Raw genomic sequence first — 54,402 nt, forward strand, 5'->3', positions numbered from 1 at the left:
AACGCAACTCGGACCATCACCCCTGGTGAGACAAAACCACGACTCATCAGTGAAGAGCACTTTTTGCCAGTCCGGTCTGGTCCTGTGACGGTGGGTTTGTGCCCATAGGCAATGTTGTTACCGGTGATGTCTGGTGAGGACCTGCCTTACAACATTCCTACAAGCCCTCAGTCCAGCCATTCTCAGCCTATTGCGGACAGTCTGAGCACTGATGGAGGGATTGTGCGTCCCTGGTGTAACTCGGGCAGTTGTTGTTGCCATTCTGTAACTATCCCGCAGGTGTTGTTCGGATGTACCAATCCTGTGCAGGTGTTGTTCCACATGGTCTGCCACTGCGAGGATGATCAGCTGTCCCTGTAGCGCTGTCTTAGGTGTCTCACAGGACGGACATTGCAATTCATTGCCCCGGCCACATCTGCAGTCCTCCTGCCTCCTTGCAGCATGCCTAAGGCACGTTCACGCAGATGAGCAGGGACCCTGGGCATCTTTCTTTTGATGTTTTTCAGAGTCAGTAGAAAGGCCTCTTTAGTGTCCTAAGTTTTCATAACAGTGACCTTAATTGTGTACCTTCTGTAAGCTGTTAGTGTCTTAACGACCGTTCCACAGGTGCATGTTCATTAATTGTTTATGGTTCATTGAACAAGCATGGGAAACAGTGTTTAACCTTTTTACAATGAAGATCTGTAAAGTTATTTGGATTTTTACTAATTATCTTTGAAAGGCAGGGTCCTGAAAAAAGGGCGTTTCTTTTTTTTGCTGAGTTTATATCCACCCTCAAGACCATACCAGGACGGCCCTCAAAGAACTTCACTGAACTTTTTGCAAATTGGAAACCACATATCCTGAGGCTGAATTTATTGTAGCTGGGAATTTAAAAAAAGCAAATTTGAGAAAAAGGCTGCCGAAGTTCTATCAACATATCGACTGTAGTACTTGCGCTGCTAAAACTCAACCACTGTTACTCCAACTTCCGGGATGCCTACTAGGCCCTCGCCCACCCTCCTTTCGGCAAATCTGACCACTACTCCATTTTGCTCCTCACTTCCTATAGGCAGAAATTCAAACAGGAGGTACCCGTGCTAAGGACTATTCAATGCTGGTCTGACCAATCGGAATCCACGCTTCAAGATTGTTTTGATCACGCGGACTGGGATATGTTCCGGGTAGCTTCTAAGAATAATATCGACAAACATACTGATATGGTGACTGAGTTTATCAGGAAGTGTAAAGGAGATATTGTACCCACTGTGACTATTAAAACCTACCCTAACCAGAAACCGTGGATATTATTTGGGCAAAACTGAAAGCACGAACCACTGCATTTAACCATGGCAAGGTGACTGGGAATATGGCAGAATACAGTGTAGCTATTCCCTCCGCAAGGCAAACAGGCAAAACGTCAGTAGAGAGACAATAGAGACAAAGTGGAGTCGCAATTCAACGGCTCAGACACAAGACGTATGTGGCAGGGTCTACAGACAATCACGGACTACTAAAGGAAAACCAGCCATGTCGTGGACACTGATATCTTTCTTCCGGACAAGCTAAACACCTTCTTCGCCCGCTTTGAGGATAACACGGTGCCACTGATGTGGCTCGCTACCAAGGACTATGGGCTCTACTTCTCCATGGCCGACGTGAGTAAGACATTTAAGCGCGTTAACCCTCACAAGGCTGCCGGCCCAGACGGCATCCCTAGCCGCATCCTTAGAGCATGCGCAGACCAGCTGGCTGGAGTGTTTATGGACATATTCAATCTCTCCCTATCCCAGTCTGCTGTCCCCACTAGTGATGGGCATTCCGGCTCTTTTCAGTGAGCCGGCTTGTTCGGCTCAGCTCACCAAGGAGAGCCGGCTCTTTTGCCTCCCAAACGGCTCTTTAAAAAATATATGTTTTGTATTTTTTCAAGTCAAACAGTTTGACTATGATTGGTGTTAAAACAATTATAATTAAATTAAATCATACTCTACCTGAACCACAATGTATTTAAAAATGCATTGGTTTGTTATGAAAAATAATGCCATTAAACATTTGCATTTAAAGTATAACTTTTTAATGTATATTAACAAAGTGCATATATATCTAACCATTCAAAACGAATACAATCTGAACAGCATAATAGAATATTGCACCATATTAAAGAAAAATAAATAACAATGTGCAAAACTGCAGCATCCCACTTAAAACATTAAACTGATCCCTCTTTTCTCTCTCTTCTTTATTGCCATGTTATAACCAGCAGCACACGACAATGCTGACCATATTTTGCTTTTATGAGAGATTTTCATTCAGAAATGCAAGCTGCCTCACTTTCGAGGGGCTGATGCGGTTTCTTCTCTCAGTAATTATTTGTCCCGTTTTCGAGAAGACCCTCTCAGAGGGAACAGATGTGGCCACTATGCAGTCTCCCTGTCATGACTTTAGTAAGCAGTGGGTAGACAGAGGCCTTGTTCTTCCACCAGCTCAAAGAATCTGCAGATCTTTGGAGGAGGGGCTCCTCCAAATAGGATCAGACCTCCATTATGGCATCTGCTGAGTGATTCCTTCGTGCTACATCCCCAGTTGCTCTCTCGTCAAACAGCATCCAAACAGCAGACGTTTGTGGCACTACTGCTGGTGCTTCTGCTCCATCTGATCCCTCTTCTTCCTGTTGCCCTGGTGCCTGAGCCAGCTGACTGCTGGGGCTGTCCCTCCCTGCTGCTGAGGTTATTCTTTGAAGAGCCTTAATCGCTCTGACATCACTGAAGGCTAACTTCTTAAACCTGGGGTCAAGTGTAGTGGTTTCTGATAGCAGTGTGATTATATTCCATTCTGTGGAACTTTCTTTCCATTGATGAACATAGGGTGTCCATCAACTTTGTCACATGTCCCGTGGTTACATTTGCTTCTCTCTGGCGGCTGGCTGTGATTCGCTGCACACCCTTACACAGGAGTATCATTTTTGAGGCTGTCACATAGCTGAAAAGAGAGAACAGTAACTTATTAGTTCAGGTTCATGTTTTGTCTACTGATACTACATTCTCATCTACTGCTCATATACATATATAATACTGGATTAAATAATGATGTAGTAATACCTGCTTACTGTACCTCTCTCCACTGATTTCCTCAGTGACCTGCTCAAAGGGTTCCAGGACTCTGCACACCTCCTCCACCACCTCCCATTCCTCTTGGATAGAGCATCAACAGGTGCATTGACAATGGCCAGGATAGAGATGATGGCACCCTTTTACTCAAGAAACCGCTTCAATATATAAAATGTTGAATTCCACCTTGTAGTGCAGTCTTGTTTAGGCCTCAGTTCAGGCATCCCCATCTGGCGTTGTGTAGACTTTAGTTTTTCAGCACCTACTGTGCTCCTGTGGGCTTCATGGGGCTTCATCACCTTCAGAGCATCTCTTACAATCAGGTTGATTGTGTGGGCAAGACATGGATGATGGGTCCATTTAAAAATGTTCATGGCTTTGGTTATGTTAGCTGCATTGTCGCTAACACAACAGACCACTTTTCCATCTACTTGCCATTCTCTGACCACTCAACAGTTCCTCTGCCATGTTCTCTTAGGTGTGTCTGTCGCTGAACTCAAAGCAGTCCAGAAGGCAGCTAGACATCGATAAATCTTCAATGAAGTGACATGTAACCGACATGTAAGAAGTGGTTACCCTTGATGTCCAGCAGTCAGTGGTAAGGCAAACTGCAGTAGCTTTTGGACGCTTTCCCGCACTGAAGCCTGTGTCCTCTAATACACTTCTGTCATCATGAAGTGCTTTGAGAGTCTTGTCAAGAATCCTATCACCTCTACCTTACCTGACACCCTAGACCCACTTAAATTTGCTTACCGCCCCAATAGATCCACAGACGATGCAATCGCCATCACACTGCACAATGCCCTATCCCATCTGGACAAGGGGAAAACCTACGGAACGAATGCTGTTCATTGACTATAGCTCAGCATTCAACACCATAGTACCCTCCAAGCTCATCATTAAGTTCGAGGCTCTGGGTCTGAACCCGCCCTGTGCAACTGAGTCCTGGACTTCTTGATGGGCCGCCCCCAGGTGGTGAAGGTAGGAAACAACACCTCCACTCCACTGATCCTCAGCACTGGGGCCCCACAAGGGTGCGTGCTCAGCCCCCTCCTGTACTCCCTGATCACCCATGACTGGGTGGCCAAGCACGCCTCCAACTCAATTATCAAGTTTGCAGATGACACAACAGTAGTAGGCTTGATTACCAACAATGATGAGACAGCCTACAGGGAGTAGGTGAGGGCTCTGGGAGCCAGGAAAATAACCTCGCACTCAACATCAACAAAAGAAAGGAGATGATCGTGGACCTAAGGAAACAGCAGGGGGAGCACCCTTCTATCCACATCGACAGGACCGCAGTGGAGAAGGTGGAACGCATCAAGTTCCTCTGCGTACAGATCACTGACAAACTGAAATGGTCCACCCACACAGACAGTGTAGAGAAGAAGGCGCACCAGAGCCTCTTCAACCTCTGAAGAAATTTGACTTGGCACCTAAAACCCTCACAAACCTTTACAGATGCACAATTGAGAGCATCCTGTCGGGCTGTATCACCACTTGGTACGGCAACTGCAGGGCTCTCCAGAGGGTGATGCGGTCTGCCCAACGCTTCACCGGGGGCAAACTACCTGCCCTCCAGGACACCTACAGCACCCGATGTCACAGGAAGGCCCAAAAAATCATCAAAGACAACAACCACCCGAGCCCCTGCCTGTTCACCACACTATCATCCAGAAGGCAAGGTCAGTACAGGTGCATCAAAGCCGGGACAGAGAGACTGAAAAACAGCTTCTATCTCAAGGCTATTAAATAGCCTGTTAAATAGCCATCACTAGCAGTTAGAGGCTGCTGCCTATATACATAGACTATAAGGGCATAGGGTGAGACCCAGATGCAGACACGGGAGGCAGATGGTTCGAGTTCCTGATGTTTATTAGTATCCAAGGGGCAGTCAAGAGAATGGTCGTGGACAGGCAAAAGATCATAACATGGTCAGAGTCCAGGAGGTACAGAGTGGCAGGCAGGCTCGAGGTCAGGGCAGGCAGCATGGTCAGGCAGGCGGGTACAGAGTCAAGGCAGGCAAGGGTCAAAACCAGGAGGACTAGCAAAAAACAGAGAAAAGGAAAAGGCAGGCGCATGGAGTAACACGCTGGTTGACTTGACAAAACAAGACTAACTGGCACAGACAGACAGAAAACACAGGAATAAATACCCAGGGGATAATGGGGAAGATGGGTGACATCTGGATGGGGTGGAGACAAGCACAAGGACAGGTGAAACAGATCAGGGTGTGACATAGACTTGAAATTACTGGCCACTTTAATAAATGGAACACTAGTCACTTTAATAATGTTTACATATCTTGCATTACTCATCTCATATGTATATACTGTATTCTATACTATTCTACTGTATCTTAGTCTATGCCGCTCTGACATTGCTCATCCATATATTTTTATAGTCTTAGATTTGTGTGTATTGGGTATATGTTGGGAAATTGTTAGATATTACTACACTGTCGGAGCTAGAAACACAAGGATTTCGCTACACCCGCAGTAACATCTGTTGAACACGTGTATGTGACCAATAACATTTGATTTTATCTTAAATAATCGCACAGCTCCCCCTTACTAACTCTGACCTTGTTGATAGCTACTTTATTGAGGAAAATCTTACTTACTATGACTGAGACATGTGGTTGTCCCACCTAGCTATCTTAAGATGAATGCACTAATTGTTAGTAGTGCTGGATAAGAGCACCTGCTAAATGACTAACATGTAAATGTAAGGTAGACATGCAGAACATGGAATAACAACAATATAATGTACTCACCCATGTTGGGCATGGCTAGTTTGCTGCTCTGGGGAGAGGCTGTGCCTGAGAAAAGTAACCTGACTATGTCCTGGAGTGTAACGGCTTGTGCTCTCCTCATCCTCGGAAGAGGTGAGGAGAGAAGGATCCTCAGACCAAAACGCAGGCTTAGGGAAATAAGCCATCTTTATTATAAAATATGATGGCAACACGAAACGAAACAAAACACTTTAACAAGCTTACAAAATAACAAAACGACGTTGACGCAACCTGAACATAAACTTACATAACTAAACATAAACTTACGTACAGGAAACAGACGACATCGAAACGAAACGAAACAAACAACCGCTACAGTCCTATGTGGTACGAACATACATACAGACACAGGAGACAATCACCCACAAACAAACAGTGAGAATGCCCTACCTAAATATGACTCTTAATTAGAGGCAAACGCAAACCACCTGCCTCTAATCAAGAGCCATACCAGGCAAACCAAAACCAACATAGAAACAGATAACATAGAATGCCCACCCAACCTCACGTCCTGACCAACTAACACACAAAAACTAACATAAATAGGTCAGGAACGTGACAGTACCCCCCCCACAAGGTGCGAACTCCGGACGCACCAGCACAAAGTCTAGGGGAGGGTCTGGGTGGGCATCTAACCACGGTGGTGGCTCAGGCTCCGGGCGCGGTTCCCACCCCACCATAATCCATCCTAGCCTCCTCCCTCCAAGAATGTCCACCCTCTTTCTTCCCCCACAAAATCCTCTTAATAACATATCTAAGAATGACAACACCGGGACAGAGAGATAAACCAAGACAGAGGGATAGATAAGAATATAGAGGTAGAAAAAGATAGAGAGGTAGATCAGGATAGAGGGGCAACTCCGGACTGAAAGGCAGCTCCGGACAGAGAGACAGCTCTGGACTGATGGGCAGTTCTGGGTATCTAGCCTTTTCAGGCTGAAGGGCAGCTCATGGCTGACTGACGACTCTCGACGCTCATGGCAGGCTGACGGCTCTCGACGCTCATGGCAGGCTGACGGCTCTCGACGCTCATGGCAGGCTGACGGCTCTCGACGCTCATGGCAGGCTGACGGCTCTCGACGCTCATGGCGCTCTGACGGCTCTCGACGCTCATGGCGCTCTGACGGCTCTCGACGCTCATGGCGCTCTGACGGCTCTCGACGCTCATGGCGCTCTGACGGCTCTGGCTGCTCATGGCGCTCTGACGGCTCTGGCTGCTCATGGCGCTCTGACGGCTCTGGCTGCTCATGGCGCTCTGATGGCTCTGGCTGCTCATGGCGCTCTGACGGCTCTGGCTGCTCATGGCTCGCTGGCGGATCTGGCTGGTCCTGTCTGGTTTGCGGCTCTGGCAGATCCTGTCTGGTTGGCGGCTCTGGCAGATCCTGTCTGGTTGGCGGCTCTGGCAGATCCTGTCTGGTTGGCGGCTCTGGCAGATCCTGTCTGGCTGACGGCTCTAGCGGCTCCTGTCTGGCTGACGGCTCTAGCGGCTCCTGTCTGGCTGACGGCTCTGTAGGCTCATGGCAGACGGGCGGCTTTGCAGGCTCATGGCAGACGGGCGGCTTTGCAGGCTCCTGGCAGACGGATGGCTCAGATGGCGCTGGGGAGACGGATGGCTCAGATGGCGCTGGGGAGACGGATGGCTCAGATGGCGCTGGGGAGACGGATGGCTCAGATGGCGCTGGGGAGACGGATGGCTCAGATGGCGCTGGGGAGACGGATGGCTCTGGCCGGATACGGTACACTGTAGACCTGGTGCGTGGTGCCGGAACTGGAGGCACCGTGCTAATGACCAGCACGTTCCTACTAGTGCGGGGAGCAGGGACAGGGCACACTGTATTCTCAAAGCCTACTCTATCCCTGATGCGTGGTACCGGCACTGGTGACGCCGGGCTGAGGACAAGCACATCAGGATTAGTAGGGGGAGAATATACAGTGTGTACAGGGCTCTGGAGACGCACTGGTAGCTTAGTGCGTGGGGCCGGAACTGGAGGCACCGGGCTAGATACACGCACTACAGGGAGAGTGCGTGGAGGAGGAACAGGGCTCAGGATACGCACTGGTAGCCTAGTGCGTAGTGTATACACTGTAGGTACTAGGCTGGGGCGGGGAGGTGGTGCCGGAAATACCGGACCGTGGAGGCGTACTGGCACTCTTGAGCATTGAGCTTGCCCAACCTTACCTGGTTGAATACCCCCGGTTGCCCGACCAGTGCGGGGAGGTGGAATAACCCGCACCGGGCTATGTAGGCGAACCGGGGAAACCATGCGTAAGGCAGGTGCCATGTATGCCGGCCCGAGGAGACGCACTGGAGACCAGACGCGTTGAGCCGGCCTTATGACACCTGGCTCAATACCCAATCTAGCCCTCCCAGTGCGGGGAGGTGGAATAACCCGCACTGGGCTATGCACTCGTACAGGAGACACCGTGCGCTCTACTGCGTAACACGGCGCCTGCCCGTACTCCCGCTCTCCACGGTAAGCCTGGGAAGTGGGCGCAGGTCTCCTACCTGCCCTTGGCCCACTATCTCCTAGCCCCCCCCCAAGAAATTTTTGGGAATTACTTACGGGCTTTTTTGGCTTCCGTGCCAGACGCGTTCCCTCATAGCTCCGGTTCCTCTCCCCGGTAGCCTCTGCTCTCCTCAGTGCCTCCACCTGTTCCCACGGCTTTTCGGGCTTCCAGCCACGTCTCCTTGCTGCCTCCTCAAACCACCGCTCCTGGGCTTTAGCTGCCTCCCTCTCTTCCTGAGAACGGCGATTTTCTCCTGCCTTAGCCCAGGGACCTTCTCCATTCATTATCTGTTCCCATGTCCAGAAATCCTTGTTTTCCTCCTGTCCCTTACTCCGTTTAGTTTCCCTTTGCCGCTTGGTCTTAGCGTGGTGGGTGATTCTGTAACGGCTTGTGCTCTCCTCATCCTCGGAAGAGGTGAGGAGAGAAGGATCCTCAGACCAAAACGCAGGCTTAGGGAAATAAGCCATCTTTATTATAAAATATGATGGCAACACGAAACGAAACAAAACACTTTAACAAGCTTACAAAATAACAAAACGACGTTGACGCAACCTGAACATAAACTTACATAACTAAACATAAACTTACGTACAGGAAACAGACGACATCGAAACGAAACGAAACAAACAACCGCTACAGTCCTATGTGGTACGAACATACATACAGACACAGGAGACAATCACCCACAAACAAACAGTGAGAATGCCCTACCTAAATATGACTCTTAATTAGAGGCAAACGCAAACCACCTGCCTCTAATCAAGAGCCATACCAGGCAAACCAAAACCAACATAGAAACAGATAACATAGAATGCCCACCCAACCTCACGTCCTGACCAACTAACACACAAAAACTAACATAAATAGGTCAGGAACGTGACATGGAGACAGATAATGACAGGATTAGCATTGTGTGTGTGAGATACATAGAGGGATAGTGATTGGCTTAGACATTGTCTGTCAATTTTGTTGGCTTACCTGTGCTGTGGCCCTCACTTTCTGATACAGAGCAATGCCATGGATGGGATCAGGGGGACCGCTGTAAACTGAAGGGAAAAACACAGATTCAGTAGAACACTCATGGCTCTCTGAAATGCTACTGTCGTAAATAGAAAGATGAAATGGAGACAGTGAGGTGTGTTAGTGGTCATATCATCATCGTCATGTTCATCATCTCACCTGAGGCCTGCTGGATGAAGGTGGAGTTCCGTCTAAGTTCTGTCAGAAAGTGAGGCGATCCGTGGCCACAGAGATGGACGAAGATCTTCAGAACCTGGAAGGACAGAAACGATGGAAAGGGAAGAGGGATGAGGCTCAGGAGGAACAGATTAATAGATTATATTATTTATGGTGAAGATTAGCTGCATTCTTCTACATGATTCCTCTTCAGCCTCAGTTAACAAACTATGGTCAAATTCAGTGTTTGGGGTTTCTTAATGCAGGTGAAAGCCTGCTAACCTGGCTAGCTGAGCTCACCTTTATTTTGACATGGCAGGATTCTACCTCCAGCCTCTTCAACAGGTACTCCAACAGGAACTGACCACACCCAGTGGACTCCTGGGAGATTTCTACACGGCCAGGAGGGTAAAGGATGCAAACTGTACTGTCTTTGGGTTGACATTGAAAAGAGGTGAATCTTGCTAAATGATCTTTCATATCAGAACACAGTAGAGGAAACACCGTCCAGCTGGCGACGAGGTCAGCTTGCAGGCGCCCGGCCCGCCACAAGGAGTAGCTAGAGCGCAATGGGACAAGGAAATCCCGGCCAGCCAAACCCTCCCCTAACCCGGACAACACTGGACCGATTGTGCGCCGCCTCATGGGTCTCCTGGTTACGGCTGGCTGTGACACAACCTGGGATCAAACACCAGGTCTGTAGTGACACCTCAAGCACTGCGATGCAGTTCTTTAGACCACTGCACCACTCGGGAGGCCAAAGCATACATTTTGTCTTTAGCACAAACAGGACACACAGAGTGGGTACAGTGTGGGAAGAAATCATATCAATAGACTGTAAAACTCAAGTCTAGTCTGACGATTACATACGATTTCTGTTCAGAGAGTGTGATCTCATATGATGTGCTAGCATTCTATCGTTAGTTAGGCTGCTGTAGTGATACAGTAAACAGTGGGCGTAATGGAATATACAAAACTATTTACCGTTCCCGCAAAACGTGACATATACACATTATATCAAAATATTATTTTTCAAAGTGTTTATATTTGTAAATAGCACCCACGTTTTGAAAGAAAGCCAGTCATTCCTTGAATATTGCTATGATTTTGCCATCCCGTTCTTCTTCTTCATGAGGTTTAACGGCGGTTGGCATCCAATAAATGTTGCATTACCGCCACCAACTAGACTGGAGTAAAACTCCTTTATACTTTCCTTGGACAAAGGGAAATAAGTCAACCAATACCCTACCATCTAACCCTACACTCATTAAAAACCCACAACCTTACTCCACAATTTAAAACTACAGTATCTAGTCCTACCTCAGCCTAAAAGCCTGAAAGGACGGGACACGACCGCTCAACACACCCTGTAACTTGTCTGACATCAAATCTCGTACATTTTGCAATCTTGACTGGAGGCTGCACTTCTCTTCAAATCAAATCAAATTGTATTGGTCACATACACATGGTTTGCAGATGTTATTACAAGTGTAGCAAAATGCTTGTGAAAAGTTTCCTAAGGACTCGATTTGAGCCGGTGCCATCTTGAGGGACAGACAAGGGAGGCGGGGCCTGTAATGACAGGCAGCCAATCGAACAACAATGGGTAGTACTCATACAATGGAAAACAGAAAGGAAAACGAGCACACTGCTGCTCATGCTCCCAGGTGATATTTATTTACAACAACATTTCGACCCTTAGGCCTTCATCAGGCATCCATATCCCAGGTGTGGGTGGAAGTACTCAGTGACATCACTTCCTGAAACAGGAGGTAAAAAATGTATAACATAGTTTCACAATATTAACATTCAATGTATTAAAATATATGGTCATACACTTGGAATGTGATCAATATTTACAGTAATATACATACACATACAATATTCAGTTAGGAAAAAATGACTCATACAATATCATTGGCCCAATACTTTTGTGTTATGTGAATAACATAATGCATTTTCCCTGTTGATTGACATGCAATGCACTGGTGAACAAGGACACTGTTGTAATTGTCTTTTTTGATGTGGAGAAGGCTTATGGTATGATGTGGAAGGAGGGGTTGCTAATCAAGCTTGATATTATGGGGGTAGGAGGACGAACATACAACTGGATAAAGGACTTCCTGTTCTGAAGGTCTATCAAGGTGAGGGTGGAGAAGTCTCTATCAGGCAGCTTACCTGGTGGATAACGGTACGCCGCATGGGAGCCTGATTAGTCCTGTGTTGTTCTCAATCATGATCAATGATGTTCACTCTCAGGTACGGACAGATATTGGGATGTCGTTATTTGTAGATGAAGGGGCCTTACAGAAGAGGGGAAGAAATGTGCCATACATAGTCAGGAAGGTACAGGAAGCAATTGATGAGGTAGAGCGATGGGCATTAATGTCAGGATTCAGGTTCTCTGTAGAGAACTCAGACAGGGTCTACTCACATCTAATCCATCTGTGCTGAATGACTACCGCCCTTTCGCCTTGACATCCTTAGTAATGAAATGCCTTGAGAAAATTGTGAAGCCCAGCAGAGGAGTTGATGATGCCATTCTTACTCTCCTCAACATGGTCTACAGACATCTAGAGGGTGCCAAATCCCATGTCAGGGTTTTGTTTGTTGACTTTTCTTCTGCCTTCAACACAATTCAGACTTACATTCTGGCACAGATTCATTCGGGACTTCCCCTTAGATGGGGGGCTGGTTTTGTGGCTGTTGGACTTCCTGAGCCAAGGGTCACAGCGGGTCAAAATAGGTCCCCACGTGTCGGACATACGCAACACCAACACAGGCTCTCCTCAGGGATGTGTTTTGTCCCCACTCCTGTACATCTTGTACACTAATAGTTGTACTAGTTCCCATACTGACAGGCACCTCGTTAAGTTCGCTGATGACACTGCCTTGATCAGCCTGTTGCATGATAACGAGGAACACCATGGCCCGGTCCTAAATGACTGCAGAGTGGTGTGACCAATCACACTTGGTCCCCAATACCAATAAGACCAAAGAGATGAGCGTAGACTTCAGGAAGCATACAACACTTACCTCTGCAACATCTATCAGAGGTCAGAACATAGAGATTGTAGAGGAATGCAAATATCTGGGTGTCCTCTTGGACAATAAGCTTCAGTGGAGTAAATGTACAGACCTGATCCACAAACAGAGTCAACAGAGACTGTACTTTCTCAAAAAGCTGAGCACTTTTAATGTTAATTGTACTATACTGACTCTGTTTTACAAATCTTTCATTGAGAGTATTTTAACTTTTGTAGTGTTTATTGGTTTGGCAATTCCACTGTCAGCCAGAGAAATATGCTGAGAAGGATTATCACCACAGCGAGCAAGGTACTTGGAGTCAAACAGACAGGCCTGGATGAGATCTTTAACGTCAGGGCCCTCCGCAAGGCTCACAAAATCATTTTAGACCCAAGTCACTCCCTGTACCTGGACTTTGAACTACTCCCCTCTGGGCGCAGGTTTAGGGCACCCCTCAGCAGGAAAAACACAACTAGACAATCCTTTGTGCCAGGTGTGAAATCCCTCCTAAATAGCTCGGGCTAATGTTCCTATCGACCCAGTAAGGCCAACAGGCTAGTCTCTTTTTATTGTTATGTAACTATTATGAAAGTTGTATTGTCAATTTGTTTTGTTATTTAAACGCCACTTTAAACGTGTACATGACACTGCAACAAATATGTAATAGACTATGGCAGTATAGCGTATGGTTAGGCAGCCAAGGACCAAGGACATCCAAAGACATACTGGGTCAGCATTTGTAGTGCAAGAATGTGGGGTGGCAGTCAGGAAACGTATTACAGATCATCTGGCTGTATAGATGGTGGAGCTGATGGCCGTATTGTTGGCCTTGCAGTGGGTGGAGGAAGTCAAGGCAGACAGAGAAGGTATTTGCTCTTATTCATGTGCAGTATTGATGAGTCTGCAGTCCTTTAGCTCATGTAGCAGCCGGCTGAATAAGACTATAAATGTGATAGAAAAGCATCCAGCAGGAAAGTGTGATTATTGCCAGGAAACAGAGACAGTGGAGCATGTACTGCTACAGTGTGGGCAGTATGAGCGGGAAGAGAGACGCTGAGTCCAGTATGAGGGAGAAGGGTATACAGGAAATTCTTTTAAAGAGTATAATGAGTAGAACGTCATTAGATACAGTATCAAATATGTTGTTCTTTTTTTAAAACGGGCTAGCAGGTATGATTTAGTTTCTCCGTCTCCGACCCACACCCAGTACAGTAGGTGGCGGTAATGCACCATAACGTTGGTTGCCAATCGCCGATAAACCCCACAGAAGAAGATGGACGTGGAAATTAACAAATCACGTTTGTAAATTACATGCGTGTCATTTCCTGATTCAGGGTCAACAACATGGTGCCGTCCATGGTCTGTGCGAGCCAATGATTTGAGTGGATATTTTCCTACGAATGCCTTTTATTTCTATGATATTTCGCTAATATTGTACAAGAGCTAATGCTGAGGCATTAGATTGTTATTCAATTGATTGTGTTCGTTGTTTTTACACTGTCAAAGACTATTGAACAAGTGTCCATCTTTGCTGCTGCTCACTCAACTGATCATGTCGGGGACAAATGTGTGGACTCGTAGTCGGGAGAGGATGAGACGGTTCCCAGAGCTGTTTGCCCAGTGTTCTGGTGAGGTGCGTAGCCACCAAACAAATTCATACTGAAAAAAAATATAAACGCAATATGCAACCATTTCAACGATTTTACTGAGTTACAGTTCATATAAAGAAAGCAGTCATTTGAAATAAATAAATTAGGCCCTAATCTATGGATTTCACATAACTGGGCAGGGGTGCAACCATGGGTGGGCCTGGGAGGGCATAGGCCCACCCACTGGGGAGCCAGGTCCAGCCAATCAGAATTAGTTTTTCCCCACATAAGGCCTTTATTACAGACATAAATACTCCTCAGTTTCATCAGCTGTCCATGTCGCTGGTCTCAGACGATCCCGCAGTTGAAGAAGCCGGATGTGGAGATCCTGGGCTGGCGTGATTACACGTGGTCTGCGATTGTGGGGCCGGTTGACATACTGCCAAATTCTCTAAAATGACATTGGAGTTGGCTTATGGTAGAGAAATAAACGTCTAGCAACAGCTCTGGTGGACATTTCTGTAGTCAGCGTGGCAATTGCACGCTCCCTCAAAACATGAGACATCTGTGTCATTGTGTTGTGTGACAAAACTGCAGTGACTTTTTGTCCCCAGCACAAGATGCACCTGTGTAATAATAATGCTGCTTTAATCAGCTTCTTGATATGCCACACCTGTCAAGTGGATGGGTTATCTTGGAAAAGGGGAAATGCTCACTAAGCGTGATGTAAATGAATTTGTGTCAAAAATTGAAGTAAGCTTTTTGTGCATATGGAACATTTCTGTGATCCTTTATTTCAGCTCAGTATAGATGGCCACTGTTTGCCATACAATATCCTAAAGCATAAAGCCAAGTTAAGTTGTCATTCTGCCAATGTGAGAACTTGTTCCAGTGTTTCTCCTACCATTGTATAACTGCGGCGGCCCACCAAGGAATTTGGCTTGTGGCCCTGGATGATGCTTTTGGGGGGGGGGGGGAAGCTCGTAAAAAAAGGGGGGGAAACACTGCCTTGAACAATAATGTATTATCCTCCAACATAAGTTTGATCTAAATACTGACTTTTGAATATCATGTCCTCAGGCTGCAGCTTATGGGAAGTGTGTGACAGCTACTACCACAGGCAGACAGGAGCTGAGAAAGGACCTGTGTGGTAAAGAGTTTGATGCTCTGAAGACTTGCTTTGTTACAGCAGTGAGTGGCATATTACAGGTGTTCCATCATTTTGTATTACATTTTGTCTGTCTTTGATGTATAAATTCAATTGACTTGATCATCTTATTGTCTTGCAGGCCAAGAAGGGAGTGAAGTAGACCATTCCGCCCAACATCTCTGCTGGACATATAGTGCATTCTGCTGGACATATAGTGAAGTAGACCATTCCGCCCAACACATCTCTGCTGGACATAGGTTTTTAATCGTCAACATAAACAGGGGTGTATTCACTAGGAACTAAACGTAAGGAAACGAGGAGGAACCTACCTGAATTTGTTCAATAGAAACTCTCAATTACATTGTAAAACATTTTCGGTTTGCATCCGTTTGTCTGCACTAATGATTAGGTCCACTGCCTGGGGTGTAATGTCCCCGTTGTTCCATGAACATCATGTAGTACTGTATCAGTAATGCGATGGCAGGTGCTGAACGATATCTTGACTAGTCCCACAAGCATATGTTTGACCTGTTGTTGGTCCCAGAGGTAATGCTAGCATGGTGTTTCCACTACTCTTCAATAGTGCGTCAAGGTCATACCGTTTGACTATGTAATAACATGTAACCCACCACCGAAGACTTGCAGGACTGTGTCTTTATGTAATGTAGAAATATGCAAATTGGTGTATGGGGTCTCTTTCTTTAATGTACACAACACACATTGACAACCAACATTTCATATTTTGACATTTTCAGAAATATGAGTCGACCCAGACTTAAATAACTCTAAAGAAGTCATGAGCAGTTATGAAGCCACTGTTGATGTCCTCCCTCTATGAAGTCCATTTCATTCACTGTTCTTACGGTAGCCACATCACAGGGCACCATTGTAGAAGTCCAAGCCACTGTTTCAAATGCTACAAGAATAGAGAGCGAGAGATGACAACTAATTGCACTCGAGTTCTGGAAATTCTACATTTACATCTCAATACAGGCATAAAGATGTTCACTTCGACCCATTCATTTCACCCCAAGTTGGGATAGAGGCACAAAGCAGTGGAGCCCTCACACACAGGATATGACAAAACAAAAGAACCATATTCCTTTTAAGTCACAAAAAACACTGCTGTAGCACATGTAAGGCACAAGAACATGGAATGTAGAATCACAGAGTTATGGATTCAGAACTTACATGTAAAATCATATTGGAATTGTACTGTATGTGTATGATAATGTGTATGACACATTTCGACAGCACTACATTCTTGTTTTCAAAATCAAGAGTCAAATTATCTGGAAGAAGCACTGAAGCTAACCAATTGATCCCCAATTAAATATTTTGGGAAAGCGTTCAAAGAACATGTAAAAGCCAGCGCGAGGACATTTAGCTACAGTTCAGAGAACATATAGACGCTATTTACAGCACACAATAACCAACATACATTGGGCTTAACAAAAACACCAGCAAGTAATCTTTCCAGAGCCCAAATGAAAACGCCAAATCACTTAGAAGTATCAAGGGATTTAAAATGACTAAAATACAAGTCATTGGATAGACGGAACATTGCTCTCTCAAACACAGGAAAAAAGGAAACTATGTGGTATTGCATAGCTTAACATACATTCTAGTCCAAATCTCACCCCAGAGAAAACAACAAATAAGTTAACATTTACATACAAATATACTTTTAATAAAGACTAGATTTATGGCAGCATTATACAGCATATTATAGAATAATATGTGATCATTGCTACAATATCTTTATCATCACTATTATCCTGTATCTTCTGGAATCATGGAAGGAGCACTAAAGAAAGCACTAGTATTTGGTAATAGAAGCCCACAGACTAAGGTCACATGAAGACACAGTGGCTGCATTCATACAGGCAGCACAATTCAGATCAGATCTTTTGCCAATAATTGTGAAAAAGATCAGAATTGGGTTGCCTGTGTAAACGTAGCCAGAATGTTCCCTATCACATCAATGCATCTCACACACTCACACTCCTCCTGTACTGGTCAGGTATTGTGAAGGCAGGTGGTAAGGCAATATAGTGTGATCCACGGTACATGACTGTGTGGGGGAGAGAAAGAGTGTGTGTATGCGTTGTGATTAGTATGAATATGTGTACAAGGTTAGCGCAGTCTGACCCAGTGTGTGTGTGTGCACAGTCTGACCCACTATGTGAGTGTGTTTGTTTAAATATAGGGATTCGCACAGTCCAACCCAACGGTCCGTGAGTGTGTTATACCCTATTCATGTGCGTGTATGCCGTTACCCAGTCCCAGTTACTCGTCTCTCTCAAGCTCAGAGGTCTGTTTAATCTGGCGTGTGTGTACCAGTGCTCCCCCCAGGGCTGCATGGAGATCTGACCCCCCCATGTCCAAGAAGGGCTCCAGGTCACCCTCCCTGGACTCCCCTGCCCCTCCAGCACCTCTTACCCCCAGGGCTCTCCTTCTCCTCCTCAGGTCCATGTCTCCTTGATCCCTGGCCTTCTCCTTCTCGTGGATCACCTGGGGCTGGGCTTCCACAAAGTCCCTGGAGTCTGACTGGACGGCTGCCCTCTCCTTCAGGTCCCGTCCACTCTTCTTCACGGCCCCTAGTTCTCCTCCTACTACTCCTGGTTCGACAGGTCCTGGCCCAGCTACAGCCAGAGCCTGTTCCTCCCCTCTTCCTCCCCTCTTCGCGCTCTCCATCACCTCTCTCTCAGTCTTTTCCTTCTCCCACTGGATCCTCTCTCGCTCTGCTTTCTCCTTATACGCCTTCTCCATCTCTGCTCGCTCCTTTCCCAGCCTCTCTTTCTCCTTCTTTACTTGGTCTTTTTCCATCTCCTGCTCTCTCACCAGTTTCTCCCTCCTCTCCCTCTCTAACCGTTCCTTCTCCACTCTCGCCTGCACCTCTCTATTGATCCTGTCCTCCTCCAGTGTCTCTTTCTCCATCCTCTCCTTGTCCTTGTCTACTGCCTCTACCGATCCTTTCCCTGGCCCGTCCTCAGCTTTAGCAGGTGGTGGCTGCTCCTTTCTGTGTTTGGGCTGGTCTGGTTCTACTTTCACCCCCTCTGCCACCTTCTGACCCAGCGGTACCCCTCTAGCTCCCAGCTCCCTCTCCTTAGGGTCCTCCAACGGTGCCCCTGCCACCACTGCTACTCCTGCCACAATCGCCTGTTTAGGGACTTCCTGGACTACTTCCTTGGGGATCACGGGGAGAATCACTTTGACGACCTGCTCTTCTGCACTCTTCTCCACAGGGAGGACCTCATTCTGGGGCTGGACGTGATGCTCGACCCCTCCGGCCTGTAGAGCTCCAGCTCCTGCACCGTTGGGCTCCTTGGCGTCTGAGGCCAGGGCAGGGCCATCTTGATCTGGGTCTTTGGGCTTGGATGCTCCCCCCTCCTCCTGTACTCCCTTCTCTGCATCAGCCTCTGGAGCTTCATCTGATGTAACACAAGATACAAAGATCATTATTTACTATCCCTTTAACTGACCTAACATTTCAATTACTCATACTCAGCACTTAGACATGCATCAGAATATAAACTTAGAACATGTACGAGAGTGCACACACTGAGCACGAGTGAGTATGTGTGTGTATGTGTGTGTGTACACACCTGTCTTTTTGGGGTGCATCTCCTGGTGCTGTTCCTGTATGACAGCCAGTAGTTTCTCCTGCTGGTCCAACAGTCTCTTCTGCTGTTCCTGCTGCTCCTTTATAACCTGCAGCAGAACGGCATGGTCCAACTGACCCTCTACATGGGGGGAGACAGGGTTAGAACATACCAAAGCACACACAGGGGGAGTCAATTACAAGTGAGAGGGGTTGGAATGTACCAAATGGCACAGCGATGGGGTGAAGTTCATAAATCATACAGTGTATTCGGAAAGTATTCAGACTACTTCCATTTTTCCATATTTTGTTATGTTACAGCCATATTATAAAATGTATTAAATAATCAATCTACATACAATAACCCATAATGACAAAGCGAATATCTTTAATACAATTTTTTTCCAAATGTATTCAAAATAAAGTATTCAGACCCTTTGCTATGAGACTCGAAATTGAGCTCAGGTGCATCCGGTTTCCATTGATTATCCTTGAGATGTTTCTACAATTTGATTGGAGTCAACCTGTGGTAAATTCAATTGATTGGACATGATTTGGAAAGTCCCAGTTGACAGTGCATGTCAGAGCAAAAACCAAGCCATTACGTTGAAGGAATTGTCCGTAGAGCTCCGTGACAGGATTGTGTCGAGGCACATAGCTGGGGAAGGCGACCAAAAGAATGTCTGCAGCATTGAAGGTCCCCAAGAACACAGTGGCCTCCATCATTCTTAAATGGAAGGAGTTTGGAACCACCAAAACTCTTCCTAGAGCTGGCCGCCCAGCCAAACTGAGCAATCGGGGAAGAAGGGCCTTGGTCAGTGAGGTGACCAAGAACCCGATGGTAACTCTGACAGAGCTCTAGAGTTCCTCTGGGGAGATGGGAAAACATTCCAGAAGGACAACCATCTCTGCAACACTCCACCAATCAGACCTTTATAGAGTGGCAAGACAGAAGCCACTCAGTAAAAGGCACATAACAGCCCACTTGAAGTTTGCAAAAAGGTACCTAAAGTACTCTCAGATCATGAGGAACAAGATTCTCTGGTCTGATGAAACCAAGATTGAATTCTTTGGCATGAATGCAAAGCGTCACGTCTGGAGGAAACCTGGCACTATCCCTACAGTGAAGAATGGTGGTAGCTGAATCATGCCGTGGGGATGTTTTTCAACAGCAGGGACTGGGAGACTAGTCAGGATCGAGGGAAAGATGAACAGAGCAAAGTACAGAGAGATCCTTGATGAAAACCTGCTCCAGAGCGCTCAGCACCTCAGACTGGGGCGAAGGTTCACCTTCGAACAGGACAACAACCCTAAGCACACAGCTAAGATAAAGCAGGAGTGGCTTCGGGACAAGTCTCTGAGCCCGGACTTGAACCCGATCAAACATCTCTGGAGAGACCTGGAAATAGATGTGCAGCAATGCTCCCCATCCAACCTGACAGAGCTTGAGAGGATCTGCAGACAAGAATGGGAGAAACTCCCCAAATACAGGTGTGCCAAGCTTGTAGTGTCATACCCAAGAAGACTCAAGGCTGTAATCGCTGCCAAAGGTGCGTCAACAAAGTACAGAGTAAAGGGTCTGAATACTTATGTAAATGTGATCAGTTTTTAAACAATTATTTGACAAAGATTTTGACAAACCTGTTTTTACTTTCTTATTATGGGCTAATGTGTGTAGATAAATGAAGAAAAATAAACAATTGAATACATTTTAGAATAAGGCTGTAACATAAAATGTGCAAAAAGTCAAGGGGTCTGAATAGTTTCCAATGCACTGTATATTGAGTAGTATTGGTATCTACATCGGAGGGGGAAGGAGCATTCGATTTATCCAGACAAACAGCATAGGGATGTGTTTAAGGGTGGGGGGCTGGAGGAGGGATAACTCAGTCAAACTAATGTAGAGTATGGTTGCTACAAACAAGATGTGAGCAGTTTAGGCAAGGTGGGGGGATACTGTGTGAGAGGGCGTGAGGTGGGTTAGGACTTGGGGGTTATGGACATTTGGGTTGGGGGGGGGGGGGGGGGGGGGGCAGAACTAGAAAATATTACTAAACTGGGTACTACGCTCTCATCTCCAGACTGCATTAGTTGATTGAATGACTAGATGTGAATACAGTAGGAGAGAGAGGGGTTCATACCTGCAACCATCTTTTTTATCACTGTGACAGGAGCCCGGTAGAGGGAAAAGAAAAGGAGCGAGAAAGAGAAAAGAAAGAGTGAGTCAGAAGAGAGAAACCAAAAATGCGCTGCGGTGTGTCCTGAGTGAATCAAGCCAAAGAGCGAGAAAGTAATGAGAGAATCCCACTTTAAAAACAACCAGCCAAAAGCTTGTTGCCAAAGACACACTTGAGATCGAAAGCGAGAATGACAGAGATAGAGCGAATCAGACAGACAAAGAAGCGGTACAAGTCAGAGAGAGAAAGAATAGCAAGGAATGGTACAATTGAAGAAGTCAAAAGTTTACATACACTTAGGTGTCATTTAAACTCGTTTTTCAACCACTCCACAAATTTCTTGTTTACAAACTAGTTTTGGCATGTCGGTTAAGACATCCACTTTGTGCATGAGAGAAGTAATTTTTACAACAGATTATTTCACTTATAATTCACTGTATCACAATTCCAGTTGGTCAGAAGTTTACATACACTAAGTTGACTGTGCCTTTAAACAGCTTGGAAAATTCCAGAAAATGTCATGGCTTTAGAAGCTTCTGATAGGCTAATTGACATCATTTGAGTCAATTGGAGGTGTACCTGTGGATTTATTTCAAGGCCTACTTTCAAACTCAGTGCCTCTTTGCTTGACGTCATGGGAAAATCAAAAGAAATCAGCCAAGACCTAAGATTTTTTTTTTTGTAGACCTCCACAAGTCTGGTTCATCCTTGGGAGCAATTTCCAAACGCCTGAAGGTGCCACGTTCATCTGTACAAACAATAGTACGCAAGTATAAACACCTTGGGACCACGCAGCCGTCATACCGCTGGGAAGGAGACGCATTCTGTCTCCTAGAGATGAACGTGCATTGGTGCGAACAGTGCAAATCTATCCCAGTACAGCAGCAAATTACCTTGTGAAGATGCTGGAGGAAAAGGGTACAAAAGTATCTATATCCACAGTAGAACGAGTCCTATATCGACATAACCTGAAAGGTCACTCAGCAAGGAAGAAGCCACTGCTCCAAAATCGCCATAAAAAAATCCAGACTACGGTTTGCGACTGCACATGGGGACAAAGATTGTACTTTTTGGAGAAATGTCCTCTGGTCTGATGAAACAAAAATAGAACTGTTTGGCCATAATGACCATTGTTATGTTTGGAGGAAAAAGGGGGAGGATTGCAAGCCAAAGAACACCATCCCAACCGTGAAGCACGGGGGTGGAAGCATCGTGTTGTGGGGGTGCTTTGCTGCAGGAGGGACTGGTGCATTTCGCAAAATAGATGGCATCATGAGCAAGGAAAATTATGTGGATATATTGAAGCAACATCTCAAGACATCAGTCAGGAAGTTAAAGCTTGGTCGCAAATGGGTCTTCCAAATGGACAATGACCCCAACCATACTTCCAAAGTTGTGGCAAAATGGCTTAAGGACAACAAAGTCAAGGTATTAGAGGGGCCATCAGAAAGCCCTGACCTCAATCCCATAGAAAATTTGTGGGCAGAACTGAAAAAGCGTGTGCGAGCAAGGAGGCCCACAAACCTGGCTCAGTTACACCAGCTGTCAGGATGAATGGGCCAAAATTCGCCCAACTTATTGTGGGAAGCTTGTGGAAGGTTACCCGAAATGTTTGACCCAAGTTAAACAATTTAAAGTCAATGCTATCAAATACTAATTGAGTGTAAACTTCTGACCCACTGGGAATGTGATGAAAGAAATAAAAGCTGAAATAAATCAGTCTCTCTACTATTATTTCACATTCTTAAAATAAAGTGGTGATTCTAACTGACCTAAGACAGGGCATTTTTACTAGTTTTAAATGTCAGGAATTGTGAAAAACTGAGTTTAAATGTATTTGGTTAAAGTGTATGTAAACTTCCGACTTCACTGTATATCCACTATAACAAGAATTTCTCATAAATCCATCCATTCTGCCAGTCTATGAGCTGCTAACCCTGGTCCTTGATCTGTACTTCAATTCTTTACTCCTTCTTACTCTTCCACTTACCATCCATTTTGTCCTCCGCTCCTCCCTCCTTCCCTTCCTTTGCTTCTGGAGCAGCAGCCATCTCCGCTGCCCCAGGAACCACTGCTACAGGAACTGGGGCCGCTGGCACACCTAAACCACAGGGTCAAAGGTCGGGTGACGTCAAACATCTACAGCCAATCAAATCCCTGAGCATCTGAGTTGATTGAATGTTCTGGATAAAGACCAGTCATACGTGTTAAGTTCATGTTTTAAGTATCCCTATATTCCTGTTATTACGGGGCTATCACTCAGTCAAGAGTGCGCATGAAGTCTAGTCGTTGTTGGCCCTAGCCTTGAGTGTAATGGCTACCTTGTAGTGTGTTCATATAGTAGAGTAAACTTTGTTAAACTGGAACCTTGTCGTTGTGTCATTTCGAGTTAACAATACGCACGTTTCCCAGCAGGATCTGGGGCTTTGGCCGAATCCTCAACCAGCGCCTGCTCAGCCACCATATGCTTCACAGCAAGCACCTCTTTCACTGGGCCAAGTTTCTCCACTTCCTTTAGGGGCAGGACTTCTTGTTTCTGCCCCACCCCCGGGTCAGGCTTCTCCAGCACCTCATTGAACTGCGCCTCGGCCTCTTCCACTTCCTCCTTTTTCACCACCACTTTCTCCTTCTCTCCTCCCTCAGACTGCCCCTCTTCTCCTCCCACTGCAGGTTGGTTCTTCTCCTCCTCCAGCTCGGCGTCATTCTTCCTCTTCTCTATCTGGACCTCATCGTGCGGGATGGGCGGCTCGTGCCGATGGGCCTCCCCATCAGGTACCGCCACACCTGAAGGGAGGGAGGAGGGACACACACACACACACACACACACAGGTATAACACATGGGTTTTCAGGTGGTGCTGTAAATAGTATTCCTGACTTTTCTTTTTAAACCTAGCACTTATAGATTACTGGTTTTCTTGTATGTTGCAGTCTAGTGGATTTTGCTTGGTTCTAACAGGTTCTCCTAGGTTCTGAAACTTTCTCCCTAGTTCTGAAAGGTTCTCCGTAGTTCCATACCTGCGTCGGGGCGGTCCAGTTGTACCTCCTCCTTCTTTTTCATGTCTGCTACTGCTTGTTCAGGTCCTTTGATCTGGGGGGGCTCAGCCTGCTCCTGCTGTCTCTCCACTGGACGGTCTGGCTCTACTGCAGCAGGGGCATTAGGCTTCACCTCAGGCGGTTTCACTACCACTGGCTTCTCTACTGCTGGGAGGGAGAGGGGGGAGAGAATGGAGAGAGACAAAAGAGAGAGAATGCAGTGCATTCGGAAAGTATTCAGACCCCTTGACTTTTTCCACATTTTGTTATGCTATTGTTACGTTATTTTATCAATTTTATTCTAAAATGGATAAAATCGTTTTTTCCAATCATAAATCTACACACAATATCCCATAAAAGAAAAAGCAAAAACACCTTTGGCAGCAATTACAGCCTCAAGTGTTCTTGGGTATGATGCTACAAGTTTGGCACACTTGTATTTGGGGAGTTTCTCCCATTCTTCTATGTAAGATCCTCTCAAGCTCTGTCAGGTTGGATGGGGAAAGTCGATGCACAGCTATTTCCAGGTATCTCCAGAGATGTTAGATCGGGTTCAAGTCCGGGCTCTGGCTGGGCCACTCAAGGACATTCAGAGACTTGTCCCGAAGCCACACCTGCATTGTTTTGGCTGTGTGCGGAGGGTCATTGTCCTGTTGGAAGGTGAACATTCGCCCCCTTCTGAGGTCCCTGAGCGCTCTGGAGCAGGTTTTCATCAAGGATCTCTCTGTACTTTTCTCCGTTCAACTTTCCCTGACTAGTCTCCTAGTCCCTGCTGTTGAAAAACATCCCCACAGCATGATGCTGCCACAACCATGCTTCACCGTAGGGATGGTGCCAGGTTTCCTCCAGATGTGACACTTGGCATTCAGGCCAAAGAGTTCAATCTTGGTTTCATCTGACCAGAGAATCTTGTTTCTCATGGTCTAAGAGTTCTTTAGGTGCCTTTTGGTGGGCTGTCATGTACCTTTTACTGAGGAGTGGCTTCCGTCTGGCCACTCTACCATAAAGGTCTGACTGGTGGAGTGCTGCAGACATGGTTGTCCTTCTGGAAGGTTTTCCCATCTCCACAGAGGAACTCTGGAGCTCTGTCAGAGTGACCATCGGGTTCTTGGTCACCTCCCTGACCAAGGCCCTTCTTCCCCGATTGCTCAGTTTTGCCGGGCGGCCAGTTCTAGGAAGATTCTTGGTGGTTCCAAGCTTCTTCCATTTAAGAATGATGGAGGCCACTGTGTTCTTGGGGACCTTCAATGCTACAGATGTGTTATGTCATAGTTTTGATGTCTTCACTATTATTCTACAATGTCCAAACTTGACTGGTACTGTATGTAAATAAGGTATCTTTTTTTTAATCAATTTGCAAAAATGTCTAAAAACCTGTTTTCGCTTAGTAAATATGGGGTATTGTGTGTAGATTGATGAGGAACATTTTATTTAATCCATTTTAGAATGCTGTAACGTACCAAAATGTGGAAAAAGTCAAGGGGTCTGAATACTTTCCTGAACGCACTGTATATACCAATATGTGTGAGTGTGAGATCCACTAGATGGCAGCAGAGATCTAAACTATAAAAGAGATGCAACACTAACGCTGACAGCCCTGCTACAGTGCAGTCTAAGAGAGAATCAGGAGAGAATGGAGAGAAAATGACGAGAGGGTACAGAGAGACCCATGCTTCTGTTCTACTGGCCTCACTTATCTGCAACAAACAGGAAACAGGTGTGGAAGGAAGTGGGCGACTATCAGTCAGAGGGAGGGAGAGAGAGATAAAGAAAGAGTGATAGAAAGAGGAAAACGGAAGGCAGGATGGGGCTGTGTGAACTGTCCTTGCTCCTATGTGTAGAGCTCTTTCTAATTTTTACGATCCCCCTCTTCTCCTCTTAACCCCAGCCCTCCTGTCTCACTCATCTCTCCCCTCATTTCCTCTGTCTGTACCTCTCAACCCCTCCCTCCATACCACCTCCATCTGATACCCCTGTTACAGGAAAGAGCTAGCAGGCATTTTAGCTGCCCAGGAGAGGGGGAAGAGGAGAGGGAGTAGGTGAGGGGGAAAGAGGGAGAAGGAAAGGGGGAGAGAGTGGGGGGATAAGGGGAAGATGAGAAACCACTGGAGTTTGAAGGGCATCATTCTGGCTCCATCAATGTCAAACGCTGCTTCTCTTCGATATTATCAAGTGGTTATCCTCTACCCCCGTCTGTCAGTCTGTCTAGCTGTCCGTCAGTCAAAAACTCAATATATTCCCCCATTTATCCGCGGTTCCATATTTCTTTGTTTTAAGATTGCTTTCACCTTTTGGCTCTTACTCTCTATACTCTCACTTTTCTGCACCTCTCTCTCCAACAATGACATCAAAATGTGAACTTTGGAGTTTGGAACATTGCAGATTTGGAACTGATTAGAATAGAATAGCAAAGAACAGAATAGAATGGAAAGTTCACTCGGCGATGGAACATGGCCTGTGGCTATAATAGTACTATATGGGCTGTACCGTTCCGTAAATCAGGAATATCAGGAAGGACCCCAAAGATGGCACTCTTGACCGATGCAGGGGGAGGAGGGGCCTGCTTTGGGGTGGAGTCACTGGCTGAGATTGACAACGTGGTAAGGGTGCTGACCAGCAGGATGCCTAACCCCACCCATAACACCAGCTATAGAGGGAGAGAGAGAAAAATGATTTAATAATAAAATATACCATTTAGCAGACGCTTATCCAAAAGTGTGTATACATTTTGATTCCTGGGACCACCCATATGTAAACACACTATCCTGGTGTTGCAAGCGCCATGGTCTATCAACTGAGCTACAGAAGACCACCAGAGAGAGAGAGAAAGAAAGAGAGAGAGAGAGCGAGAGAGGGATGTTGGTCAGTTATGGGGTTAGTAGGGATAGTGTGTGTGTGTGTGTGTGTGTGTGTGTGTGTGTGTGGTACCTGTGCAGTGAGTCCATTCTTCTGTATCTTTCTGTAGATGAGGGCGGGGCAGATGAAGCAGATGAGGGAGCCCATGGTGGCTCCAGTCAGTCCCAGGATGGTCTCCACTACAGACATAAGAGCATAGAGAAACATTTAGTGACACACTCACAATCCCTTGGTTGGCTAAAGCGACATACTCTAGCTGACAGTGTACAACGTGGGTCTGTGCGTCAGCCAGGCTAACAGTCCTCATCCGCTCTCATCTTTCTCTCCACCTCTTCCTTCACCTCCACACCATACATAGAATACAGGGACAGGGCTTAGCCTTCCTGTTCAATCAGAAGTCAGTATCTCCATACCATCTTTCAACCCATCTGGCCCATAGCCCTGTCCCAAATGAAGCACCAACACACACCCCCCTGATCTAATCTAGTACAAGCTTCACTTCCAGAACCTGTGTTTCAAGCCAGTACCAGTGCCATCCTCCTCCCGACCCAACCCCTCCCTCCACTGGGCAGGTCTGTCTGGGCGCTGGGCCCAGGCCCCATCTCTCATCTTGGGAACCCAGGCTATATTGTGTCCCTCAGATTTAGTGTCTGTTCCCCCTGGAGTCCCTCCTCCCCCTTCCTCTCTATTAGCCTGATTAGATACACACATCCCAGCCAAACACAGCAGTGCGTGTGTGTGTACCTACCCAAACACAACCCTAACAAATAGCCTTACCACACAAGATGAATAAAACATTCAAACTCACCCCAACCTTCACATCTAGATCATTATTACAGCACACAGACAACTAACGGAGACCGCTAAAGAACAAATGTGCTCTGTGGGGGTCTATGAACCAGAGGCTGTGTGTCTGTGTGTCTGTGTGTGTGTGTGCGTGCATGCGTGTGTGTGAGGAAGGGAGAATAATAGCGCTATCTTCCTGCCTGTTCGTCCAGAGGAGATAAAAGTAGAGGTGTGATTTAAGGAGTGTGTTAGAGTGTGACAGTCACTGAGTCATAAACTCATATTCAAACACGTCGTAAAAGCTTGAGTTACAACACACACATAAAACAACACATGCATCTTAAAAGGCCTGCGGACATACAAACATAAGAACACACGAACAGTGTCGCGCGCGCGCACACACACACACACGAATGCCCGCCTGCCCCACACGCACATACAAACACACACCATTGGGGATGAGGATGCCTCCCAGCATGGTTCCGAAGACGATGGCGAGGGTGATCATCTTAAAACGAAGTGGAGGCATGTACCCCCCTGCAGCAAACGTCCCGTCCTTCTGCTGAGGGACAAAAAGATTCATTATAACAGTATTCTACAGTAAAGCTCTTCTGGTTAGGAAATGATAATATCTTATCACTATTTACTGTGTTAACCTTTATTTGTGTATAAAGTCACCTGTTGTTCGAACAGCATGGTGTTGATGGCCTGTCTACAGGGCAGTATCATCATGGGGAAGCCGACAGCCACTGACATCATGAAGCCCACCCGGATCATCTCTGTCACCAGGTTAGAAGGGAAGTTCATCAGAACGTTACCGGCTATGTCGTCCGTGAAACTGACGTAACCAAAGAAGCCCACCTAGAGAGAGGAGAGGAGGGAATGAATAGAGGAAGGAAGGAGGGAAGAGGGGAATATCAACGTGTTAAATTCAAAAGTCATACACACACATACACACCTAAACCATCATGCAGTATAGAACAATGTACTATGTGGTGAAGACATCGAGACAGGAAGTGACATCAGCATGCACGACTCACCGTGATGTAGAAGGTGGTGACGACGTTGAGGGAGGTGGTGAAGATGGTGCTCATGCGTTTGATGGAGGGCTCGTCCAGACTGTCGTAGGTAGGCAACACCTGCCTGTAAACAAACAACCAGCGCACAAACTACAGCTGCCACATCAGACAGGACTAGACAGGTCAAATTTCAGGGCAAACTTAGTGCTCCACTGGAAAAAGCTAAAGTTTTAGTACAAACTTTGTAGTCTAGAGAGAGGAGACCGAAGACGCAACAGCTGTCAACATCAACTGGGGATAATTCAATGTTTTGGGGGTTTTAAAGATCATAATCAAATTTGTATATTTGAATCAAAGAATAAGATATTGGTCGAGGCAAATTGGTCATGAGAGGGTAAAAAGGTTTATCTGACGGTTTAGATCTCTACTCATTATAGATGGTGAGATTGAACAGCGAGGATCAGCATTGGTATCATATTAGATTAACACACAGGGAGAGAAGAACAGCTCATTTCACAAAAAGGCAGTTGTGGTTTCCGCACCGTGTGTGTACGACACCGTGTGTGCATGTGTATGTTCGTGCGATGCCATGCACAAGTGTATGTGTGTGTGTGTGAGAATGAGAGTAGGTGAGGCTGTCTGTCAGTCAGGGAGGGGTGCAGTAAAGTGCTGGTTATTATCTCTGAGAAACAAAGAAGCGACAGAACGGGCTGTCTGTCATCAAGCAGCACTGTAAAAGAACAGGCCAGCAGCACATTAAAAGGGGAATTTACAGGCCCTCTATATAACAGCTAGTGTTAGACTAGGGTTAGAGCGTTATAACCTTTCTTGGCTGTCTTTTTTGCACTCACTTTTGTGTGTGTGTGTGTGTGTGTGTGTGTGTGTGTGTGTGTGTGTGTGTGTGTGAAAAAGAGAGAAAGAGAGAGCATACAGTTACCGTGTCTCTCTACCGCATTCACTCCCTCTTTCTCCGTTTTTTTATGGGTGTACAGCACTGTCCCACGGTGCTTTTCTTTGACGCCTGTTTAAACTCAGGAACTATTCCAACTTATAGCTGAGCTCAAATAAAACAGCTTACTGGAACTAGACCTCAAATCTGTAGAGTACTGTACATTCTCTCAATATACCTCATTCCATTTCCAATGTTTTTTCATTGTATTTATAGTTTACACCATCTGTAAAATAGTCCAATGTATGTTTTCTTATTCGGTTTATACGGTCTGTAAAACAGCGTTCAATGCCTATTTATTTGAAATACTCTTGACGTCAAACTGAAACTAACACTCCAGCATGTGTGGGTAGAGGGACAGACATTGTCTTCATATTGCTTATCTCGTTTGTTTGATTCCACAGCAGTATCACAGAGGGACATTTTCATTCGTGTTTGTCTATTCTATGACTGCACAGTTTCATAACTCTATAGTCCTGGCCTGGTTAATGGTGATATTAAGTCATGTTATAAATGAACGTAAACAGCTTTAATAAAAGGTCATAAAAAGCGTATGTGTTGAAAGCTGTTTAATCAGTGTGTGAATACATTAGATGGCAGCCGTCCATTGGTCTGATTAGTGGTTTGGCTGAAGCAGCATGGAGTCGAGCAGAGCTCCGCTCGCTGTCTGACCACTGGCCAACAGAGGGCCGTGCCAACTAACATTCATCACCGCTAGTGTGACACACACACACACACACACACAACACACTAGGACAGGCCCGTGCGTGCGTGCGTACGTACGTACACACGAGAGTATTGTTACCTCAGTGGGATAATTATTCTTGTTCCAGTCTCAGCGCCAGTCAGCCTCTCCCACCCCCCCAAAAAAACTCACCCAATAAACCTTATCCAACCACCTCCAGAAAACTCACATCAAACTCCCTTAAGACACTTCATACATGCAAACCGTCAGCGTATGTACCAAAGACAACCCCAAAGTCCAAACACACAACCCAGTCCAACCCCAAACACACCCCTAACCCCCCCCCCCCCCCCCACCCAAAACCTTTCCCTCCCTTCCCCTTTCATCCCAGGCACCATGGCAATGACAGAAGAGAGAAGGCAGCGACAGAACATGCAGATGGAGGTGAAGATGGAGGGATTGGATAGAGGGAGGGATGGGTGGATTATGCTGTTGAATTCCATGCTGTTACTGTCACTTGTCCACTCAAGCTTAACATTGTTGTCATCTGGTCCACCAGGTGCCTTTAGAGAGTTCCTCAATGAACTTGACACCTTGATAAGCTAATTTCCTGAACATGGCTCACCGCTCTTCATACTGGGCGACTTCAACCTCCCAACGTCTGCCTTAAATTAATTTCTTTCCACCTCTTTCTTTCCCCTCCTTGCCTCTTTTGACCTCTCCCAGTCCCCTCCCACTCATAAGGCAGGAAATACTACTACTGATTCCACTGATCCCACTCATTCACTCAGCCTACTGAGTCCGCTGATCCCACTCATTCACTCAGCCTACTGATTCCACTGATCCCACTCATTCACTCAGCCTACTGATTCCGCTGATCCCACTCACACAGAACTACCCTACACCTTGATCTCTTTCTCCCCTCTATCTCCAAATAGAATCCTGCGACTAGTGAGGTCCGGCCACCCGACAACCTGCCTGCTTGACCCAATTCCCCCTCCCTTCTCTAGACCATCTCCGGAGACCTCCCATTCCTCACTTCCCCCATCCCTGACCACTGGCGGGCCGAGCACATCGATGGGGCTGTAGTGGAGCGGGTAAATTGTTAGTTAAATAGTTAATCAAAGAGCTACTCAAACTATCTGAATTGACCCTTTTTGCAAAACTTTTTTTGGGACTCATCACATACACTGCTGCTACTGTTAAATACCTATCACATTGCATAGTCACTTCATTCATAGGTTATATGTACACATCTACCTCCATTACCTCGTACCCCTGCACATCGACTTGGTACTTGTACCCCATGTACACTACATGACCAAAAGTATGTAGACACCTGCTCATCAAACATCTCATTCCAAAATCATGAGCATTAACTTGACTTGGTCTCCCCTTTGCTGCTATAACAGCCTAAACTCTTCTGGGAAGGCTTTCCACTAGATGTTGGAACATTGCTGCAGGGACTTGCTTCCACTCAGCCACACAAGCATTAGTGAGGTCAGGCACTGATGTTGGGCAATTAGGCCTGTCCATTGTCATGCTGAAACAGGAAAGGGCTTTCCCCAAACTGTTGCTGAAACAGAATCGTCTAGAATGAAAAACAGCCCCAGAACATTAATTCTCCTCCACCAAACTTTACAGACGGCACTATGCATTCGGGCAGGTAGCGTTCTCCTGGCATCCGCCAAACCCAGATTTGTCCATCGGACTTGCCAGATGGTGAAGCGTGATTCATCACTCCAGAGAATGCATTTCCACTGCTCCACAGTCCAATAGTGTCAAGCTTTACACCACTCCAGCTGACGCTTGGTATTGCGAATGGTCAACTATATATGCATTGAGCATGCCTGATGCTTTAACTTCTTTGGGACTGAGGGGCAGTGTTGAGTAGCTTGGATGAATAAGGTGCCCAGAGTAAACTGCCTGCTACTCAGGCCCAAAAGCTAGAATATGCATATAATTAGTAGATTTGGATAGAAAACACTCTGAAGTTTCTAAAACGGTTTGAATGATGTATGTGACTATAACAGAACTCATATGGCAGGCAAAAACCTGAGAGAAAAATCCAACCAGGAAGTGGGAAATCTGAGATTTGTAGGTTTTCAAGTCTTTGCCTATACAATATACAGTGTCTATGGGGTCATATTGCTCTTCCTAAAGCTTCCACTAGATGTCAACAGTCTTTAAGGCTTCTACTGTGAAGGGGGAGCGAATAAGAGCTGTTTGAACCAGGTGTCTGGCAGAATGCCATGAGTTAAGTCAGGCGCACGACCGTGAGAGCGAGCGCTGTTCCTTTTCATTTCTAAAAACAAAGGAATTGTCCGGTTGAAACATTATTGAAGATTTATGATGAAAACATCCTAAAGATTGATTTTATACATCGTTTGATATGTTTCTACGAACTGTAATCTAACTTTTTTGACTTTGTCTGGACCTAGTGCCTGCGCATTTGTATTACTGGACTAAACACGCGAACAAAAAGGAGGTATTTGGACATAAATGATGGACTTTATCGAACAAAACTAACATTTATTGTGGAACTGGGATTCCTGGGAGTGCATTCCGATGAAGATCATCAAAAGGTAAGTGAATATTTATAATGCCATTTCTGACTTTTGTTGACTCCACAACTTGGCGGGTACCTGTACGGCTTGTTTTGGTGCCTGAGTGCTGTACTCAGATTATCGCATGGTGTGCTTTTGCCATAAAGCTTTATTGAAATCTGACACAGCGGTTGTATTAAGGAGAAGTATATCTTTAATTCCAAGCATAACACTTGTATTTTCATCAACATTTATGATGAGTATTTCTGTAAATTGATGTGGCTCTCTGCAAAATCACCGGATGTTTTGGAAGCAAAACATTACTGAACATAACGCGCCAATGTAAACTAAGATTTTTTTATATAAATATGAACTTTATCAAACAAAACATACATGTATTGTGTAACATGAAGTCCTATGAGTGTCATCTGATGAAGATCATCAAAGGTTAGTGATTAATTTTATCTCTATTTCTGCTTTTTGTGACTCCTCTCTTTCGATGAAAGAATGGCTGTGTTTTTTGTGACTAGGTACTGACCTAACATAATCGCATGCTATGCTTTCGTCGTAAAGCCTTTTTGAAATCGGACACTGTGGTGGGATTAACAACAAGTTTATCTTTAAAATGGTGTATAATACTTGTATGTTTGAGGAATTTTAATTATGAGATTTCTGTTGTTTGAATTTGGCGATCCCGTTAACGGGATTTGAGCCAAAACTAAGCTCACTGTTTGATGAAATAAGACACAAATGACTCAAGAGGGAGTCAGAGATCAAGATAACAAGAAGAAAACTATTGGCTTTCGCCGATTTTGCCATTACTCTCCTGAAGTTGTCGGTAAGTTATCCCTTTACACTTGTGTGTGTATAAGGTAGTAGTTGTGGAATTGTTAGGTTAGATTACTTGGTTGGTTATTACTTGGTTGGTTATTACTGCATTGTCGGAACTAGAAGCACAAGCATTTCGCTACACTCGCATTAACATCTGTTAACCATGTGTATGTGACTAATAAAATTTGATTTGATGATTTGATTTGATTTTAACAGGCTAAACAAGGAGTCGGCAACCTTTCTCATGTGGAATGCCAATTTATCTTACCATTTCTACCGACCTGTGTGCCAGTTATCGTTTTCATAGAACATTTTCGTAGGACAGTTTCCTTTCGTTTATAATAACGTATTCGTATCTTAAAATCATTGTCATGTGGTTAACCAAAATTATATCCAAATCTAAATGAAAATTATAAACTATGTAAAAATAGCCTATAAAGCCAACAGATAAAAACATTGCAGCCTGCAGGTAGAAAATATCCTGATAAAAATAAATATCCTATAAATCGCAATGGCTACACATGGCCTGTCTGCAATAACCTTGAAACATTGGATCAACTATTAACTTGGGTCTGTCCTGAAGCTCATTGAACATTGTATACAATTCTGGGCCCTCAGAGTGGACAAACTTTGTTTACTTGCCGTTTGAGGTGAAGAAAACATTATTTTGAGAAGCTCCACAGCTCATTAGTGGTGGTGCATTCAGAAATACTACCAGATCCCCAAATGGGCCCATTTTATATGCCTACATTTGCGAGCAGGCCAGGTAGCCTATAGGCCTTATTCTATGCGTAATCAGGTGCGCATCAACAGTGAAGAGGCAACTCCGGAATGCTGGCCTTCTAGGCAGAGTTCCTCTGTCCAGTGTCTGTGTTCTTTTGCCCATCTTAATCTTTTATTGGCCAGTCTGAGATATGGCTTCTTCTTTGCAACTCTGCCTAAAAGGCCAGCATCCCAGAGTCGCCTCTTCACTGTTGACGTTAAGACTGGTGTTTTGCGGGTACTATTTAATGAAGCTGCCAGTTGAGGACTTGTGAGGCGTCTGTCTGTTTCTCAAACTAGACACTAATGTACTTGTCCTCTTGCTCAGTTGTGCACTGGGGCCTCCCACTCAATTTTCTATTCTGGTTAGAGCCAGTTTGCGCTGTTCTGTGAAGGAAATAGTACACAGCGTTGTACGAGATCTTCAGTTTCTTGGCAATTTCTCGCATGGAATAGCATTCATTTCTCAGAACAAGAATAGACTGACAAGTTTCAGAAGAAAGGTCTTTGTTTCTAGCCATTTTGAGCCTGTAATCGAACCCACAAATGCTGATGCTCCAGATACTCAACTAGTCTAAGACCAGTTTTATTGCTTCTTTAAAATCAGAACAGTTTTCAGCTGTGCTTACGTAATTGCAAAAGGGTTTTCTAATGATCATTTAGCCTTTTAAAATGATAAACTTGGATTAGCTAACACAACGTGCCATTGGAATGTTATGATGTTATTTTTCTTTCAAAAACAATGACATTTCTATGTGACCCCAAACTTTTGAACGGTAGTGTAGATTTTTGCCTCTGCTCGACTAAAGAAAATCTTGGGTCGACCAACAGCCTATCGACCAAACAATCGACCAGTCGAATAATTGGGGTCAGTCCTAGTATATTGGCAAGTTATTGTTATTCATTGTGTATTTATTATTACTTTTCTATTATGTCTCAATTTTCTTTCTCTCTGCATTGTTGGGAAGGGCCTGTAAGGATTTAACTGTTAGTCTACACCTGTTGTTATACAAAACATGTGACAAATAACATTTTATTTGTCTTGTCCCCTGACTTCAAAATGTTCGCTCCCCTTCTTAAGAAACCAACACTCAACCCCTCTGAAGTCAAAAACGACCTACCGGTATCCCTTGTTTCTTTTTATTCCAAAACACTTGAGCGTGCCGTCTCTGACCAACTCTCTCACCATCTCTCAGAACGATCTTCTTGACCCTAACTAGTCAGGCTTCAAGACGGGTCACTCAACTGAGACTGCTCTCCTGTTTCACGGAGACTCTCCGCACTGCCAAAGCTGACTCTCTCTCTGTTCTCATCCTCCTAGATCTATCCGGGGCCTTTCGACACCGTCAGGACTGGGTGTCTCAGGTTCTGCACACTCTTGGATCGCATCCTATCTGACACGCCGCTCCTATCAGGTGAAGAGGATCTTTGTCTGCATCACGTTCTCTCACAGGGCTCGGTTCTAGGTCGTCTCTTCTCTCTATATACCAAGTCACTCGGCTCTGTCATATCCTCACATGGTCTCTCCTATCATTTGTATGCGGATGACACTCAACTACTTTTCAACTTCCCTCCCCTACTGACACCCAGGTAGCGAAACGCAGGTATCTCAGCTGGGATGTTGGCCCACCACCTCAAGCTCAACAAGAAGGAGCTGCTCTTCCTCCCAGGGAAGGCCTGCTCGTTCAAAGACCTCTCCATAACAGTTGACAACTCCACGTGTCCCCCTCCCAGAGTGCAAAGAACCTGGGCATAACCCTGGACACCATGTCATTCTCTGCAAACATCAAAGCAGTGACTCACTCCTGCAGGTTCATGCTCTACATCCGTAGAGTACAACCCTATCTGACACAGGAAGTGGTGCAGGTCCTTAACCAGGCACTTGTCCTCTCCTGTCTGGACTACTGCAACTCGCTGTTGGCTGGGTTCTCCGCTTGTGCCATCAAACCCCTGCAACTTATCCAGAACACTGCAGCCCACTTGGTGTTCAACCTTCCGAAGTTGTCCCATGTCAACCCACTCCTCTGCACAATCCACTGGCTTCCAGTCAAAGGTTGCATCCACTACAAGACCATCGTACTTGCCTATGGAGCAACTACCTTCAGGCTAGGCTCAAACCCTACACCCCAACCTGAGTACTCTGTTTTGCCACCTCTGGTCTCTTAGCCCTCCCACCCCTACAGTAGAGTAGCTCTTCGCTGTCCTGACTTCCCCCTGAGTCCCTGCCCATCTTCCGAAAATAACCTAAAACCCTACCTCTTCAAAGAGTATCTTAAATAATCCCACAGCACCCTGCCTCGCACCACCCCTACCCCCCAAAAGAATACAACAAATTATTGCCTTTCAGTTGTCCGATCTAGTTATTTTAAGATTAATGCACAAACTGTAAGTCGCTCTGTATGAGAGCGTGTCCTAAATGACTCATGTTAAATGTAGAGGAAGAAAATGCTCTCGTGGTCCATCTCTCGCTAGTTATATTGTAGATCCTACTCTATACTCCTCAAGATCTCCAATCAACATCTTGTCTCCAGGCTTCAACAGCCGGTATGCAAGCAGTGCTGTTGTGATAAATAACATATTTTCCCAGGGCTAGAATGCAGTTCCTGGCAACACATTAAAAAACCCACACCGAAACTACATGATGTTAGACAGATACAACTACAGCAGGCAACTGCGTCCAGAAGTAGAAGTACCTGGCGATAGAACAGGGAATGAAGTAGCCCGATTGGTTAAGTGTGAAGCCGTGAAAGTGAAACACCAAACTCCCCCTACAAACATCCCCCACCCCTAACTCTCCATCCAAAAACTCTGTCTCCGTCACCTTGCAGACTAACCCTATAGCCTTTGTGTTGTCTTTATGAATGCAGGTAGTCATGCTCCATTCAGTACATTTATCAGTGTTCTACATGCAACAATAGCACATTTTCAACATATTAGGAGCAGCATGAAAGAAAGACCACGTGAACTATCATGTCCATTCTACCCATTCTATTTCTGTCTCTAGACTAGAGGACGACCGATTAATCGGAATGGCCGATTTCAAGTTTTCATAACAATCAGAAATCTGTATTTTTGGACACCGATTTGGCCGTTTTTTTAGTTTTTTTTACACCTTTATTTAACTAGGCAAGTCAGTTAAGAACACATTCTTATTTTCAATGACGGCCTAGGAACGGTGGGGCAAAAGGACAGATTTTTACCTTTTCAGCTCAGGGATTCAATCTTGCAACCTTACGGTTAACTAGTCCAACGTTCTAACCACCTGCTTTACATTGCACTCCACGAGGAGCCTGCCTGTTACGTGAATGCAGTAAGAAGCCAAAGTAAGTTGCTAGCTAGCATTAAACTTATCTTATAAAAAACAAACAATCAATCATAATCACTAGTTAACTACACATGATTGATGATATTACTAGTTTATCTAGCGTGTCCTGCGTTGCATATAATCGATGCGGTGCGCATTCGCAAAACAGGACTGTCGTTGCTCCAACGTGTACCTAACCATAAACATCAATGCCTTTCTTAAAATCAATACACAAGTATATATTTTTAAACATGCATATTTAGTTAATATTGCCTGCTAACATGAATTTCTTTTAACTAGGGAATTGTGTCACTTCTCTTGTAACAGAGTCAGTGTATATACAGCAGTTTGGGCCGCCTGGCTCGTTGCGAACTGTGTGAAGACTATTTCCTCCTAACAAAGACAGCAAACTTCGCCAAACGTGGGATGATTTAAAAAATTTCGCATTTGCGAAAAAAGCACAATCGTAGCACGACTGTACCTAACCATAAGCATCAATGGCTTTCTTAAAATCAATACACAGAAGTATATATTTTTTAAACCTGCATATTTAGCTAAAAGAAATCCAGGTTAGCAATATTAACCAGGTGAAATTGTGTCACTTCTCTTGCGTTCATTGCACGCAGAGTCAGGGTATATGCAACAGTTTTGGTCCGCCTGGCTTGTTGCGAACTAATTTGCCAGAATTTTACGTAATTATGACATAACATTGAAGGTTGTGCAATGTAACAGGAATATTTAGACTTATGGATGCCACCCGTTAGATAAAATACGTAACTGTTCCGTATTTCACTGAAAGAATAAACGTTTTGTTTTCGAGATGATAGTTTCCGGATTCGACCATATTAATGACCTATGTTATAATTAAGTCTATGATTTGATAGAGCAGTCTGACTGAGCGGTGGTATGCAGCAGCAGGCTCGTAAGCATTTATTCAAACAGCACTTTCGTGCGTTCTGCCAGCAGCTCTTCGCAATGCTTCAAGCATTGCGCTGTTTATGACTTCAAGCCTATCAACTCCCGAGATTAGGCTGGTGTAATCGATGTGAAATGGCTAGCTAGTTAGCAGGGTGCGCGCTAATAGCGCTTCAAACGTCACTCGCTCTGAGACTTGGAGTAGTTGATCCCCTTGCTCTGCATGGGTAACGCTGCTTCGAGGGTGGCTGTTGTCGATGTGTTCCTGCTTCGAGCCCAGGTAGGAGGAGCGAGGAGAGGGACGGAAGCTATACTGTTACACTGGCAATACTATAAGAACATCCAATAGTCAAAAGTTATATGAAATACAAATCGTATAGAGAGAAATAGTCCTATAATTCCTATAATAACTACAACCTAAAACCTCTTACCTGGGAATATTGAAGACTCATGTTAAAAGGAACCACCAGCTTTCATATGTTCTCATGTTCTGAGCAAGGAACTTAAACGTTAGCTTTCTTACATGGCACATATTGCACTTTTACTTTCTTCTCCAACACTTTGTTTTTGCATTATTTAAACCAAATTGAACATGTTTCATTATTTATTTGAGGCTAAATAGATTTTATTGATGTATTATATTAAGTTAAAATAAGTGTTCATTCAGCATTGTTGTAATTGTCATTATTACAAATAAATAAATAAAAATCGGCCGATTAATCGGTATCGGCTTTTTTTGGTCCTCCAATAATCGGTATCGGCGTTGAAAAATCATAATCGGTCGACCTCTACTCTAGACTCTACATCCTGGTCATGTTCAATAGGCACGAAACAGGAAACTTTTGAAAACTTATTGGACAAGTTTAGGTATGTACCCCTTCATTATTATTATGTTTATTTTTATTTTATAAATTGTCTCGGACTTCTTTTTGTGCCTAATGAACACAACCCATATCCTATCACCATTTCAGGGACTGCGCAGGAGGGGCGGGAAGGGACTGGGAGGTACTTACGACTGACAGGCGAAGGCCATGCCACAGATAGGGAGGCAACGAAAGACACCATCCCAGCGCACCAAACTGACCCGCCCCAGCCAAAAGCCACTGAGTAGCCCGTGTTTGAATGAGGACAGCACCATCTGAGGGAGGGAGGGAGGGGGGAGAGCAGGGGGGAGTTATGGCTTGAACCAAAAGAAGAACAGGAGGGTTGAAGAGGAGGAGAGAAGCCCATTCTGAAGGCCTGTCTGATCATGAGTGAAAGAATGAAGAGGGGAGGAACCGGAGAGAATGAATTTGAACACAACATTTAAAAAATGAGACAGAATATGCCATGTTGATAAAAAAGTCTCCTCCTGCCCAAATAAGGCTGTGACGATATCAGAAATCATCCTCTCGAACCTGTTAGAGATTTACACATCCCCAATGCCCAACTAGTAGGGCTGCACATTTAATCTAATGGTAATCTAAATTGTGATATTGACATGCGCATTATCCATATGACAAGAGGCTGCGATATTTTGAAACGGCCATCTGTAAGACCCGTATTTTTACTTTGGATGTATTGCTTTAGTTGACAGAGTTCTCTCCGTCCAGTCACTCAACCAGGCAGTTTCTCGTGCTTGAGATTCACTCTGCATGCATTGACCAAACAGCATGCTGTCAGATTTTTCCCAAACAAGAACAACGCAACTTTCCAGCTTACTTCTTAATATAAATCCACATATTTTCTATATTATACTATTTGTGTGTAAATTGCTCTTAGTTGGCCTTAGGAAACTGCAAATATGCCTAAAGGTTTCCTGTTAGCCCCTAATGCTAAACCACTTGTTCTTAATGAGAGACAGCTTGTTCTTAATCAGAGAGGAAAAGGTGAAGAATATTCTTAAATCTTTGTATGAATGTACCTATCCATTTAAATCTAATTAGGTTCCCATGGGAAAGACTGAACAACACTTTGGTTCCTGCTCTGTCACAACCATCTCCTCCATTACTTTTCATTTGTTGTCATGCAAAACAAAACTGCATTCCATGTGCCCACTATATTCCAACCATAAAATTAAAATCATTATTCAATTTCTATGATTACAACAGTTTAACCAGTGTTTTGATCAATAATCGCAAGTAAACTAGCAATATTTGGTACAAAAATAGCAATTTGATTTTTACTAATTTTGTGCAGCCCAACCAACTAAAATGCAGAATTTAAAGACTGATCGAGAAAATAAATAAATATTTCTGAGGGGCAGATGTTTTGATCGGTACGGCATTTACTGTCTGTAGTTGATTCCCAAATCCAGCTCCAGAGGACCAGAGAAAGAGATCTCCATGAGCATCCTCCACATCAGAGGATGGCAGTTTGGGGGGACAGGGGTTGAGCAATCAATAATTGTGCACCCCCTTGCCTCCAAACCATAGACACACAAACAACCTAAAGACAAACGAAAATGAATTTGAAGAGGGGAAAGGAAATGGAAATGCGAGGATTGGATTGGAGATTGAGAGGGAGGATGCTATTAGTTTTAGGAGGTGGTAGGTGGGTTGGGGATTGAATTTTGTCCCCTTAGCCTCGGAGTTGATACCTTCCCCCAGGTCGGAGTTCAAGGATTGTTTCCATGGTTACTTACGGGTGACAGCAGAAGGTGGTGGCGATAATGGGCAGGCACTGTATGACGCCCCTGACCCGCCACAGGTGTACACGCTCGAACCAGGAGCCTGAGATCAGGCCGTAACGCAGAGAAGACATGACTATCTACAGCAGCCAGCCAGACAGCAGTCAGCAGCAACACAGGAGAGTAGAGAAACAGTCACAAGGGAGAGGAAGGTAGAGAGAATCGTAAAGGAGGTGTCAGAAAGGAAGGGGGGGGGGGGGGGGGGGGGGGGTCAGGAACGGCAATGATAGAAAAGGAAGTAGGAGAGGAAGGGAGATACATCAGTTAGAGGGTTAGTGGTCTGGACCAAGGTAGGTGGAGGTCAGGGCCAGGACTGGGTCTGGTTCTAATCCCAGACATGACAGTACTCCAACTGACAGTGGTGTTCAGTAGAGATGTCATGGTTTTACTACAGGAGGTTGGGGCAGAGCACAGGATAGCACAAAGAGGCTACACTATACTACAGTAGCAGTGCTAAAGACTAACTGTGTAAGCAGTGAAAATACTACAGAAATACATAGAGCCATCAACAATAACATCAAAAACAATCACAACATCAATACATTTTCGCAATAGGGTCAAGGAAAAGGCAAGGGAGTCACACAGTGTCAACAGCCATTATTCTATCAGTGTGAAAGAGGAATTAGATACTTAACACATATCATCATTATAGAAGAGCCATAATTCTTTGTAAAAACCTATCGAGTAAAATGTATATTAGCAAAACTCTTAACATTTTACCCATCTGAGTATGGCCCTCTTACACCTGCTGCAGGCAGCCCTGTACCCCTTCCCCTACCCGTGTGGTTGCGGTCTCACCGTGAACATGAAGAACGTGTAGAACATGAGGGCCATGGCAGAGAAGGACTGGATGGATGACATCAGGTTTCTCTGCAGACTGAGAGGCAGCACGATGACCAGAGACACCGTGATCAGCAGCAGCACACGGAAACCAAATGACACCTGCGGAGGGCAAGAAAGGACACTATCTCTAACCAATCATATCACACAAACAATCGGTTCAAACAAATCAGCAACAGTACAAGGAAACCAAGTGTTGTGCAAAAAGTACCTTTTGAGTTGTGGAGACAACACGACACATTTATTCAATCATTTGAAAAAGAACCATCCCCTATTTTATGAAGATTGAGCCATAGCCAGTCACCTACAGTGCATTCTGAAAGTATTCAGACCCCTTGACTTTTTCCACATTTTGTTACATTACAGTCTTATTCTAAAATGGATAAAATTGTTTCCCCCCCTCCCCTCATCTACACACAATACCCCATATTGACAAAGCAAAAACAGGTTTTTAGAAATGTTACCAAATGTATACAAAAAAAATACAAAATTGAAATATCACATTTACACAAGTATTCAGAACCTTTACTCAGTACTTTGTTGAAGCACCTTTGGCAGCGTTTACAGCCTTGAGTCTTCTTGAGTATGACGCTACAAGCTTGGCACAACTGTATTTAAGAAGTTTCTCCCATTCTTCTCTGCAAATCCTCTCAAGCTGACAGGTTGGATGGGGAGTGTCGCTACACAGCTATTTTCATGTCTCTCCAGAGATGTTCGATCAGGTTCAAGTCCGGGTTCTGGCTGGGCCACTCAAGGACATTCAGATACTTGTCCAAAGGCCATTCCTGCGTTGGCTTGGCTGTGTGCTTAGGGTCGTTGTCCTGTTGGAAGGTGAACCCTCACCCCAGTCTGAGGTCCTGAGTGCTCTGGAGCAGGTTTTCATCAAGGATCTCCCCGTACTTTACTCCGTTCATCTTTCCCTCGATCCTGACTAGTCTTCCAGTCCCTGCCGCTGAAAAACATTGACAGCATGATGCTGCCACCACCATGCTTCACTGTAGGGATGGAGCCAGGTTTCCTCCAGACGTGATGCTTAGCATTCAGGCCAAAGAGTTCAATCTAGGTTTCATCAGATCAGAGAATCTTGTTTCTCCTGTTCTGAGAGTCCTTTAGGTGCCTTTTGGCAAACTCCAAGCGGGCTGTCATGTGCCTTTTACTGAGGAGTGGCTACTGTCCGGCCACTCTACCATAAAGGCCTGATTGGTGGAGTGCTGCAGAGATGGTTGTCCTTCTGGAAGGTTCTCCCATCTCCACAGAGGAACTCTGGAGCTCTATCAGAGTGACCATCGGGTTCTTGGTCACCTCCCTGACCAAGGCCTTTCTACCCCGATTGCTCAGTTTGGCCGGGCGACCAGTTCTAGGAAGAGTCTTGGTGGTTCCAATCTTCTTCCATTTAAGAATGTTGAAGGCCACTGTGTTCTTGGGGACCTTCAATGCTGCAGAAATGTACACTTCCCCAGATCTGTGCCTCGACACAACCGTGTCTCGGAGCTCTACGGACAATTCCTTCGACCTCATGGCTTGGTTTATGCGCTGACATGCACTGTCAACTATATAGACAGGTGTGTGCCTCTCCAAATCATGTCCAATAAATAGAATTTACTCCAATCATGTTGTAGAAACATCTCAAGGATGATCAATGGAAAAAAGGATGCACCTGATCTCAATTTTGAGTCTCATAGCAAAGGGTCTGAATACTTATGTAAATAAGCTATTTTAAAAAATAATAATATATATATATATATATATATATATATATATATATAAAATAGCAAAAATGTCTAAAAACCTGTTTTCGCTTTGTTATTATTTTGTATTGTGCGTAGATTGATGAGGAAAACAATATTTAATCCATTTTAGAATAAGACTAATGTAACGAAACGTGGAAAAAGTCAAGGGATCTGAATACTTTCCGAATGCACTGTACGTTAAGGAGGCATTGATTGCTAATGCGTTTTCAAGTGTAACACCCTACGAAAACACAACCCGCAGACACACAGAAATTACAGAGGCTGTCACCCATCTATCATATAGCCAAAGACATGACTCACATCTACACTTACTGTAGTACGTTTACATGCACACTAGTCATTCTATATTAAACTGATTATGGCACTAGGCCGAGTATGGCATTAGACACGTAAACACCTTACTCTGCTTACCTTAATCTGCCTAAATCATACTCAAAGTAAGTGTACACCAATTAAAAGCACAAGCTTCCTTCTTCTTTTGTGCATGTGACGCATGAACATTAAAACCAAGAATGAAGTGAGTTCGGAAAAACTGAATGCATTAATCTTAGAAATTGTTTTTAAATAGAAACTTTATATGTCCGAACTCAGAATCAAATAGGCTACCTTGATTTCAGATGTATCCATGTAAACAGGATCATTAGGGAAATCAGTATTCTTGCAAATAATGTAAATGTTTAAATCTGACTATTCACAATAATCATATTATTGTGTGCATGTAACTGTAGACGTCTTCAAGAAGATTATATTTTTAAACTGGACAGGAGATAAAAGACTGCATTTCTCCCAAGTCGCCATGCCAACACTATATAACAAAATGAAGGGAGAAGTTGAAACAGAGTTCACACGTTGTTTACAACCGACTTGATGAGTAGTTTCAACTGAAAGGTCGGTGCTTGCAAACATCATAGGCTTCTTCGCCGGGGATCACACATGAGAAAACATCACTCTGGGTTTGAGAGAAGCTTTAGTCACCTGGGGCCTGAATGAGGAGCAGCAAGTCTGAATTACAATAAAATGGCGCAAACGCGGTAAAGGCCATCGCGTTGTTGACTGGACCAAACGCGGTAAAGGCCATCGCGTTGTTGACTGGACCAAACGCGGTAAAGGCCATCGCGTTGATGACTGGACCAAACGCGGTAAAGGCCATCGCGTTGATGACTGGACCAAACGCGGTAAAGGCCATCGCGTTGTTGACTGGACCAAACGCGGTAAAGGCCATCGCGTTGATGACTGGACCAAACGCGGTAAAGGCCATCGCGTTGATGACTGGACCAAACGCGGTAAAGGCCATCGCGTTGATGACTGGACCAAACGCGGTAAAGGCCATCGCGTTGTTGACTGGACCAAACGCGGTAAAGGCCATCGCGTTGTTGACTGGACCAAACGCGGTAAAGGCCATCGCGTTGATGACTGTACCAAACGCGGTAAAGGCCATCGCGTTGATGACTGGACCAAACGCGGTAAAGGCCATCGCGTTGATGACTGGACCAAACGCGGTAAAGGCCATCGCGTTGTTGACTGGACCAAACGCGGTAAAGGCCATCGCGTTGATGACTGGACCAAACGCGGTAAAGGCCATCGCGTTGATGACTGGACCAAACGCGGTAAAGGCCATCGCGTTGTTGACTGGACCAAACGCGGTAAAGGCCATCGCGTTGATGACTGGACCAAACGCGGTAAAGGCCATCGCGTTGATGACTGGACCAAACGCGGTAAAGGCCATCGCGTTGATGACTGGACCAAACGCGGTAAAGGCCATCGCGTTGTTGACTGGACCAAACGCGGTAAAGGCCATCGCGTTGTTGACTGGACCAAACGCGGTAAAGGCCATCGCGTTGATGACTGTACCAAACGCGGTAAAGGCCATCGCGTTGATGACTGGACCAAACGCGGTAAAGGCCATCGCGTTGATGACTGGACCAAACGCGGTAAAGGCCATCGCGTTGATGACTAGACCAAACGCGGTAAAGGCCATCGCGTTGATGACTGGACCAAACGCGGTAAAGGCCATCGCGTTGATGACTGGACCAAACGCGGTAAAGGCCATCGCGTTGATGACTGGACCAAACGCGGTAAAGGCCATCGCGTTGATGACTGGACCAAACGCAATAAAGGCCATCGCGTTGATGACTGGACCAAACGCGGTAAAGGCCATCGCGTTGATGACTGGACCAAACGCGGTAAAGGCCATCGCGTTGATGACTGGACCAAACGCGGTAAAGGCCATCGCGTTGATGACTGGACCAAACGCGGTAAAGGCCATCGCGTTGTTGACTGGACCAAACGCGGTAAAGGCCATCGCGTTGATGACTGGACCAAACGCGGTAAAGGCCATCGCGTTGTTGACTGGACCAAACGCGGTAAAGGCCATCGCGTTGTTGACTGGACCAAACGCGGTAAAGGCCATCGCGTTGTTGACTGGACCAAACGCGGTAAAGGCCATCGCGTTGTTGACTGGACCAAACGCGGTAAAGGCCATCGCGTTGTTGACTGGACCAAACGCGGTAAAGGCCATCGCGTTGTTGACTGGACCAAACGCGGTAAAGGCCATCGCGTTGATGACTGGACCAAACGCGGTAAAGGCCATCGCGTTGATGACTGGACCAAACGCAATAAAGGCCATCTCGTTGTTGACTGGACCAAACGCGGTAAAGGCCATCGCGTTGATGACTGGACCAAACGCAATAAAGGCCATCGCGTTGATGACTGGACCAAACGCGGTAAAGGCCATCGCGTTGTTGACTGGACCAAACGCGGTAAAGGCCATCGCGTTGATGACTGGACCAAACGCGGTAAAGGCCATCGCGTTGTTGACTGGACCAAACGCGGTAAAGGCCATCGCGTTGATGACTGGACCAAACGCGGTAAAGGCCATCGCGTTGTTGACTGGACCAAACGCGGTAAAGGCCATCGCGTTGATGACTGGACCAAATGCGGTAAAGGCCATCGCGTTGATGACTGGACCAAACGCGGTAAAGGCCATCGCGTTGTTGACTGGACCAAACGCGGTAAAGGCCATCGCGTTGATGACTGGACCAAACGCGGTAAAGGCCATCGCGTTGTTGACTGGACCAAACGCGGTAAAGGCCATCGCGTTGTTGACTGGACCAAACGCGGTAAAGGCCATCGCGTTGTTGACTGGACCAAACGCGGTAAAGGCCATCGCGTTGATGACTGTACCAAACGCGGTAAAGGCCATCGCGTTGTTGACTGGACCAAACGCGGTAAAGGCCATCGCGTTGATGACTGGACCAAACACGGTAAAGGCCATCGCGTTGATGACTGGACCAAACGCGGTAAAGGCCATTGCGTTGATGACTGGACCAAACGCGGTAAAGGCCATCGCGTTGTTGACTGGACCAAACGCGGTAAAGGCCATCGCGTTGATGACTGGACCAAACGCGGTAAAGGCCATCGCGTTGATGACTGGACCAAACGCGGTAAAGGCCATCGCGTTGATGACTGGACCAAACGCGGTAAAGGCCATCGCGTTGATGACTGGACCAAACGCGGTAAAGGCCATCGCGTTGTTGACTGGACCAAACGCGGTAAAGGCCATCGCGTTGATGACTAGACCAAACGCGGTAAAGGCCATCGCGTTGATGACTGGACCAAACGCGGTAAAGGCCATCGCGTTGATGACTGGACCAAACGCGGTAAAGGCCATCGCGTTGATGACTAGACCAAACGCGGTAAAGGCCATCGCGTTGATGACTGGACCAAACGCGGTAAAGGCCATCGCGTTGATGACTGGACCAAACGCGGTAAAGGCCATCGCGTTGTTGACTGGACCAAACGCGGTAAAGGCCATCGCGTTGATGACTGGACCAAACGCGGTAAAGGCCATCGCGTTGATGACTGGACCAAACGCGGTAAAGGCCATCGCGTTGATGACTGGACCAAACGCGGTAAAGGCCATCGCGTTGATGACTGGACCAAAAGCGGTAAAGGCCATCGCGTTGATGACTAGACCAAACGCGGTAAAGGCCATCGCGTTGATGACTGGACCAAAAGCGGTAAAGGCCATCGCGTTGATGACTGGACCAAACGCGGTAAAGGCCATCGCGTTGATGACTGGACCAAAAGCGGTAAAGGCCATCGCGTTGATGACTGGACCAAACGCGGTAAAGGCCATCGCGTTGTTGACTGGACCAGACTCCAATGTTTTGGTCACAGGCTGCACCTTGCAATCAGTAGGCTACGTGTTAGATGTTTTTAAAGCAATTTGACTTCATTTAAATTATAACAATGATTGGGCCTACTTATACATAATTACACAATCATAAGCTTTCTATTCCATCGGTTAATATGTAGGTGCAATAATCCTATCTGCTATCATATGTATAACAATATTGGAAAACATTTGTTTAATTTGTTTTTTATTCAGTTAGCACGGTATGTATTAATTCATATTATCTCATTTTAGAAGTGATGTTCTCTACCCAGACACTTGTATTAACCATGGCTGATGGAATTACCACGCTTTAAAAAAAAATCGCAATTCATAATCGCAATATCTGGCCCAAAACATGTGCACTTAGATATTTTGTCCAAATCATGCAGCCCTATTGTATTCTCTGATTGCTTCTGTAATTCAAAACTCATGACTCCTACCGGTAGGCCCAACAACTGGGCGAAGAAATTAGAGCCCAGGTCAGCGATGACGACATAGAAGGCAATACAGGTCCCCAACATCAGACCTATCATACTGTAGAGGAAGAGCGAGAGAGACCAAGAGAGAGTGGGAGGAAGAGGGAGAGACATTCAGATATTAGCATTTGATCAAGGCTCTAAAGACACAAGATATACATCACAACAGTATTGGCTCTCAAAGGAAAGGACATATACCTGGTCTCCACCAGTGTTTTGCCTGGTTTGCCATAGGCGTGGAAAGCTAGGCCAGCATAGGTTCTGCGTTTGGTGCTGTTAGCCGTGTGGACCAGAAACATGCACGACTGGTGGGTCATCCACGAACAGAAGAACAGCAACAAAGTCCCCAACACTATCCCACACTAGAGCGAGAGAAGCAGAGACAGAGGGTTATTTCAAAACTGCAAATATGGCAACTCTGTCATACACATTTCATATTGACAGAGGCATGATGGGGGCCTAAAACTGCAATTCGGTACAAAGATGTCAAGATCAGCATAAAGCATGAGGTGCACAGCCTGTATAATGCACCTGTTAAGGCGCGTGGAAAGGTAAACAGCGAACAAATGTTCACGCGTTAACTGCCGTCACACCAGTAGCTTACCGTTAGTTTAAAGTCGCTACACACGATAAGATAAACTACCTCTGCAATGGAATAATCGTGTGACCGGTATAAGATAGCGGAAACCGTACCTGTTTGAAACAGAACGGCATGGTCAGAACGCTCACTCCAACGATGCTGTTGACCACGTTCATGATCAAACCCCAGTTTGAAGCCGCCGCCGTCATTTTGAATGGTTAGGTTTTCTTCACCACACAAAAACCGTTCAATACTACGTAGAGAAATGACCACGGTAAAGTGGCGGCCGTTATTTGGTCCAAGTAACGATGATGACAGTAGTTGAATCCGTCTGATTCTGCTTTGCTTTTTCCAAAGCGTATCCTTTTCAAGAGTTATGTGACGTGGCGCTAGTAGGATAGCTAGAGAAACCAAAACATACCGAACAGGCAAACTAGATCATTCAGCTAAAATACATGTAGCTATGTATATTTAATTTCACGAAATAAAATACGTTTATCTGCATCGTGCATGTACGTTCAAAAGGAAAAATTGACAGCTGAAAGGAAATCGAGCTTTTGTTGTTGCAAAAACTTTGTTCAACACACACCTAACCTTAACAGTATTCGATTCCCTTGATGTTGACGCTTATGTTATCATCGGTGACTCGTCCACTGGGTTAAAATAGACCGTTATCAATTTATATCCATCACATAACGCTATAAAATTTTATGTTCATATTTACCATGAGATAAACAACTACAAAAGCTACGGAAATCACTATTTCCTGAACGTGTAAACAGGAAGTATGAATCTGGCTCTTACTCTTCTTCGTCTTTAAGGTTTTGTGGCAGACTACACCTATTGGTGTATTGCCGCCACCTACTGTATGGGTACTGAACGAAAAATAAAAATATCCATTGCGGGAAAATACCAACGTCATATACAATACAAACAAAATAAATCCCCCAAATCCCCACCCCACTCCAGGTGCCTGTGTGGAAGGAACATTCATCGACAGGATTCCTTGTAATGCTTCTGCTTTACAATCGCGGAGTCCCGCACTCACAACGATGCCTGTTTTCTCTTATTTATTCTTTGTTAGAGCTGTGCAGTTTATTACCAATGCATCTGGCTCTTGTTACACCCAGAGATACTTTTGAGGACATGGGAAAGCCCTTTGAAATCGTATTAACGCCCATTGTGTAAATTGTCCATACGTCGCACAATGCATTCTGGGCTATTTTGGGACAAGGCGAGTTCTCATTCAAGGAGGCAATGGGAGTCAATTGGGCGCTTGCTTAGAACTCAACATTAGCATGAAATTCGGGAACAAGGAGTACAACATTACAAATCTTTTCCGAGATGTAAGATAACTAACCTATTCTCTGTAATATCGTATAGCTTTGGAATCGTGACATTACGTACTTTCGTGGAAAATAGTGAAGTTTCTCGACTCCTGACTTTAAGAAGGGATTGCGTGACGCAGCATGACAACGTGAACACAATTGGTCGATAGTCTCCTGGGTGGGGTGTTATACGGTCTTATTCATTGCCCGTTGGGATTCCTATCTCTTTTGTCGTTGAATCGTGACAAGACTGCATGATGCGCTTGGGCGGACTCTAGCGGCCAGGCGTGTTACAGCATTTCGGAAAAGTAGCGTCCCTAGATCCAACCAATGAACTGTGTTTGCGCAGCCGCGACCATATGAAAAACCTTCAGGCAGAGAATAGACAATCTTATTTTATGGTGTTTATTATGCATGTGATTAATTGTACTGCACACACAAACAAAAAGTCCAACAAACTGGCCTTAATAGTATCTGCGGCTGAAAGGTTTTTGGGTTTCCAGGACTTCACTGACGAAACATTGCAAAGATTACTGTCCAAAGATCTAGCGCCAAGTCAATATTTTTAAACTGAATTGTTGGTTAAGAGCTTGTAAGTAAGCATTTCACTGTAAGGTCTACACCTGTTGTATTTTGCACATGTGACAAAGACAATTTGATTTGATTTGAAGATGCTCTTCCATCTCAGGCATCAGAGCCTGTAGGGATGGACGTTGGCAGTTGAATCTGAATAAAGGAGTACATTGAGTTTAGTTTAGTTTATTTATTTTATGTTAATTATTTTTTGCTGATATACAGCCAAAACAGTAGGTGGAGGCATGCACCTATAGCATTTGTTTGCAGACCACACTAATAACAAAGAAGAAGAACCCATACAGTAGGTGGCGGCAATACACCAATAGGTGTAGTATGACATAAAACTTTAAAGAAGAATAGATGTTCTTTGCTTCAGATTCTTTGCTTCAGTTTTGTGTATTTCTTCCAAATGTTACAGTTATGACTGGGGGAAAGGAAGACTATCCTACAGGCTAGATCTGTGGTTAGGGTAACTTCCCTGAGCCCTAGTGGTTATTGTGTCATCTGACCAGGAAGGTGTGGGACCAGAGGAGGGGGATGACCCGAGCACTTTACGCCAGTAGGGGCTCTGGGGAAGGGGGATTTGACAGGCAGGGATTCGATGGAGCTTTCGTTGGTGGGAAGGGGAAAGACTGTGTGTGTGTGGGTGCATGCGCAAGTGTGTGTGCGTCATGGAGGTATGGGGAGGTTAAGACACGAAAAGCCTGGCCATTGTGCTCCAGTGACCCCTCAAAATCAATGTGACAGACTGGTTGATTGGCTGGAGGGTCCTGGCTGTCCACACCTAATCCCTCAAGGTAGGCCCATGGCCTCGGTTGGGATACGGCTGGGGTCTGAGGGAGTGTGTGTGTGCTTGCGTGCAATGAGGCCGGCGGGAGATGGGTGCATGAAGGTATGGAAGGCAGTTGCCTTGATAAGACTGGCGGAGGCAGGACCAGGTACATGGCCAGCAGTTGTAGTTAGGGGCATTTTTCTGGGGACACATTTCAGGGCAGATTTGGGAGTATAATCCAGTCGGGGTGAAATTAGACACAGGCATCTGGATTTGACCTACTGACCTCTGTAGGTGACCCCAGGTCGCGGTGGGGTCGCGGGACACAAAGCAGAGCTCTGACCCCTGAGAGGTCAAGCATGCGGACGGCTGAATGGAGGCCTTTCTGGGGCCAGGCATGCACACGATTTCCCATGAGCACCGGGGGCTTGAGGTCCTAAGTCTGCCCAGGAAACCAGTGGAGGGAGGGAGGGAGGGAGAGGGAGAGGGAGAGAGAGCCCTCTGCTCCAGTAATCACAGTTAATTACAACGCAGCATTAGCCCTGGCCATGAATGGGGTTTTCAACCAGCCTCCTATACAGAGAGAGAGACTGCATGGCCCTGCCTATCCAACTGAACATTGCCTACCTTTGTGCCTCTGGCCCCTCAACATTCTATTAACCCCCTGTCATTTGACCATCAGTAATACACTGGGGGCTAGAGGCTCTAATGACCACTCTGCTAATAGGCTACTAGACTACAGATAGAATGAAGGAATGGACAAAAGATGTCTTCTGGGCTGGATGGTTAGGTCTGGTGTTGTTGTTGTTAAATGGGGAGGCCATGTAGAATCGGAATGAAGCTTTAAAATTAAACTTCAGTTCATTTTAGTTGATTCTGTCTTTGAAAAATGGAGGGTTATGTTCTAAGTATTTGGGTCATGAGAAAGCAAGTTATGGGCATTTCCATCTAAAGGACCCATGAGTACCAACATGTGAAGTTTATAGGAGCATATCAAATTGGGTGTCAAATAAGAGTCCATATTTTTTTTTAATTAAGGCATAGAATACATTTTCAACCATTTTTCAGCCTAAAAATGAGGTAGTACTGTAAGTGCTTTTATTTTTGGATAAACAGATGTTGGCATGGAAAACATAGAGCTTAAAAAGTCTTAAAAGTTATCAGAAAAACATCAAAATACAATAATGTTGACGTGAAGACCCCTGCCAACTATACTGAACAAATATATAAATGCGACATGCAACAATTTCAAAGATTTTACAGAGCTACAGTTCATATAAGGAAATGAGTCATTAGAAATTAATTCCTTAGGCCCAAATCTATGGATTTCACAGGACTGGGAATACAGATATGCATCTGTTGGTCACAGATACCTTTAAAAAAAGGTATGGGTGTGGATATGAATACCAGTCAGTATCTGATGTGACCACCATTTGCTTCATCCAGCGCAACACATCTCCTTCACGTAGAGTTGATCAGGCTGTTGATTGTGGCCTGTGGAATGTTGTCCCACTCCTCTTTAAATGGCTATGTGAAGTTGCTGGATATTGGCAGAAACGGGAACACTCTGTCATACACGTCGATCCAGAGCATCCCAAACATTCTCAATTGGTGACATGGCTGGTGAGTATGCAGGCCATGGAAGAACTGGGCCATTTTCAGCATCCAAGACATGAGGCTGTGCATTATGAACATTCAATTCTCTGGCAACAGCTCTGGTGGACATTCCTGCAGTCAGCAAGCCAATTGCATGCTCCCTCAAAACTTGAGACATCTGTGGCATTGTTGTGTGACAAAACGGCACATTTTAGGGTGGCCTTTTGCTGCCCCCAACACAAGGTGCACCTGTGTAATGATCATGCTGTTGAATCAGCTTCTTGATATGCCACACCTGTCAGGTGGATGGATTATCTTTGTAAAAGAGAAATCCTCACTAACAGAGATGTAACACATTTGTGCACAAGATTTGAGAGAAATGAGCGGGATCTCATTTTCTCATTTCTCTCCCTCAAGAGGGAGGGTAATGAAAGTTCACAGAAGTAACAAGTAATGGTAGACCTACCAATTAGTTATAGTGATTATTTTTTAAATATTTATTTTGGTTAAGAATTGTTAACTTATTCAGACGTGTAACTCCGTTCTCGAATTAACAGAATTACCCCAAAATCAATAATGGAGTTACTGCAACTGAATTGGCTACAATGGGAAATCATAATATTCACAAATCACAGTTTGGCCACCTGCCACTGTCCTCCCTTCTACTGGCATACTGTTATGTTCAGCTCATAACTGTTTTCTTTGTCTTTCTGTTTTCTGGTGGTCAAACCAAGAGTGTGAGTCTGGACAACCCCTCCTACTCTCTCTCCCTCTCTGCCTCTCACTCTCCAGTTAATGTAATCTCTCCCAGCTCTTACTGACACCTACCGATGGGCTCCC

The 54,402-nt window shown here is 45.3% G+C and overlaps 3 protein-coding genes across 7 annotated transcripts; 1 reads left to right on the plus strand and 2 right to left on the minus strand.

The window, feature by feature from the left end:
• Window positions 1–5,701: 5,701 nt before the first annotated feature.
• On the minus strand, window positions 5,702–10,051 carry LOC129828907 (AP-4 complex accessory subunit tepsin-like). Its single transcript, XM_055890207.1, has 4 exons — window positions 9,865–10,051; window positions 9,568–9,661; window positions 9,367–9,434; window positions 5,702–5,932 (listed from the first exon to the last, which is right to left on the minus strand). Exons 1-4 carry the CDS (start codon window positions 10,042–10,044, stop codon window positions 5,801–5,803), a joined length of 474 nt encoding a protein of 157 aa, XP_055746182.1. The 5' UTR covers window positions 10,045–10,051; the 3' UTR covers window positions 5,702–5,800.
• Window positions 10,052–13,865: 3,814 nt separating this feature from the next.
• On the plus strand, window positions 13,866–16,013 carry ndufaf8 (NADH:ubiquinone oxidoreductase complex assembly factor 8). The gene is made up of 3 exons (XM_055890213.1): window positions 13,866–14,224; window positions 15,261–15,371; window positions 15,470–16,013. Exons 1-3 carry the CDS (start codon window positions 14,144–14,146, stop codon window positions 15,488–15,490), a joined length of 213 nt encoding a protein of 70 aa, XP_055746188.1. The 5' UTR covers window positions 13,866–14,143; the 3' UTR covers window positions 15,491–16,013.
• Window positions 16,014–16,015: 2 nt separating this feature from the next.
• LOC129828908 (putative sodium-coupled neutral amino acid transporter 10) lies at window positions 16,016–50,095 on the minus strand. 5 transcript variants are annotated; one of them, XM_055890210.1, is made up of 17 exons: window positions 49,885–50,094; window positions 49,404–49,691; window positions 48,909–49,072; window positions 48,675–48,768; window positions 42,265–42,408; window positions 39,812–39,936; window positions 28,828–28,930; window positions 28,466–28,648; window positions 28,238–28,349; window positions 27,074–27,180; window positions 26,633–26,792; window positions 24,128–24,313; window positions 23,515–23,895; window positions 23,102–23,212; window positions 21,076–21,096; window positions 18,939–19,076; window positions 16,016–18,764 (listed from the first exon to the last, which is right to left on the minus strand). In XM_055890210.1, the coding sequence occupies exons 2-17, from the start codon at window positions 49,497–49,499 to the stop codon at window positions 17,620–17,622; spliced, it is 3,270 nt and encodes a 1,089-aa protein (XP_055746185.1). In that variant the 5' UTR covers window positions 49,500–49,691; window positions 49,885–50,094; the 3' UTR covers window positions 16,016–17,619. The 5 variants fall into 5 exon arrangements, with proteins under 5 accessions (XP_055746185.1, XP_055746184.1, XP_055746183.1 ...); XM_055890209.1 differs by having other exon boundaries at window positions 49,880–50,094; XM_055890208.1 differs by lacking the exon at window positions 39,812–39,936 and adding an exon at window positions 41,422–41,546 and having other exon boundaries at window positions 49,404–50,095.
• Window positions 50,096–54,402: the final 4,307 nt, after the last annotated feature.

The sequence above is a fragment of the Salvelinus fontinalis genome, chromosome 30, assembly GCF_029448725.1.
Source record: "Salvelinus fontinalis isolate EN_2023a chromosome 30, ASM2944872v1, whole genome shotgun sequence".
In the NCBI taxonomy this organism is placed as follows: domain Eukaryota; kingdom Metazoa; phylum Chordata; class Actinopteri; order Salmoniformes; family Salmonidae; genus Salvelinus; species Salvelinus fontinalis.

Bases quoted from the DNA above. Each gene is read 5' to 3' on its own strand.
- LOC129828907 (XM_055890207.1), bottom strand. From the start codon at position 10,044: ATGAAAGATCATTTAGCAAGATTCACCTCTTTTCAATGTCAACCCAAA. The intron at 9,662-9,864 runs GTGAGCTCAGCT...CTGTCCTTCCAG, and splicing joins CCTGCCATGTCAAAATAAAG to GTTCTGAAGATCTTCGTCCA. The intron at 5,933-9,366 runs GTAAGCCAACAA...GTTACACTCCAG, and splicing joins AAGTGAGGGCCACAGCACAG to GACATAGTCAGGTTACTTTT.
- ndufaf8 (XM_055890213.1), top strand. From the start codon at position 14,144: ATGTCGGGGACAAATGTGTGGACTCGTAGTCGGGAGAGGATGAGACGG. The intron at 14,225-15,260 runs GTGCGTAGCCAC...TCATGTCCTCAG, and splicing joins TTGCCCAGTGTTCTGGTGAG to GCTGCAGCTTATGGGAAGTG. The intron at 15,372-15,469 runs GTGAGTGGCATA...ATTGTCTTGCAG, and splicing joins AGACTTGCTTTGTTACAGCA to GCCAAGAAGGGAGTGAAGTA.
- LOC129828908 (XM_055890208.1), bottom strand. From the start codon at position 49,499: ATGACGGCGGCGGCTTCAAACTGGGGTTTGATCATGAACGTGGTCAAC. The intron at 27,181-28,237 runs GTGTGTGTTTGT...TTATGTCTGTAG, and splicing joins AGGCATCCTCATCCCCAATG to TGGAGACCATCCTGGGACTG. The intron at 23,213-23,514 runs GTGCGTATTGTT...CCTGTGGTTTAG, and splicing joins CCCAGATCCTGCTGGGAAAC to GTGTGCCAGCGGCCCCAGTT.